Genomic DNA, 72,089 nt, shown 5'->3' with positions numbered 1-72,089 from the left:
ATGCAGGGGACACGGGTTCGTGCCCCGGTCTAGGAAGATCCCACATGCCACGGAGTAACTAGGCCCATGAGCCACAACCACTGAGCCTGCGCATCTGGAGCCTGTGCTCCGCAACAAGAGAGGCCACGACAGTGAGAGGCCTGTGCACCACGATGAAGAGTGGCCCCCGCTCGCCGCAACTAGAGAAAGCCCTCGCACAGAAACGAAGACCCAACACAGCCAAAAATGATAAATAAATTAATTAAAAAAAAAAAAAAGGTGGATGGACACACATGCTGACCCGGATGCTTCCAGGTCACTGCCTGCATCTTTCCTGCTCCTATTCAATACCAACCCTGACATCTGGGCCTTGGTTTTGTTCAGCTTTCTTTTTTTTTTTTTAAATGGAGGTAAGCAGTTTATTGGGACATCTCAACTCGTGGGTTGTTACAAGGACAAAATGTGTGACGTCACGAAAAGGTCTTAGAGTCTGGCACAAAGACAAAACCCAGGGACCACTAGAAATTATTATCACTCTTACCTCCTATCCACAACTCACCTCAGATGACCAGTTAGTTCTGCGTCATCGGCTGAATTTGTCCCCCTGAAATTCAGATGTTGAGGCCCTAACCACCCCCTGTACCTCAGAAAGTGACTAATTTGGAGATTTGGTCTTTAGACAGGTAATTATGATAAAGGAAGGTCATTAAATTATCCAGTCTGGCTGGTGTCCCTATAAGAAGAGGAGGTTAGGACAAGGACACCCAGAGGGAGGACCACGTGAAGACACAGGGAGAAGACGGCCGTCGAAGAGCCAGGGAGAGAGGCCTCAGAAGAAACCAACCCCACCAATACCTTGATCTGGGACTTTCAGCCTCCAGAACTGTGGGACAATGGATTTCTATTGTTTAAGCCACCAACTCTGTGGGACTTTGTGAGGTAGCCTGTGCAAATGAAGACACCTTGTTTAGCCCTTCATTTCCCAAACATATGAAAGTAGAGAAGACTTGTGTTTGGTTTTTAGAGCCAGGCCTCTGCTATCACAAGGACACAAAGGTGCACCAGACACCTGTGAAGGCGTTTCCGCCCGCAAGTGGGGCAGAAGGAGTGCGCACCCCGGGGCAGGCCGCTCAGCACCTGCTCCAGGAGCTCTGAGCCATGCCTGGGGGTGGAAGCGCCCTCCTGGCCAGCTCCTTGAAGGGCTGTGTACAGAGCTGCATGACAGCCATGGCCTTGCCTGAAGCCGAGACCCTGCAGGAGGAGAGACAGAGCAGATGCCTGTCTGGAGTCCTGCCTTCATCCCAGCCTCTCTGAGGCCAGCCCCACCGCTGCCTGCCCTGAGCTTTGACTCCCAGAGCTCACCTCCTTGCACTTAAGTTAACGGAGATGTGTGCAAAGTTTACAGCTCAGAGGGTGCTGGCAAACACAGTCTCTAAAGAATAAGATCCTCGGGACTTTCCCTGGCAGTCCAATGGTTGACTCCACGCTTCCACTACAGAGGCATGGGTTCGATCCCTAGTCGGGGAACTAAGATCCCACATGCTGCCTGGCCAGTGGCTGCTGGCCGGGCTCCAGCCTCCCTCTCCCTGCAGCCCTGGTGGTTCAGGGATGCTCCAGGGGCCCCAGACAGGCTTCCCACAAGAACAGCCGCCCTCACTGCGCAGTGCCTGCCAACAGCGAACAAGCCTCCCACTCCAGTGACACAGCTCAGATTCTCCACCAGAAGCTAAGCCTCCCTCTGCTGGGTTCCCAGGGTCACATGGATGTGCAAGTGTGTCTGTCTTGGGTTCCTCGAGACCTATGCCTGTGTCGTGTTGCATCAGCATCTGTGGGGATGTCTGCATGCTCTCTTCTGTCCCTGGTGGTTTGTCTCTCACTCCCTGGAGTCCGGTCAAGCTTACAGACAGCAACCCCGGGCCAGCATCGGGTCTCTGTGCAATGGCAGAGTCAGGTGGAATCCAGACCCAGACCAAGCCCGTAAAGAAGCTCGTGGTTACGATGCCTTTGCAGAGCAATCACTGGGCAGCTCGTACTGAAGTGGAACCAAGCTGGCTGCCCGCTGACCTGGGCTCGCTGCCCTTGCTGGGCTGACCAGAGTCCAGCTCCTGGCTGCACATTAAAGAACAGGAGACGTTACAGTTCATAAAGTCACCAGCTCCAAATGTCACTGCCGTGGGCACGCAGCCTGTGGAATCGGCCGTGGTCTCACCCTGGGTTGGCGGGGGTGGGTCATCCCTGTGCTCTCTGGGCAGCCTTATGCGGCGGCTCAGAGCTAGACCCGGGGCTTCCCGGGCTGGCTTTGCCCTCTGTGTGCCTTTAAGGAAGCCCCCTAACCTCTCTGAGCCTTTCATCACTCATTAGCCAGAGAGAACCATGTTATAAATTAATAGGGGCATGCTTAGGAATGCATGAAATACTAGGGGTGAAAGTGTTTCATTCGAACACCTTAAAAGTGTGCGCATGGACACCAAGGGGGGAGGGGCGGTGGTGGTTGTGTGATGAATTGGGAGATTGGGATTGACATATATACACTAATATGTATAAAATAGAGAACTAATAAGAACCTGCTGGATAAAAAAATAAATAAATAAAATTTAGGGAGTAAAAAAAAAACAAAAGTGTTTGTGGTTCTTTGGTTGGTTTGGTTTTCCTCGAGCCTATCCCTAGCCCTCCCCACCCCACCTCCTCATGTTCTGACCTCCTCAGGATAATCCCAGAGCTGCCTGCTGTCCCCTGTCACAGCCATCACGACCTGTGATATCTGACCCCTCTACTCTGCTGTCTACCAAACCTGTCTTTTTCTGTTCACACTCCCAGTTCCCGCTTGTTTCCTGAGCTAACTCTAGACACTTCCTTTTCTTCCATCCTGACCTCGTGACTCTCAGTCCTGGGGTAGGAGGATGACACATCTCCTAAATGCCTGCTCATCTCAGGGCCACCTGCTGCTGAGCCACTTTTGTTACAACAGGAAACCAGACAAGAGGAGGCTGACGGGCCAGCGAACCCCCCTCACTGCCAAGGTGAAGACGGCTCCCAGTCTACCACCACCATCACTAAAGGGTCGGCAGCAGCACCTCTCACCACTCCCAATGGGTGGGCTCCTCCAGACCCAGGTCTAAGTGCTCCTATGCGTTATTTTATTTCGTGTTCACAACAGCCCTATGAGGTTGATCACTTAGTCTGGATGGGAAGAGCCATGGTTATCAGCAAGGCTGTGTTTAAATCAACGAGGCACAGCACATGGCCATCCCAGGCAGAGCCCAGAGTGACCCATTTCTTGCCACAGCAGCTTGGCACCGGGTGTGCCAGTGGCCTGCCTCCTGCTCAAGGGCCCCATGTCTCCAGCTTGGGCACCTACTCAGCTCACTGGGCTGGTGGGGCCCTCCTGATGGGATTAGTGCCCTTATCAGAAGAGACAGCGGAGAGCTCGCTGTCTCGCTGTCTCTCCACCGTGTGAGGACACAGAGAAGACGACCACATACAAACCAGAAGGAGAGTCTCTCCAGAACCTCACCACGCTGGCACCCTGATCTTGGACTTTCCAGCCTCCAGAACTGAGCAATAAATTTCTGTCATTTAAGCCTCCTGTCTGTGGTACCTTGTTATGACAGCCCTCACAAACTAATATCGTTAGTTTCCTTATTCTCAGTCCAAGATAAGATATCAAACGTGACTACTGTTGCAGTTATTACCCCAGGTGCTGTTTTCACATTTTGAGAGCACAATTAGCAAGCACTTTGTAATGGATCTGCTTCTGGATGCTCTGGGACCAAGTTTAAATTCTCTGTCTGGTCTAGAAATGTTGGCTGAAACGGAGCAGGACTTTATGGTCCTTCCCCCCCGATGTCCCCCACCTGCCTTTTGTGTGTGGAAAAACTTCAGCCAAAGAGTAAGGTTAATCAGAGAAGTGAGAAGATGCAAAAGCAAAGAAAAGCAGTCAGGACAAAATAATAATAGCTTAGTCAGTAAGCGAAGTCAAGGACTTTTAGTCCCTCCTCAAGGGCTATAATCTTCTGAGCCGTATCCTGTGAGCTGTCTTATAGATACCGAAACCGCCACCAGGTGGAAGAAGTTAACTACATGATGACCAGACTGTAGCCACGACATAAGTTGCCACAATTCCAAGAATTGGCCTCAAGGAAATGGGAGCAAACCGACCCTGGAACTGAAGATTAACTGTACCTAAAACAGCCAAGATGATGCTGAGCAGACCGCCGCAGGATCAATTTCAAGATGACCATCAGAGCTGACTGTGCCGTTCTGCATGGAGCCCCCTCCCTCTGTCTATACAAGCTCTTGCCCCCCACCCCATTGGCGGGGGTGGGAAGTCGGCCTTCCCGACAAGCGTCCCCCTCCCCACTTCCCCCCCCCCCAGCCAGTTGCCGGCATCCAAAATAAAGCAAACTTTCCTTTCCACCAACCTTGCCTCTTTATTGGCTTTTGACTGGTGAGCAGCCAGACCCAGGACCCCACTTTCGCCTACAGGTCCATTCCCAGGGATCTCTGAGATCCTACCAGTCCAGACCAGCAGGACCCCCAGAGCCTGGCCCTCCCACCTGGTCTGCTTTCCCTGCCTCCTCTTCCTCCCCTTTCCCTGGCCTCCAGATAGAGGACCAGAGGATGCAGGAGGCTACTCCCTGGCACCGTGGGCAGGGAACTCATTCTTCCCTTTCTAAGCACAAAGCAATCTCTATGCACTGCCTCACAGAGGAAAACTGCAAATGAAGCTCTGGGTGTGGCGAGTCCAGGCTGCAGGAGCTGGTAGGCATTTTTTCTTAGGGAGGCCTTTGTTTTCCCTTTCAGCAGGCTGGCCTGAAACAATGGAGGCACCTCAAAACTCTTAATAAAACAAACAAACAAACAAACAAACAAAAACTCAATATACCATGACCCGGAATTCACAATAAACTGAGTAAGGAGTTTCAACAGCTCAAAGACTCCTTAAGATGAGTCACCCCACAAGAAAACTTGAGATGCCCTGAAAGCTGTGGATCATAAGTGAAAAAAGCTCATTGAGGTTTTCCCAAGCTGACAACAATCCTAAAAATCCCCATGACTAACAATAACGGGTTCTGAGCCTGAAACTCTCCTGAACTTCAGTAATAAGTGTTTGATCAGTCGTGCTGGAGAAGAGATTTCTCTGTCTATTCTGTCTACAGAAAATTAATTGCAGAATCACTCTTACACGAAGAGGAGTATGAAGACCAAAGAAGTGTAGGGAAAAGGGAATTTAGAGATGCCTCAGACAATGAATAAGTAAAAATATTGCACTACTCTTCTGGATTTTGTGGTGTTTGTAGGACTGGCCAGCTTCTTTAAATGTGTGATGTGTTATTCTAAAGAAATGATTCATTTTGGTACCTAGTTTTGTATTTGTAGTTCTGTTTTTCTTTTCCTAAAGAGGGTCTCTAACAATGAAGAAGAAGCTTCAGGACTCACAAAATTGGATGTGGTGTAGCCTCTTGAACTGCTTTCTCAGAAGGATTTTCAACACACCTCTCACCTTCATCCTTTTGGTCCTGCTCTGGGGGGGTATCAGTCAGCCTACCTTCATAGTTCACTGGACCTAGAAGTTCCGACCATTCTCAGTGGCTGACCGTGTGTGTGCCAGGGAGACCAATGGTGCCATCATAATGGCTCATTCCCCTGCGGTGTACACATCCCTGAAAATAAGATGTGGTCATTCTCAGACCTTGAGACACAATGAAGTTCCACGGCTAGAATCAGTGTCCTCTTGGGCTCTAGCTACTTGAAGTACTATTTATGGAGATGAAAATGGGAACCTATAAGAAGAACACGGAGCAATAGCCAGCAGCTTAAATGCCTTTTCAAGAATTCCTGGGGGCTTCCCTGGTGGCGCAGTGGTTGAGAGTCCGCCTGCCGATGTAGGGAACGTGGGATCGTGCCCCGGTCCAGGAAGATCCCACATGCCGCAGAGCGGCTAGGCCTGTGAGCCATGGCCGCTGGGCCTGCACGTCCGGAGCCTGTGCTCTGCAACGGGAGAGGCCACAACAGTGAGAGGCCCACGTACTGCAAAAAAAAAAAAAAAAAATAGAATTCCTAGAAAGGACTTCCCTGACGGTCCAGTGGTTAAGACTCCACTCTTGCAATGCAGGGGACAGGGTTTCAATCCCTGGTCGAGGAACTAAAATCCCACATGCTTCGTGGCCAAAATGAAACAAACAAACAAACAAACTCCTGGAAAGAACTGGATCTAGTTTCCTGCCCAGAAACTTGAGCAAACCACTGACAATACTTTCCCTGGAGCAGAGTATGAGGTGAATGCACTTTGGGGGGATTTGTTGGTAGGAAACATTCCATTCTTTTTTTGGGTAAATAGGTAATATTCCATGTTCTTGACCACTGCGGGCTTCAATTTACACTAAGTTCTCTTTTTACCCCAGTTCCACTTAATACCAAAATTTTAATGAGGTTATTGAATCATTAAAAGAGCACATCTGAGCAACCCTAGGAGGGCTACACCATCTGCCTGTTTGCTTAGACAGCATTAAGGATTGTCGTAGGTTTAGAGTTTGCTGTAAATAATCCCATGCCTGACCAAATTGAAATCTGATATGTTTATTATAGGGGGTGGGGGATGAAATCTGTGTTGAAATCCAACACAGATTTATGGTGATAGTTGCCCCACGAGGTGAAGTTACTAAAAATCACTGAATTGTACACTTGAAATGGGTGAATTTTATAATCCAACAAAGTTGTTTTAAAACTCTGATATGCTTCATGGTCTACATTTAGGAATTACAAAAATGAGATCAATGAAAATAGATATGTAAATCATATTTCACAAAACGTAAGATGTATTTGTTGAAACAGAAACTTTCCCACAAGAATCATCTTAACTTGCAAAACCCTTATCACTTATACTATCTCACCCCTTGAATCTCTTAGCATTCCTGAAACCTTTGACACCCTTAGCTTTCAAAGTTTAAGATTGCAATTTAGACCAAAAAAAAAAAAAAAAAAGAAGAAACCCACAAGCGATGTTGACTTTGTCCTGAATCGCTGAGAACAAAAACTATAGCCAGAGAATCAGTTGCTCATTCGATAATGAATCAAACACACCTAAATATGTGTTGATCACGGAAATGAAGATATTGTCATGTTTTTCTGTCACTTTACATTTGGCAAAGCAGGACGCATCACTTAGAGCTAAAACAAAACTAAACCAATAAAACCAGTCTTGCTAGGAGTGGAATCTGGAGGCTGAAAGCCACATGACACAAAGTTTTCAGGGGTCGAATATAAAAAATGTAAAAAAGCAATAATTCTGTGGCTACTGTAACAGCTGAACAATTTCATCTCACAACGTACATCCATTAATGCAAATAAGCATAATTTCTGTTGCCCCGGGAGCTTGCCCTCTTTAGTTGACTGAGACTCCGTGTTTGTGTGTCCCTTTTAGGGGCCTTTCTTAACAGCCTAGATTGAGCAGGCTGTGGTTAGTTCTGTTGTTTCTAACTATCCTACATTTCTCTAGCTGGAATCAGCAGTACCCAGGAGTGCTCTTTTCCAGGAAAATACCAGCAAGGATTTGTTTATCGAAATGAGCTACTTACCACCTTGGAAATTCTAGTTCTCTGAAGTGGAACACAGACAGACACGTTTAACCTGGCGTGGAGCCTGGGTGGAGGTGTGGTAAAGGTCTGGAGGCTGGGCATGCTGGGGTCAGTAGGCTTGGGGCAGCCACACAGCTGGGGGTTCCTGGCTACCTGAGCGCTCAGTCGGGACAGGAAGTTCAGAGCTGGGAGAGATGCCTAGTGATAGCTGGATCTCAGTGACCAGCCAAGGGGCAAAACAGAAATTCCTTCTTTGGCCTGCCTTCTTCTCATCCCTTAAATATTTGAAAGAATTTCTGAGGATAGCTGGCAGATAACTTAAAAAAAGATAATTTCTTGCAAATGTTATATCCCTTTTCCAAAAATTTACCTCTAAACTTTTAACTATGTGCATATAATCATCTGGGGAAATCTATAACAGTATGGGAAGCTATTTGTCACCATTTTGTCTCCCCAGCATCTGAACTCCCTTACTACATTGGGGAATTTCCTACTCTAGGAAGTAGAAGCACCCACCATGGAAGCTGAAGATGCTAGATTCTCACATTCTCAGCCGCTATTGCTGCTGGGATGTGGGCACATGGTCTAGTCTCAGCCAATTAGATGGCTCTGCCCCAGACTTTGAATTGGAAGCTCTTGATTCAAAGCAGCATGAACTACAGACTCTATTGCAGAGAGGGGTTCACTCACCCGACACCCTTTATCACCCTTTACCTTTTCCTAGCCTGCCCCTACCATCCAGGCTGGTCATGCATTCCTAACTTCTTTTGTATCTCTAGATGTTTATATGGCACACTTCTGGCTGGAAAGATACAGATGGAGGTTTGTCTTGAGATTTCTGGAAAACTTTTGCCTTCCTGATAGAGGAATCACCCTTTCTGTCTTCTCTCAATTTCTGCCTTGAATGTATATGCAATATCTAGGGCTGCAGCAGCCATCTTGCAACCACAAGGGAACAACTCTGAAGATTAAAGTCAGTACGCTAAGGGTGGTAAAGCAGACTGAAAGAGCCAGGATCCCTGGCAGATTTTTTAGATAGTTGAATCCATGTTTGCAACTACTAATTCCTAGATAAATGAGAAAAATAAGCACTTATGTTTAACCTATTATTAGCCAGGATTTCTATTGTTTGCAACTGTCTTCCCTCCTAACTGATATACGCAATTTCCAGTGTCCAGCATTGGGGAGGTCTGTGGTGCAAAACTACCACATCTGAGCCAGGGGTGGCAGCAGCAGTGTTGTTACAGAACCAGTTCTGCAGCACTATTTTGGGTGTCATTCTTTCTTAGCCTCCAAACTCCTCCAGAACTCCTGAGGATTTCGTGAGCTACATAAAGTACCTTTTTTTGTGTGTGTGTGGCATGCGGGCCTCTCACTGTTGTGGCCTCTCCCGTTGCGGAGCACAGGCTCCGGATGCGCAGGCTCAGCGGCCATGGCTCACGGGCCCAGCCGCTCCGCGGCATGTGGGATCCTCCCGGACCGGGGCACGAACCCGTGTCCCCTGCATCGGCAGGCGGACTCCCAACCACTGCGCCACCAGGGAAGCCCATAAAGTACCTTTTAATACATTCTTTTTCTGCTTAAATTTACCAAAGTTTAATAATAATAATAAAAGATGAGGTCATTGGGGGGTCGTAATCCAATATGACAGAGTCTGCATAAAAAAAGGAAATTTGGGCACAGAGAGAACACCATGTGAAGACGAAGGCAGAGACTGGGGTAAAAGAAATTCAACAAAATTTATTTCCTTTGCTTGCAATCAAGAATCCTGAGAAATACAGAAACTGACAATCAGGAGAGGTGGCAGCAAAATACCCTCAGGGAATAGGGGAGTATTTGAGATTGATTGTCTGGTCTGGTTGGATCTAAGGACACTGAAAATTCAAGTAGTATTAAGACAGTTCACGGCACACTGTCACTTGTAGTGGCTTGCATGAAGGTCACCCAGCACAGTGAAGGTCCCACTGAAGTTAAGGCATTGAGAAACCAAGTGGTTACTGCCAGAGAACAGCATGAAAGGCACAACGGATTCAAAAACTGTGGGGTGGAGTGGTTGATGCTAAGGCAGGAAAGCTTAAGAAGTGATTGGCAGAGTCTTAAATTCTAGTTCAAGGCAGTCTGAAAACCAGGGACTTTCACTGACTATGCTAAAAGCATATCTTATCTTTTGCAACCACAACTAAACCAAAAGGGAGATTCTCTGGGTTCCTGATTTACAATATCTGTTGAAGTCACAACCTCCTCTTTTCTCTCACGGATAGTTAGGGGACTGACTGGAAAGAGTGAGAACTGGGAGATTCTGAATGGGGACAGGTGGCCTGAGGACTCAGAACACACAGCTTCCGAAGTAACCCCTCCTCTGTATAAAGAAGCTCTTCCTCACTTCCTTGATGACCTAGTACAATCTTGCCTGAGGAAGTCATTTTGTAAACGGAATTCTAGGCCCTTTGGACCTCCCCTTTTCTCAGTGTCTTCAGACCAAAACCAGAGCTAGGTACCAACATATCCCTCATGTTGTAAAGCCAGACCTGGCTGGAGGAGATTGATACACCAAAGTAATTGCACGGTTTTGCTCCTTTTATCAGTAAAACACATGGGAGTTAATTCTGAGGGTGCTAAACCAGGGAGGGAAGAACAGAATGTTTCCTTTCCAAGAGATTCCAGTTCAATGTGCTTCCTGGAGCGGGAAGAGTGGTTCTGTTTGCTTCTTCTTCTTCTTTTTTTTTTTTTATATATTTATTTTTGGCTGCATTGGGTCTTCGCTGCTGCGCGCGGGCTTTCTCTAGTTGCGGCAAACGGGGGCTACTCTTCTTTGCGGTGCGCAGGCTTCTCATTGCGGTGGCTTCCCTTGTTGCAGAGCATGGGCTCTAGGCACACAGGCTTCAGTAGTTGTGGCTCACGGGCTCAGTAGTTGTGGCTCATGGGCTCTAGAGTGCAGGCTCAGTAGTTGTGACGTACAGGCTTAGTTGCTCCGCGGCCTGTGGGATCTTCCCGGACCAGGGATCGAACCCGTGTCCCCTGCATTGGCAGGCAGATTCTTAACCACTGCGCCACCAGGGAAGCCCCCTAACTGTTTGCTTCTTGCTATGAAACCTGGTAATCCATACCAAAAGAAGTTGAGATGCCTGCATTTCTTTGGCATCATGTAAGAGCAGGGATCCAAGGAAGTGGGAAGGTTGGTGTGAATATATTGTGTATGACCCACCCACCAATCCCCTAACTCTGTCCCTTGAAAGTGACCAGAAGATACTCCCTTCATCAAGGCATTGAGAAATACATTTGGTGAGGGAAAGGCCACCACCTCTCAAAAGCACTGTCATGGCTATTTTATGTACATCAGGGATGTTGTCGAGAGCTGCTGGAGTTAAACAGACTCTGTCATGTTTGCCAGGATCCCAGGCACCAGAGGCCAGCAGTGGCACAACCAACAGAAGAGGCAAGGTCATCTTGGTAGAAGACATGGTGACCGTGACCATTCGCAGGGTCAGCCTGGGACTCAGAACTGTCTGCGCATCAGATGTCTTTGGCAGAAACAAATTGATCATGGGTCCCTAGAACCAAAACAGATGAGTAGCCCTCTATGGCCCTATATGACTCCTATGACAGAAGCAAACCAAAACTCTCTGGGTCTGACTTAAGTCATCAACAGACAACATTATACCCATATCCAATGCTTAGACCTGAACTTGAATGCTACAGAAGTGGCAAATTCCTGCAACATCCCAATTGTACTGTCCGACTGATGTAGAAGATGGACAGGTCCGGGATAGTGACAATGGGTTATCATGAACTTCATAAGGTGGTGACTTCAATACAGCAAACCACACAGCCCCTGAGGAAAGTGCTTTTTTCTCATTCCCAGTGAGCAAAAATCTCCAAATGCTGCTTTGTCTCATCTGGCAAGGATGACTACCCATCTTGCTTTTGACAGCAACTTGATTATGCCAATGTGATTTTTAGAAATCTTAATCACCTCCATCATCTTTAGGACACAGTGACTACTACACTGATGATATGTTTTGAAGATCTGAAGAGCAGGAATAGTAGCTATTCTCGATAACATTAGTAAGAAACATGCAAATTCTTGTGTGGGAAATAGCTCTCACTAATCTACAGAGGCTTGTGACCTTAGGGAAGCTTTTTGGAAGGTCCAGTGGTCTAGGTTGAGATGTCTCCTTCAAAGTGAAGGATGAACTGTTGCACCTTATGCCACTTCCTACAGGAAAGAGAGATATAATGCTTGATGGCCCTCTTTATGGAAGCAACATTTGTCCCATTCGCCTGTGCTTCTCAGACTGGGTGACTCAATGGGTGTTAATTTTGAGGAGAGGCCCAGAGGCAGAAGAGACTTTCCATGTGGCTCAGGCTGTGGTGCAATCTGTCCTGCCACCTACGACTCCGTGGATCTAATTGGTGCTCCAACGGCAGATTGGAGAGATGTATGGTGCTTGTGACAAGCCGTGTTAGGAGAATCACAGTATCAGCTATTAGTGTTTGGAGCAAACACACACCTTCTTTGTCAAACAGCTATTTTCCTTGGCTCGCTACTGCACCATAGAAGAGATTGAATGCATGATCCATGCAGTCTGAGCTGTCCGTCTTGAGCTGGATGTTATTTTTGATCCATTAAGCCACCAAGTCAGGTTCAGCAAAAGACCCAACTACACTGGAGAGTCTCAATATTCAGGAGGACAGGTTAACATGCCCCATGGATGTAAGTCAACTTCTCTCCCCAGCTGGCCCACTGCTTATTCAATGGATTTATGGACACAGTGACCGTGCAGGCAGAGACTGAGACCACCCATGTTTTTAACAATCTAGACTTCCCCTCTCAAGGCTAACCTGACTCCTTACCAGCATTTACTAACCAACTATGAGTTCTTCCTAAAGGTACCAGATTCAGCCACCTGGAAGCAGATTATATAGATTGGACTTCTTTATTCATGGAGGGGATCAACAATTTGTCCTCACTGGAATAGACAATGCTTCTGAACTTGGATTTACTATTTTTGCCCAGCTATCATCCTTGGGCTTTCCAAATGCCTTGTTCATCATCATGGTATCCTATACAGTATCACTTCTGACCAAGGTCTCACTTTACACCAGAAAAAGAAATGCAGTGGGTTAATTTCTGTCCCTCAGTAGCAGCTGGCCTTATAGAATAGTGGAATGACTAATTGTTGACTTAGTTATAGTGCCTGCTGAAAGACACATCTGTAAAGACAGTATGACTGTCCTATAGCACATAGAATATCTTCTGAACTCAAGGCCAATGTATGGTGTTGCTTCTTCTGAAGCCAGGATACATGGCTATAGATCCAAGAGGATGGCATCTCTCATGAATACATCCAATGACCCACTTGCAAATTTTTTTGTTTCTGTTCCCTTTACCTCTGGGCTCTGCTAGTTTGACGGTCTTAGCAATCAGCAAGGAATTCTTCCACCAGGGGAAATCAAGCATAGTTCCCTTAAGATTGAAACTGAGACCCTGGCTATTTCAGACTCCCTATGCCAGTGGGTAAGAGTGCAAAAAGAGCGTGATGGTAGTGACAATCAGGGGATGCAAGGTTGCTGTTATATGATGGGCAAAAGAGGCCAATATGGGACTTCCCTGGTGGCGCAGTGGTTAAGAATCCTCCTGCCAATGCAGGGCACATGGGTTCGAGCCCTGGTCCAGGAAGATCCCATATGCTGCGGAGCAACAAAGCCCGTGTGCCACAACTACTGAGCCCAAGTGACACAACTACTGAAGCCCTTGCACCTAGAGCCCACGTTCCACAACAAGAGAAGCCACTGCAATGAGAAGCCTGTGCACCACATCGAAGAGTAGCCCCCGCTCACTGCAACTAGAGAAAGCCCGTGTGCAGCAATGAAGACCCAACACAGCCAAATATAAATAAATAAATAAATAAATAAATTTATTTATTTAAAAAAATAAAAGAGGCCAATAGATAGAATCCAGCCATGGTGATGCCTCATGTTACTGGCATGTCCAGTGAAAAACAATGTTTTGTTAAAAAATTTAACATACTCAGATCCCTCAGACCTAAGGGTTATCCCCTGATTAGCTAAGATTCTTGATAAAGGGAAAGGGGGATTTGTAATGTGCATCAAAGAGCGGAGTCATAAACTGACATAATGATACACCAATTAAAGCCTTGCGACCAACTGCAAAACTAAGAACTCTAACTTCTACTTATATTTTCTTCCTTGCTGTGTTATATGTATATTTATATCTATTTAAACTAATTATCCTTTACTTTTAACTTTCTTCTATTTTATGTAGGATAAATTAGTGAAAGATATCATAACAATTTAATTGTTGTGATCAGAATATCAAGATGGGACTGTGGCAGAATTAAAGGAGGAATTACTATCACCCAGAGATCCTGGACTTCAAGCTGGACACAGAAAATGATCCTTCAGTGTGACCCCTTTGGAGGAAGGAGTGAAGGTATTTTTCAATTGTATAAGGAATATTGCATTATATTAATTGGATCATTTTTATTTTATATAGTTTTTATTTTCAGAATTGTAAGAATAGTGAGAAGCACATTTGATGCTGGGTGGTCAAGGGACAGACTACTGTCGACATTTGACATTTTGGGGGGCTGCTTTGCAAGTATGGTGAAGACTGCTAGTTCCTCCCCAAATCCATCTCCCCTTCATCCATAATAACAGAACCTTGACTTTTAGCTGTGCATATTGCCATATGGAATAAAAATTACATTTCCCAGTCTCTCTTGTAGCTATCTTATTAAGGTAACTAAGTTCTACCAATGAGTAGCAGATGCATTGTGTGCTATTTCTGGGAAGGCTCCTTGAACGAGAGAGAACAGGTGCCCCTTAGTCCTTACCTGTTCCTCCTAACGCCATCCTGGCATTAGGTGGATGCAATGGTTGCAGAGCCAGCAGCCATCCTGGATCATAAGGTTGTCTTGTGACTAGAGGTCTTGCATGGTGGAGGAGAAATATCAGAGCACGGGCCTTTGATGACACTGTATTCTTTCAGTAAAATAAAATATAAACAGATATTTTTTTGATTGTCCAGGCAAGCACAGGGAAGACCAATATAAGCAAGGCATGTTTCTATACTAAGGAAACTTATAAACAAGTGGGGTGAGTGACAATTATGCAAGGATGCTCTGTAAGCACACAGGTGGTGCTCCTAAACTAATACTGAGTGGATGAAGGTGTGGTCTGGGAAGTCTTTCTGGAGGAAGTAACCCCCTTACAAATGAATGGGATTTGGCCAATTGTTGGAAGAAGGGGTTGAAAGAGTTTCCTTGGCAACGGGAGTTAAGGGGTGTTAACACTCATTAACACCTCAAGAGACAAGTCTGGGAGGCTAGCTAGGGTAGGAGTTTGGACTTTATCCTCAGAACAATGAGGGGCAAGTGAGAGAGGGAAAGGATAGAGGAACTAGAAAGGAGCGTGACACCAAAGGCACACCTGGCCCTGATGAAGCACCTGAAATGTATTAGGAGGATGTAAGCACTAAATAATTTGTTGGAAAAGCAGCGCTGCTCCAGGCTCCACCGTGGGGGAGGACGGGTTCGTTTAAGGAAAGAGAACACACAATTAGGCACGAAGTTGACTATTAACTTGAGATGAAAAAATAAATCACAAGATACTACTGGAGTCTTGGAGATTTCGGGTCCCTTTCTTTTGTTTACCCGAACTGCTTGCCTAGAAGTGCTCCCAGACGGCAGCTTGGCTAGCCCTCTCTGCCCACAGCACTCTACGATTCCCGCCACCCTCCCCGCCCCCCCTCCGCCAAGGTGATGCTAGAGAGGCTCCCTGGGGCGTAAACTCAGTCAAAGCCTCGGAAGAGCGACCCCTCAGCCACAGCAAACGAGAGAGCTTGTCTGTCTGATGGGCAGGCAGTCCTGCTGGATGGGCCGGATTGGAATGGGAGGCAGCACGCCGAGAGCGGCCACCAGCTCTCTAAGGTCCCGCGGCCTCCCTCCGCTGCCCCGCCCCCGCGCTGCCCGCCGCACCAGCTGCTTTCCTAGGAGGTGAGGGGCAAGCATCCCCCAGCCCACCGAGGGAGCACCGTGTGGGGCGCACTATGAGGATTTCCGGGAGAAAAAAGCCCCGCTTACCACCGAGACCAGGCGGCAGCCATAGGGACCATTCTTTTCCTCACTCTGCGTACGCAAACTTAACCTCAAAAACACAAACCCTGTCTTTGGCATTTCTGGATTTAGAAATAAACATCACCCCAGCATGACATTTTCAAGGAAAAACGCCAATTAGTTCATAGCCCCAGAGTCGTAAAGTTTATTTTTAATGTTTAAAAAGATTGCAACGTTTGTCGCTGTTGAAATAAAATAACTTCTGCAAAACAACAAGTAATCATCAGCAGAGAGCGCGAGGCGTGGGGCTCCGTCCCAGGAGAAGGGGGCGACTCGGCACCCGTCGGGCGGTTCGGGGGGCGTCGGGAGGCCGAGCGGCGCGGGGGCGCGCGGCAGGGGGCGGGGCTCCGGGGGGCTTGCGGCGCGGGGCAGGGGGCGGGGTGGGGGCGCCCGGCGTGGGGGCCGCGCAGTGCAGGGGGCGGGGCGGAGGCGCGCGGTACGAGGCGGGGCTCCGGGGGGCTTGCGGCGCGGGGCAGGGGGCGGGGTGGGGGCTTGCGGCGCGGAGGCCGCACAGTGCAGGGGGCGGGGCGGGTGGCGGCGCGCGGCAGGGGGCGGGGCTCCGGGGGGCGCGCAGCGCGGGGCAGGGGGCGACGTGGGGGCGCGCGGCTCGGGGGGCGGGACTCCTAGGGGCGCGCGGTGCACAGCCCGGGCGCGCGGGGCTGGCGGGCGCGCGGGGGCGGCGGGCGCGGCGCTGCCAATCGCAGACAAAGGCCGCCCCAGTGAATCATGTGGTGCCGGGGGAGGAAGTGTGGCTTATTTTCTTTCCTCCGGTCGCTGGGCTCTGGGTGGAGCGCGATGCTCGGAGACCCCCGCGGGGGCGGCGGCGGCCGCGAGCCCCGATGAAGCCCGAGCGCCCCGGCCGCGCCGTAGCGCCCCCGGTCCGATGGAGGCCCCACCGTGGGACCCCCTACGCAACGACTCGCTGCCGCCTACGCTGACCCCGGCCGTACCCCCCTACGTGAAGCTCGGCCTCACTATCGTCTACACCGTGTTCTATTCGCTGCTCTTCTTGTTCATCTACGTGCAGCTCTGGCTGGTGCTGCGCTATCGCCACAAGCGGCTCAGCTACCAGAGCGTCTTCCTCTTCCTCTGCCTCTTCTGGGCCTCCCTGCGGACGGTTCTCTTCTCCTTCTACTTCAAAGACTTCGTGGCGGCCAATGCGCTCAGCCCCTTCGTCTTCTGGCTGCTCTACTGCTTCCCCGTGTGCCTCCAGTTCTTCACCCTCACGCTGATGAACTTGTATTTCACGCAGGTGAGTCGCGGGAGGCCGCCCCCGCGGGCGGGAGGCACCTGGAGGGCGCTCACCTGGAGGGGGCGATGGCAGCCGCCGGGGCGGCTCACAGAGCCACCGGCCTGAGAGGGTCCGGGGAAGAAACATTGGTTCTGGGGTGGTCCGAGCCCTGTCCTACCTGCAGGCCTTTGTCCCAGGTAACGCCCTCCCATTCCCAAGGGAGACGAAGGAGAAGGAACAGGAAAGTGAGAGCTGGAGGCCACCCGCAGCCTCTGCCCTCAGCTCAGCATCACCCAGTGGGTATGGTCCTCCGTGCGCGGGGAGCAGCATCTCCGTGCTCACAGGAGAATCGGTATTGATGGGAGGTGTGCCCCCCAGGGACACTCGAACCCTAGAGTTTTCCCTCTATACCCTCATCCCAAAGGCTCTAACCCCCAGCCCGGAAAGATCACCTGCACGTTGGCCTCCAGGTTGGGGCTAGACACTGGCTTTGTGAGGCAGGGTGGGACTGCCCTGGTTTGGATGGGATGTTCTGAGCCTCCAGAGTGGGAGCCCTGCTGAAGTGCAGCTTGCTAACTCATTCCACAGGATTGCTAAACAGCAGTCGGGGCAACACCCAGCTCCTGAGCTGATGCCGCGGGAGGTCAGGGTTGCCCTCTGAGCTCATCTGAGAGGCCCCGAGAAAAAGCCGTAAAAGTTTGCTGGGGCCCTTTTACAGGCACACGGGAGTCGTTTTAGGAGGCAGATTGTTAATAAGCTAGTGGGAGAACGTGCGAATTGACTTGGCTGCTGTGACGGTTGACTTAATGAAGTACAGTAATTGGGAAGTACTTTGCAAATACTGTGTAAAGCATTGCATAAAGGTGTAATAGCACAATACCGTCGTCATCATCATCGTCATCTCTGCTTCTCATTAGCTTTCCAAGCACTAAAATGTCCATTTTCACTAGGACCCTGCTCGGGGAAGGCACCAACCACGTCACCTGGTAAGGGGAATTTAAGAGCTGTCGCTTAGGTAGAGGCTTTGTGCCAGCAAGCATTCCATTCCTTTTAATAGTGTCCTTATTTATTAAAAGAAAATGCTGTTGATTTTTTTAAAAAAAGAAAAAAAGAAAAGTTAGAAAACGGATTGCCCTGGTGTACTGGGAGCCCCTGACTGAAAATTTGGAGGAAATACTTTTGGCTAAAAACTAACATATGTACTCTTTAGTAGCTATTATAATCTTATCAAAAGGGATCTATACTCAAAGCCTTCTCCTCGGTCCAGTGTATCAGCATATTTTCCAGTCCACAAGTAATGTGTAGCATCTGTCCAAATACAACTTTTAAACCTGAAAACCAGTTCAGGCAGTCAGCTACGTTGCAGACACTCCGGCTTGTTCATTGGATGGAAAGGGCTGATTTCAGCAAGATACATAAGTCAGGTAGGTTGATGTTCCTTTAAGAACTGTGACGATGATCTGATTGCATATTGAGATCTTTATTCTGTTCCCTTTCTGAGGAAAAAAAGGACAGCGTAGAGCACTGCCATGGCTCTCTGGCACTCACATGCAAATTCTGCACTCAGAGCTGGATTAGGGGCAGGGCTTCACATTTTCTGCACCATCTGCTGGCTGGTGAGTAAATGCTGAGCGAGGGAAAGAGTGACCAGGCCGACAGCCTTGCAAGCCAAGAGGCTGCAAGCCACCACTCTAGCTTCTTTGTAACTGTCAGGACTTGTTTTCTTTATATCTCCAGGGTGGCTGGCAGGGGAAAGTGGTACTAACTGGTGGCATCTCAGACCCTGGCAGAGAAGCCATTCTCTGGCTTCCTGGCAAATAATCTGATACTTCTGGGGTGTTATAAAGGGGTCGCCCTTTGACTCCCTTCTCAGATGCCCCTCTCCCCGCCCCCCCACATGCCTTCTCTTAGGCAGGGTTCTCAACCACTGGAATGGCTGGGGGACCTTTAAGGATTACTGCGGCCTGGGCCCCCTCTTAGAGCACATAAATCCGATTTCAGAGGGTGGCGGCTAGCGGCTAACAATGAAGAAGCATGTGCTGTGTGCTAGGCACAGTTCTAAGCGGTTTGTCTAATTTATTCTTCCCAACAACCCTCTGAAGGAAGTACGGATGGTGTCCCCATTTTTCGGAGGCGGGTCAGGGAGGTTGTATGACTCACTCAAGGTCACACGACCAGTGAGCCCTGGAGCCAGGAGTCCCCCTGCCTCCAGACCAGGCTGTACAGCAGAGGCTCTAAGGCCAAGGCTGCCAGCTTCTGGGCCAGGGCAGCCCTGCACGAGGCAGGTCTGTCTGCAGAGCTGGGGTGGAGGGTCTGGGGTGGGGGGGTGGGGGGAAGGGCCATGGTGGGGGTGAGTTCAGCGGCGCCTGGGCAGCCATCTCCCCCAGCTGTTCTCTCTCCTAATTTGGGGTCTGGCCCTCAGACTCCTGTTCCTGGGTGTGACTGAATGCGGCGGGCTCAGCTGCCCCCTGGTTCAGCCTTGTCTTGAGCCCTGGGGCAGATTCCTGCCGTTACAGGCTGGTTTGAGGAAGGAAAAGGAGAAGTGAGGCCTCTCGGTGGGGAAGAGGTGGTGTGATTACTGGACACTGAGGCAGGAGCCAGCACCTACTGCGCCTTAGAGTGCGGCAGGGAAGCTGCAGGGGGGTTACTGTGGGCGCCTGGGGCTCATGGTGGGCCAGCAAAGGCCTGTGAATCCGGGCAGCACCTGGAGTGGAAGGAGCAGGGACCCTGTGGGCAGAGCTGGCTCGGCCCCTGGCATGTCTCCCAGGGCCAGTTACCGACCTGCTGCAGGACAAGGGCAGCCCTAGTGCTCTCCCCAGGGTTGGAGCGGGTTAAAGGAGGTGCCGTCTGTGCTGTGTCCTTCGGCCCCTCCTCTCCCTCAGTTAAGGTGCTCTTTCTGTACCTCCTAACAGCCGGAGCCCAGGCCCTGGCCAAACCACAGTCCTGAACGTCAGGCCCCAGCACTGGCTCGGCCCTTTATCAGCCCACTGTGTCATTGAAGTAATTTTTCCCACCAACATGCAACTTTTATGTTTGTCAAATGGCAGTGGCCCTGGGCCTCCCATCGCGGGGAGGATGGAAGTCACCAGTTCCTCACAGCTGTAGCTCGCAACGCTGAGAGTTGAAGGGACTGCGGGGTCCAGCCCTTCATTCTGCAGATGAGGCAGCCGAGGCCTTGGGGCTTCTGGTGACTTGTGCTGGGTCCCCCAGCCAGGCACGCAGAGCCAGGAAGAGTGCTTGCTGCACACAACACCCCGCAGCTCAAAACACATCCTGGTCCTCATCTCTCTGACCGGGAACGAGGAGGCAGCTGAAAGGCTAATCCAGGGACCCTGTCTCCACCCCACCAGGAAAAGGGAGGTGGTGACCTCAGGCATAAGTGGATCTCGCTGTGGCTCTTGGCAGTCAATTTAATCAAGAAATGTTTACCGAATCTGTTGTGTGCCAGGCCCTAATGTAGGAGTTGTGAAGAGGGAAGCTTCTAGGCCTCTTGATGATTATGAAGAACTAAGAAGCTTAGGAACACATACTTAGGAAGCCTTTGCTGGTCCCCAAGTACCTTATTTCAAAGCTAGGAGCACACAGTTGCACAGGGGCCGGGAATCCTCACCTCTGCACCAACCGTGGCTGCCCGGCCCCTGGCAGCGGCTCCTCGTGGTCACTCAGTGGACTCACAGCTGCCAGAGCTCTGTGTGTGTGTGTGTGTGTACACACACACACACACACACATGCACACACGCAGGACCAGGAGAAGTTTCTTTATTAGCGTTCAGTCTACCATCTACCACCAGCACTCCCCAGGAAGTCACTTCCTAATTTTACTTCTAAAACCTGCCCCCCAAGAAGAAGCTTTCCAGTTCTACAGCCCGATTTCCCAAGATCTGTCCTCCAAGCACTAGCTCTTTGTTCTCTCTGTTCCCCACTCTTGTGGCTTCAATGCCGAAGGGCTCGCCTGCCAACGTCAGGGGAACCAGATTTCCTTCACGGCCTCCACACTCGTGGGAACAGTTAGCCTCTTCTCAGCGTATCTGAGCTCCAGCCCATTGACCAGGAAGCCGCAAATTCTCAACAGCAGAGGCTGAGCTGAGAACGGTCAGCGTTGTCCCTGTGTTGTCCCTGTGCTGTGAGCCCAGACCTGTGGCTCCCATTCCCATTGGAGCCTGGGTCTGGTCCCACACACCCTCACGCCTGTAGGTTTTTGCTGCATCCTTTTGCTCCCCTGCCTTTCCCTGGGTCAGATGAGCAGGGACTAGCAGGGAGGCAGAAAGAGAGCATCATCCTAAGGCCCTTTTCATTGCTCAGGTGGGTCGTGTGCGGCAGCGCCCTTCCCGCCAGAGGGCTGTGATGTGCCCCCATCTTCCAGCCCCCAGAGACGTCAGCTCGGAGGTGCCAGGTGGAGCAGTGAGGGCTGGGCTGATTGGAGAAGAGCATCGATGAAATTGATGCCACTCATCCGAATGACATCCCTAAGAGTGTCAGGTTTTTGGAAACATCATAGTGTGTGATCCCAGGATCTGTTTTCATCCACTGATTCCTGATCGCCTTGCAGTTCCAGGGAGAGGAGAGAAGCCTCTTCCCTGTTATAGGTCTGGCACGTCTGTTATCTCAGGACGGAAATGGCCTCAGCACACAGGTGACCATACCTGGCACATAGGCACCCCCAGAGGTCTGTGGAGGCTTGTAAATATTTTACTTTTGATTCATCCTGTGGCTAAAGTTTAGAGCCTGTTAACCTCTGAGGACAGAGGAGGTCCGAGTGGTTTTCCTCTGAGTGGGTTATTTCCTCAAACTTGGGCGTGGAGGACGCAGGAAAGGAAGTCCAGACGGTGCCCGAGTCAGTATTTTAAGCCTTGTGTGTCACATATGGTCTCTGTTGCATGTTGTTTTTTCTTTCTTAAACATCTCTTTAAAAAGATAAAAACGATTCTTAGCTCAAGGCCATACGGTAACAGGCTGCAGGCTGAACTTGGTCCTCGGCGCAAGGTTAGGACAAAGCCGGCGTGTGTCACCAAGCTCCCATCCCACCTTGCTGTTATTTTTACTGTGACAGGTCCTTCGGGCGCATTGGGAACAGGCCGTGGCTTCTCAGCTTGTGGTTAAAGAGTGTCGTTCACTCAGCGAACAGATCTCATCAATCACCTGCACACAGGTGTCTGGGCTCAGAGACAGTAAGCTGGAATTTGTGCCCTGAGGGGCCGCAGACTATAGGGAAAGACAGACAAATGGAGGCGGCAGTGCCGGGAGCCACATGCCACCCACAGCACCCAGGGGAGGGGGGACCTGTCCCAGCCTGTGGGGCGCGGGGGAGCTGGGGAGACACAGACGAGGGGCCTTGGGCTGGACATCTTGTGATGTCACCTGTAATGACAGACACACCGGTCAGGCTACATAGTTTGTAAAGCACAGGGTAAACGTCTGCACACGCTGCTCTCCTCGCTCCCCAGACCTAAGAGCCGTCAGAGGTCACGTTGCCCATCAGGCCATGTGAGGGTCTGTTGGTTGTGTGTTGACCTGGGGCAGACAGGGAGGGACGTGGGCCGAATGTGAGCCCGGCTGGCTCCTGTGGGCCCAGCCCCGGCAGGACCACAGCCCTGTCCTGATGAGACGGCATCACTGTCCACACAGAGGTCCTGGTCCTCCCAGCTTTCAGTCGCACAGTCTACTGACATGAACTTGGAGACGCATTTCACTCACCCGACAAGTATGTTCTTAAAATTGGGGTGAAATTCACGTCCCGTAAAATTAACCATTTTAATGTGTATGACTTAGTGGCATTTAGTACATTCACATTATTATGCAGCGATCACCTCTGTTCAGTTGCAGAGCATTTTCATCACTCCAAAAAGACCCTCCACGCCCATTAAGCAGTCACTCCCTTTCCCCGCCTCACCCCAGTCCCTGGCGAACACCGATCTGCTTTCTGTGGATTGGCCTGTTCTGGATACTTCACATCAAAAGAACCATACATTAAGTGGCCTTTCGTGTCTGGCTTCTTTCACTTAGCATGATGTTTTCGAGGTTCATCCGTGTCGTAGGGTGTGTCACTAGCTCATTCCTTTTTAAGGCTGGCTGATGTTTCACAAGTGTGTTCCACAGTTGGCTTACCCACTCATCTGCAGAGGGACACTAAGGTTGCTTCAGCACGTGCTTCTGACTGCCCGTTATTCCCTGGAGGCTGCGCAGATTGGGTGAAGGTCACACGTAGTTCCTGCTTTCAGGGAACTTGGCGTTGAACAGGGAGAAGAAGAGACCATGTAAATTCCGTCTCCATGGTGCCAGTGGCCCATGTGACTTAGCGACAGTCCTTACAGTGGTGACACCAGGTGCAAGATGTTTCTGGTAGAAGATTGGGGGCTTAATTCACTCCGTCATCTCTCTAATTCTCCCTCTAGGACACACGCTTTAAACAGAACCAATGGCTTTGCTACTATTTAAGTGTAAGTCAAATCCTTTCGCCCTGCTTTGTTCACGGCAGCCTCTTGGGGTCCAGGCCACCACCAGGATGGAAAAGTGAAGCTGGGGGAGGGCTGGCCCCAGCCCTTGGGGCCATGTGGAGCGGTGTCACCCCTCCCGTGACAGACTTGGCGGCATATGTTGCTTCCTCTTGGGTCCTCCCTGCTCGGGGTGGGACATTCTCAGTTCCCTTCATTGCTTCTGATGGGATGTGGGTTTGTCCCTCACTGTCCTGGTCATTATCCCAGGTGTCTCCATCCAGTGTCCTTCAGTGAGTTGGGGGCAGTGCAGCAGAAGACCTGAGTCTCGCTCTCCGAAAGCAGTTTCTGTCACCACGTTCCTTCCCCTGGAGGAGGTACCACCGGCAGTCCTCTTGGGCAGGATACGGGAGCATTCTCTGACCTTGTCTGAGTCTGTTTGGCTGCTACAATGAAACATGACAGACTGGGCAGCTTCAACACCGGGAATTTCTTTTTCCTTTTCTTTTCTTCTTCTTCTTCTTTTTTTTTTTTTTTAACAATCCATTGCTTTCTTTTCTTTCTTTAAAAAGTTTTTATTTTATATTGGAGTATAATTGATTTACAGTGTTGTTAGTTTCAGATGTGCAGCAAAGTGATTCAGTTATACATATACATATATCTGTTCTTTTTCAAATTCTTTTCACATTTAAGATTATTACAAGACATTGAGTCCCCTGTGCTATACGGTAGGTCCTTGTTGGTTATCTTTTTTATCTATAGTGGTGTGTATTTGTCAGTCCCAAACTCCTAATTTATCCCCTCCCTCCACCTCTCCCCTTTGGTAACCATAAGTTTGTTTTCCATGCCTGTGAGTCTGTTTCTGTTTTGTAAATAAGTTTTTCTGTATCATTTTTTTTAGATTTCACATATGAGTGATATCATATTTGTCTTTCTCTGTCTGACTTACTTTCTGTAGTATGATCATCTCTAGGTCCATCCATGTTGCTACAAATGGCATTATTTCATTCTTTTTTATGGCTGAGTACTATTCCACTCTATATATGTACTACATCTTCTTTATCCATTCATCTGTTGATGGACATTTAGGTTGCTTCTATGTCTTGGCTATTGTAAATAGTGCTGCTATGAACATTGGGGTGCGTGTACCTTTTCGAATTATAGTTTTCTCTGGATATATGCCCAGGAGTGGGATTGCTGGATTGTGTGGTAGATCTATTTTTAGTTTTTTAAGGAACCTCCATACTGTTCTCCATAGTGGCTGTACCAGTTTACATTCCCACCAACAGTGTAGGAGAGTTCCCTTTTCTCCACACCCTCTCCAGCATTTATTGTTTGTAGACTTTTTGATGATGGCTGTTCTGACTAATGCTAGACACTTCGCTCTCTCAGGAGACTGGTCGCCTGAGGGCAGGGTGTCAGTAGGGTCGGGCTCTGGCAAGGGCCTCTTCCTGCTTGCAGACAGCCGGCTTCCCGTGGGGTCCTCACGTGGTAGGGAACAGAGGGAGGCTCCTTGGGGTCCCTTTGATAAGAGCACCAATCCCACCCACGAGGACTCCACCCTCTTGACCTAAGTGCTCAGAGGCCTCACCTCCTAATACCATCACAGTGGGGGTTAGGATTTCAACATGTGAATTTGGGGCAGACACAAACATGTAGTTCATAAAAAATACTACATTGCTCCCAGCAAGGGCAAGAGTTCCAGGAAACCTCAGAATTGTCCTTCCTTCCAAGGCAGAAAGTTATTTTCTGGAGGGAAAAAAACGCCTGAGGCATCTTCATTACCTATTCTGTAGTTTGTACATCATTTGCCGAGATGATTGGGGTCCAGTGGTGAGCCATGGCCCAATGCTGCTGCAGCCACACGAAAGCCTGAAGCCTTGGGGCCCAGCTGGCTGGTAAGCCAGCTAAGCTTCCTAGGTGGAGAAATGTATCTTCCGTGCTATGGTGTGCTGCCTTATTTAAGCCTTTACCTTAGTTAAGCGTTTAGAGCAGTTATGGGCAGGGCCCTGGCAGGTAAGCTGTGAACTGCCGTCGTGGCAGGAGCAGTTCAGAAACATCCTACCGATCATGGTACCTTGTGTGGCTACAGCCCTCCCGCCCGCAGAGGGAGACGCCTGCCAGGGAGGCTGATGGGCGTTGTTCACCTCCACCTGCACCAGTGAGGTGACCTGGGCTGCCCTGGCGGCGGCTGGGCCCACGTCCCTCCCCTCCTCCCCTACAAGTCAGGGCCACCCCCACTTAGAAGCAAGGCTGCAGTGATCCCTGTGGGGCTGGGATCCCTTTGGGAACTTCGTGTCTTAGTTTTGAAAGCAGAAGTCACCGTGATGAACATTTGTACTGACCCTCTTATCTTACAGGGGACACTGAGGCCCAGGAGCATAAGGAGAGTTTATCAGGGGTGAGCAAAAAAGCAGGTTCAGGGAATTCCCTGGTGGTCCAGTGGTTAGGGCTCGGCGCTTTCACTGCCGTGGGCCTGGATTCAATCCCTGGTCTGGGAACTAAGATCCCACCAGCCGAGCGCGGCCAAAAAAAAAAAAAAAGGCAGGTTCATGGCAGTCTGGCCAGCTGTGCGCCCCTGAACCCAGACGCTTGGGTAGCAAGAGATGATACAGGAAAAATCAGGGCGCCTGAAGGCCAGCGTTCAGTGTGTCATCAGGTGACCTTGAGGGCCTTTGGACAGGCACGCCCACCAGGGTGCTGCTACCCATCGTGGGTGGTACCTGTGGGCCTGACTTGACCAGTGTGGAGCGCAGAGCCTGCGGGATGGCCTGGCGGGTGTTGGTGATGTTGGATGGAGGTGCAGTTCAGTTGATAGGGACAGGGAGGCTCTGGTGAGCCGCTGGGGTGGGTGGAGGAGAGAGGAGCTTGGCTGGACCCCTGGGAACTGGAGCCGGAGAGGAGCCTTCAGGAAGGGAGGGGGCAGGTGGAGACGCCTGTATCCCATGAGACCTCATCCCTTCATCATTTGCAAAGGGGTCCTGAGACTACAGGGCAGAGAAGTGTGAGGCTGAGCTCCTGCCTTCGTGGGGCTCCCAGGTTGACTGTGGGGATAGGGGAGACACACACACACACACACACCACACACACACACACAGACACACACGAGCCTGAGGAGGGCTCTCCGGTTGACTGTGGGGATAGGGGAGACACACACACACACACACACCACACACACACACACACACACACACACACACACGAGCCTGAGGAGGGCTCTCCGGTTGACTGTGGGGATAGGGGAGACACACACACACACACACCACACACACACACACACACACACGAGCCTGAGGAGGGCTCTCCGGTTGACTGTGGGGATAGGGGAGACACACACACACACACACACCACAGACACACACACACACACACACACACGAGCCTGAGGAGGGCTCTCCGGTGCTGGCTCAGCTGGACAGGACAGGACAGGGCAACAGAGCTCTCAGGAGAGCGGGAGAAGGCTGAGGATGCCTCCAGGGAGTTGTGGGCTTTACAGAAGTTCAGAGGAGAGGCAGCATCATTGTTGGTCCTGAGATCACATATGAAAGCAGCTTGCCTAAGTGCTGGGGGTCCTCTGTCCCGACGGTCAGCGTGAGGCCAGGCAGTGAATAGGACTCACTCCTTGAACCACGCACTTGCCAAGTTCAAAGACAGGAGATGACAGGGTGAAGACCTGACCTTGGGAGCCAGTCACCTCCCTGGGGGCCTGTCACACCTGCCCAGGTGGGGACACAGAACGTGCCTTGGCTCCAGGCTGCTGCACCCAGAATGACTTGGCATGGACAGCATACTCCTTTTTCTTTCATGGGGTTCCATGGCTTTTTTTGAGGAAATTTTATTTTTCATTGAAGCATAGTTGATTCATGGTGTTGTGTTAGTTTCAGGTGTCCAGCCAAGTGATTCAGCTATACATATACATAAATCTATTCTTTTTCAGCTTCCTTTCCCTTATAGGGAGTAGAGTTCCCTGAGCTGTACCATAGGTCCTTGTTGGTTATCTGTTTTATGTATTCTGTGGCTTTAAAAACAGGGCCAGTGTCTGCAGACATAGAGACATCGCCCCGCCCTTGCTGTCTTAGAGAGTTGACCTTGCTCTTCTTCAGGGATTGCTATGCAAAGGGAGACGTCCTGCATGTGAATTCAGCGGGCTCCAAAAATTTAAAAACTGCAGGTTGAGTCACCCTGCTCTGGTGAATGAGGATGCTTAGCATGTGGAAACACAGACTAATGACTGTCACCCAGGGAGACCAGGGCCTCAGGGTTTGCATAATTTCCCCAATATATCAGGAAGTGGCCAACACAGAGGGATCACAAGCGCAAATCGTGAATGTGTCAGTGGTTCCTAACCTTCTTGAATACGAAAGTTCCTTTTATGGTTAAGAGAGTATTTATGATCACAGTTTAGTAGCTGTGCATTTAGAATCGTGGTTTGAGAGCATTTGCAGGGACTGGTAGTAATAATATAGCAGCAGCGGGGGCAGCAAACACATAAACGCTGAGATAGTGTCTGGTAGGTGGCAGGCATTTGGCTGAGTGCTCTATCTGTGGTAATTCACCTAATCTTCACAAAAACCTATGAGATGGGCACTATTATTAGTCTCATTTTACAGATGATGTACTTGAAGCACAGAGAGGTTAGGTAACTTTTCTAAAGTCACACAGCTGATTATTGGTGGAGCCAAGATTCAAGCCCAGGGGAGCCAGCTCCGGAATCCACACTCTTTTTTTTTTTTCCCCAAGTTTTTATAATATATACATATACATACATACATACATACATACGTACATACGTTTATTTATTTATAACCCGCCCAGCATGGGTTGCAGGATCTTAGTTTCCCGACCAGGGATCAAACCAGGGCCATGGCAGTGAGCTGAGTCCTAACCACTGGACCGCCAGGGAATTCCCCAGAGTCCACACTCTTAACCATCTTTAGGCGTCTCTCTGCTGGAGATGGACACACAGCTGTGACCTGCAGACGGTGGAATACCCAGCCTTAGTGAGAATGCATGAATGAGAGCCAAGTGTCTCAGCATCTATACATTGCAAATACCTTGTGACAGGTGAACAGACAAGTTGCAGAAGGGTATGGAAGGCATTGATTCGAACAAAGTGAGAAACCATGCAAGATGGGACTATATATTGTTTATCCTCGTAAAAGTAGAAGCCTGCTGGCTATCAGAACACCAAAGTCAGGTGGCCATTCCCTCTGCAGAGGAGGGAGGGATCAGAACCAAGGAGAGAGACGCTGGGGGCTTCAATGGTGTCTTTTTATTTATTAGAAATAAAATGAACTGGAGCAAACAAGGCAGTGTCAAAGGTGACTGAACTGCATGGTGGGTAGTGAATTTTGGTTACCTTATTTCTTTGTGTATACGTGACATAGTTTACAGTAAAGTTTAAACCTACTATAAATGTGTAACATTTTCAAACGAATTTGCATACATACATTTAAAAATAGTATGTGAGAGAGAGAGGGGGAGGAGGAAGAGATTGGTTTAGACATGAGTCTGTGCTTGGTACACACACAGTTACAGACCCTCTTGGTTACTGTGAGGGTCTCCAGGGGCCTCAGCCCCCCTGGTGGGACCACAGACACAGGAGCAGGTGTGCAGCCTGGGCCTGGGGTCTGGAGCCTGTTCAGGATGGGAGGGTTGTGAAGTGTCTACCTGCCTGTTCGCTTTTAAAGGGGCAGCGCTTCAGGAAGAGGTGGCACCGAAACGGAGACTCGGCGACACAGGTCATGCTCTAGGGGGGTGGGTGTGGAATTTATAAAGCAAAATGGCCACATAGAGAAATTGTGAATAAAGTGCAGGTCTGGAGGCATAGCGCTTCATTGAGCTGTCACGGACGCTGCCTCTGGGGACAGAAGAGGTTACTTTTGTTTAGTTTCGCTGAATGCACAAGGGTCACTGTCATCCCCACAAGGAAGAGCCTGGGACGTTTCTACCAGAAGCAGCCAGCATGCTTCATTAGGAAAAATGATTGTAGAGCAGCAAAGGCCAGCTGGGGTTGGTAGGAGGAAAAAACAGGCAAGCAGGACTTCAAAGGGTGGGAACAGAAGGGGTGAGCCGTTCAGGGGCTGTAATTTATGAGGGGAGGGAGGCCGAGGGCAGCAGCTGCTTCTAGAACCTTTGTACTTCTGTCATGCGTGTACGTCATAGGCTGCTCTCTGGGCCCTCCTGCGTCATCTGGGAGGTGGCGGGAAGGGCCTGGGGTTGCCCAGAGGGCACAGAGCCCCACGGGTGGGCGGGAGGGGGGCTGGGAACAGAGGCGGGCTCTCCCCACCCCAGCCTCCCTCCCCGGGGCCAGCTTGGGGGTGGGGACGTCCTCCCGCTTCCCCAAACCGGAATTAAACCTTCAGCAAGTCACCTGGCTTTCCTGTCCTGGGCGTCGGTTCTAGGTAGGACTCCGCAAGGCTGTGGAAATGATGCTGAGACCGACAGGAATGGGTGCGGGGAAGATGCTTTAGTCCCACAACAGGATGGGAGTTTCCATGGAAACTGCTGCTCTGCCCCTCTCTCTTGGCCGCACCCCTGCCTCCTGCCTCTCTCTCCCTCTGCTCTGCCATCCCGGTGGGTCCCCAGGGCCCAGGCTCCTGATCTTAAACCAGGTCCTAGTGCCCTTGAAAAATCTCTCTCTCATTTCACAAACACATTTTTAAAGAGTAGCTGATGCTCTAGCATAGACTCCCCGCTCCCACTTCCTCCTGCCTCCCCCGACTTCCCCTCCAGGCCCCTCCCCATCTGCCCAGCTCCCCACGGTTATCCTGTCCTACTTCTGAGCAGCATCTGGCACCCTGATGGTCCCTCACCCAGGCCTCTCTCTCCCCCTTTGCCTGCCTACGTGCCACTGGCACCCCCGGGCCAGCTCCTTGCCTGCTGTTCTGCTCCTTTATGTTGACTGAGACCAGTTCACACTCTGTACTGTTCTCCATTTAAAGCTCTACATCCACAGACTTGCCCAACCATCACCACCATCAATTTCAGAACATGTTTTTTATTGAAGTATAATTGATTTACAAGGTTGTGTTCATTTCTGCTGTACAGCACAGTGATTCAGTTATGCATATATACACATTCTTTTTTATATTCTTTTCCATTATGGTTTATCACAGGATATTGAATATAGTTCCCTGTGCTCTACAGTAGCACCTTATTGTCTATCCATCCTATAGATAATAGTTTGCATCTGCTAACCCCAAACTCCCAATCCATCCCTCCCTCACCCTCACCCCCCCATTGGCAACCACAGGTCTGTTCTCTATGTCTGTGAGTCTGTTTCTGGTTCATAAAAGTTCAGAACATTTTTTTGTCACCTCCAGAAGAAACCCTGGAGCCCTTAGCAGTCACCCACACTTCTCCCCAAACCCCCAGACCAAGGCAACCGCTAAGCTACATTCTGTCTTTGTTTTGCCTGTAAACACACACCTCTGTTTTCACCTTCTCTCTGAACCCCTAGTCCAGGCCCTTTGTCTCTGGTCCCCACCCCTGCCCCCCTCTAAAAGCACAGCTCTGATTTCAGATTGTGTGGATTCTACTGAAAGCCTTCTGATTCTCTGACAGGGAAGTGCACGTGCCTTACCTGACTTCAGGCTGCTGCCTGGACTTGTATCCTAGCCTAGCCTGCTGCCCACCTGGCCCACCCCAGGGGGTCCAGGTTCCCCTCAGTCTGTCTCACCTCCTCACAACTCACACCCCCCTCACACCATGTCTGTATCTGGTTGTAGTTTCTGGAGGCCAGGACCAACGTTTCCTTATTTTCACAATTCTCGGTTCCAGATCTGGTGCTCAGTGTCAGTTGACCCGTCACAAATACCACCAGTCTGAATGTGGGGAGGATTTGAATTTTTGTCTGACGTCACTTGTTCCCCAGCCACTCACAGGTCCCTGTCGTCCTGCCTTCCCATCTGGTAGGTCTGGTTTTGCAGGGAGCCGGCAGAGCCCGCACGGTCCGTAGCAGTGGCTGTAAAATATGAAGGAGTAATTCATCCTTGTCTGCCTCCTCCTCAGGAGCCCTGTCCTCCTCCCAGACGGATTCCTGCTGAGGTCAGTGGGAGCCAGTGCAGACTCTAGGAGATGGGCAGCCCGATAAGAGAGCAGGAGTCAGCCCCGGAGGGTTAGCTCCACTTCTGGGCACTAATCAATCTTCAGTGAATTTCCCTGGAACACAGACAGGAGTGGGGGAGGGGTGAGTAGGAGAGTTTAGAATTTTTTTTTTTTGAAAACTTGGTCCAGACGTTTATGTACTTTATTTAATGAGGGCAAAAATGATGCTGCAATTAAATGTATACTGTGTCAGTTTAAAATGCCAGGAACTTAAATACAACTTTAAGCAACTTAGGTTTAAGGATTAACTTGAGGACAGGGCAGAGTTTCTAAGCACAACTTGCAAAGGCCCAGGTGAATTCAAGACATAAACAGTTGACCCTTGAACAACATGTGTCCACTTAGATGTGGATTTTTTTTCCACAGTGGATACTACAGAACTACATGATCTGCGGTTGGTTGAATCTGTGATTACAGGGAAGCCGCCTTTATGCTGAAGGCCCATGATAAATTCTACTTGGATTTTCACCTGCATGGAGGGTCAGGGAGCCCCTGACCCCCTCGTCGTTCAGGGGTCAACCGTAATTGCCACAACTTATAAAGAGTGGACAGAGCGTTTACAAATCGTGGTTGAGGCTTTTCTTTTGATGTCGTTATCTGTCACCCTGGCTTTCAGCTTAGAGAGGATCAAATGGTTTATTTCGTGTCAGACTGTGCCCTTACCTGGTGATGACTTTTCTCCTCCAGGCTGCAATGTGGACTTAATGAGGATCTAAGTTTTGTGGGGTTTCCCCATCTTTTACAGGATGGGGCTTTGGGTTCCTTTTGGTGTAGAATGCTTGACCTGGGGGACCCCTTGTGCTCAATGCCTTGTTTGATTGGTGTTCATGGGGCTGAAGGCTGAGTATGATTTTAAAGTTGTCATTTTTTCTTGTTTGTTGTTGTGATTATTATTATTATTGCTATTATTAAGGCTGCAGTGAACATTCTACCTGTGCTTAGCACCTTAAGGGCAGTGTTTCCCAAACTCTGTTCCCTGGAACACTCATTAGGAACACCTACAGCGGCCAAATAAGTTTGGAAAATTGCTGCATACCTTGCGTTTCCCTTGAAGATTTACAACATAGAGTAATTAGCTTTTTAAAGGCTCTAGGAATTCTTGCAGGGAAAAGCTGGGTAGCCTAGCAGTTTCTAAATTTGTTTGCTGACCTAACGCCTATTTCCAGTCACCTTTATGAATTCCCAGTTCTGTGGGCGCACCTTGAGAAACCCAGCCTCAGAGTCAGTTCTTATGAGGAGAATTATGGGGGCAAAGCATGTGATTGTTTATAAAGCTCGAGTCCTGGACCAGATATTTGATAGTCATGGCTGGGAACCCTGACCTTCACTGTTTTCCAGGAAGGGGCTTCTGGGGTCCAGGCTGGCCTCCCACCCCTGACTCCTTTCAGTTCATCGTCCATCTGGCATGTGCATTCAGGGCTGCAGGGATCGTGGGAAGTAAAGAAACATCTCTTATTTTATTTATGGAGGAGGATGGTGTACAGGTGGGCTATGCTTCCACTTGGGAGGGTTCACTGCTTTTGCAGCTCTTGGATGGGGGTGTGGATCTGCAGGTCCCGGGCCCTGAAGACCCAGCGCTGGCCGAGTGGTGGCAGTGAGCTGGGTGCCCCATGGGCCACGGGTTGACCCTGATCCGTGCATGTGCTCTCGTGCCGTCCTGGTGGGACCAGGAGCCACCTGGGTGAGACGAGGCAGGATGTAGCCGAGGAACAGGAAGAGTTGATGTGCCCATCACGCGGCCGAGCCCCCAACCTGCAGATCAGCCCCCTGTGCCCAGACCACCTGAGCCCATGGCCTTTCTGGGTTGCATCTCCTCTTCTCATTTGCCCAGTCCAGGTTTTCCCTCACCAGTAGGGACCATAACCCTGTTGAAGGCAGAACGGGTCAAATTTTTCTTGCATCCATGACAGCACTTTGCACCGAGCTGAGTCCATAGGACGGGACCACCTGTAGGTGGTTTCTGGGAGCCCAGCGATGGCCCTGGCACATGAGAGTCAACTGAGTTACCTGCCACCGAGTAAGCCCCCCAAGGGTGGCGAAATATTAAAACGACATTTGTATATTTCGTGGACAAGTTCAAACACTTCTCAAAAAATACTGTAGTTTCAATATCATTATGATATCACTTATGTTTGGAATCTTAAAAAATGGTACAATTTAACTTATTTACGAAACAGAAATAGACTCACAGACATAGAAAACAAACTTATGGTTACTGAAGGGGAAAGCGGGGGGATAAATTAGGAGTTTGGGATTAACACATACAAGCTACTATATGTAAAATAGATAAACAACAAGGACCTACTGTATAGCACAGGGAATTATATTCACATCTTATAATAACCTAAAATGGAAAAGAATCTGGAAAAGAATATATATATGCATATATATATATACACACACACACGTGTGTGTGTATGTATAACTTAATCACTTTGCTGTACACCTGAAACTAACACAACATTGTAAATTAACTATACTTCAATTTAAACATGGTTAAAAAACACTGTAGTTTCGTCTCCTCACTTTTTTTTTAACTTCTTGATGAAATTTGAATATTTATTATTATTATTTTTCATCTTTATTGGAGTATAATTGCTTTACAATGGTGTGTTAGTTTCTGCTTTATAACAAAGTAAGTCAGCTATACATATACATATGTTCCCGTATCTCTTCCCTCTTGCGTCTCCCTCCCTCCCACCCTCCCTATCCCACCCCTCTAGGTGGTCACAAAGCACCAAGCTGATCTCCTTATGCTACGCGGCTGCTTCCCACTAGCTATCTATTTTACGTTTGGTACTGTATATATGTCCATGCCACTCTCTCACTTTGTCACAGCTTACCCTTCCCCCTCCCCATATCCTCAAGTCCATTCTCTAGTAGGTCTGTGTCTTTATTCCTGTCTTACCCCTAGGTTCTTCATGACATTTTTTTTTTCTTAGATTCCATATATATGTGTTAGCATACGGTATTTGTCTTTCTCTTTCTGACTTACTTCACTCTGTATGACAGACTCTAGGTCCATCCATCTCACTACAAATAACTCAAATTTCGTTGCTTTTTATGGCTGAGTAATATTCCATTGTATATATGTGCCACATCTTCTTTATCAATTCATCCCATGATGGACACTTAGGTTGCTTCCATCTCCTGGCTATTCCAAATAGAGCTGCAATGAACATTTTGGTACATGACTCTTTTTGTATTATGGTTTTCTCAGGGTATATGCCCAGTAGTGGGATTGCGGGGTCGTATGGTAGTTCTATTTCTAGTTTTTTAAGGAACCTCCATACTGTTCTCCATAGTTGCTGTACCAATTCACATTCCCACCAGCAGTGCAAGAGTGTTCCCTTTTCTCCACACCCTCTCCAGCATTTATTGTTTCTAGATTTTTTGATGATGGCCATTCTGACTGGTGTGAGATGATATGTCACTGTAGTTTTGATTTGCATTTCTCTAATGGTTAATGATGTTGAGCATTCTTTCATGTATTTGTTGGCAATCTGTATATCTTCTTTGGAGAAATGTCTCTTTAGGTCTTCTGCCCATTTTTGGATTGGGTTGTTTGTTTTTTTGTTATTGAGCTGCATGAGCTGCCTGTAAATTTTGGAGATTAATCCTTTGTCAGTTGCTTCATTTGCAAATATTTTCTCCCATTCTGAGGGTTGTCTTTTCATCTTGTTTATGGTTTCCTTTGCTGTGCAAAAGCTTTGAAGTTTCATTAGGTTCCATTTGTTTATTTTTGTTTTTATTTCCATTTCTCTAGGAGGTGGGTCAACAAGGATCTTGCTGTGATTTATGTCATAGAGTGTTCTGCCTATGTTTTCCTCTAAGAGTTAGATAGTTTCTGGCCTTACATTTAGATCTTTAATCCATTTTGAGCTTATTTTTGTGTATGGTGTTAGGGAGTGTTCTAATTTCATACTTTTACGTGTACCTGTCCAGTTTTCCCAGCACCACTTATTGAAGAGGCTGTCCTTTCTCCACTGTACATTCCTGCCTCCTTTATCAAAGATAAGTTGACCATATGTGCGTGGGTTTATCTCTGGGCTTTCTATCCTGTTCCATTGATCTATATTTCTGTTTTTGTGCCAGTACCATACTGTCTTGATTACTGTAGCTTTGTAGTATAGTCTGAGGTCCAGGAGCCTGATTCCTCCGGCTCCATTTTTCTTTCTCAAGATTGCTTTGGCTATTCGGGGTCTTTTGTGTTTCCATATAAACTGTGAACTTTTTTGTTCTAGGTCTGTGAAAAATGCCAGTGGTAGTTTGATAGGGATTGCATTGAATCTGCAGTTTGCTTTGGGTAGTATAGTCATTTTCACAGTGTTGATTCTTCCAACCCAAGAACATGGTATATCTCTCCATCTGTTTGTATCATTTTTAATTTCTTTCATCCATGTCTTATAGTTTTCTGCATACAGGTCTTTTGTCTCCTTAGGTAGGTTTATTCCTAGATATTTTATTCTTTTTGTTGCAGTGGTAAATGGGAGTGCTTTCTTAATTTCACTTTCAGATTTTTCATCACTAGTGTATAGGAATGCCAGAGATTTCTGTGCATTAATTTTGTATCCTGGTACTTTACCAAATTCATTGATTAGCTCTAGTAGTTTTCTGGTAGCATCTTTAGGATTCTCTATGTATAGTATCATGTCATCTGCAAGCAGTGACAGCTTCTTCTTTTCCAATTTTGATTCCTTTTATTTCCTTTTCTTCTCTGATTGCTGTGGCTAAAACTTCCAAAACTATGTTGAATAATAGTGGTGAGAGTGGGCAACCGTGTCTTGTTCCTAATCTTAGTGGAAATGGTTTCAGTTTTTCACCATTGAGGACGATGTTGGCTGTGGGTTTGTCATATATGGCCTTTATTATGTTGAGGAAAGTTCCCTCTATGCCTACTTTCTGCAGGGTTTTTATCATAAATGGGTGTTGAATTTTGTTGAATTCTTCTCTGCATCTATTGAGATGATCATATGGTTTTTCTCCTTCAATTTGTTGTTATGGTGCATCACATTGATTGATTTGCGTATATTGAAGAATCCTTGCATTCCTGGAATAAACCCCACTTGATCATGGTGTATGATCCTTTTAAGTGCTGTTGGATTCTGTTTGCTAGTGTTTTGTTGAGGATTTTTGCATCTATGTTCATCAGTGATATTGGCCTGTAGTTTTCTTACTTTGTGACATCTTTGTCTGGTTTTGGTATCAGGGTGATGGTGGCCTTGTAGAATGAGTTTGGGAGTGTTCCTCCCTCTGCTATATTTTGGAAGAGTTTGAGAAGGATAGGTGTTAGCTCTTCTCTAAATGCTTGATAGAATTCGCCTGTGAAGCCATCTGGTCCTGGGCTTTTGTTTGTTGGAAGATTTTTATTCAGTTTAAATTTCAGTGCTTGTGATTGGTCTGTTCATATTTCTGTTTCTTCCTGATTCAGTCTTGGCAGGTTGTGCATTTCTAAGAATTTGTCCGTTTCTTCCAGGTTGTCCATTTTATTGGCATAGAGTTGCTTGTAGTAATCTCTCATGATCTTTTGTATTTCTGCAGTGTCAGTTGTTACTTCTCCTTTTTCATTTCTAATTCTATTGATTTGAGTCTTCTCCCTTTTTTTCTTGATGAGTCTGGCTAATGGTTTATCAATTTTGTTTATCTTCTCAAAGAACCAGCTTTTAGTTTTATTGATCTTTGCTATTGTTTCCTTCATTTCTTTTTCATTTATTTCTGACCTGATCTTTATGATTTCTTTCCTTCTGCTAACTTTGGGGTTTTTTTTTGTTATACTTTCTCTAATTGCTTTATGTGCAAGGTTAGGTTGTTTATTCGAGACGTTTCCTGTTTCTTAAGGCAGGATTGTATTGCTATAAACTTCCCTCTTAGAACTGCTTTTGCTACATCCCATAGGTTTTGGGTCGTCGTGTCTCCATTGTCATTTGTTTCTAGGTATTTTTTGATTTCCTCTTTGATTTCTTCAGTGATCACTCAGTTATTAAGTAGTGTATTGTTTAGCCTCCATGTGTTTGCATTTTTTACAGATCTTTTCCTGTAATTGATATCTAGTCTCATAGCGTTGTGGTCGGAAAAGATACTTGATACAATTTCAATTTTCTTAAATTTACCAAGGCTTGATTTGTGACCCAAGATATGATCTATCCTGGAGAATGTTCCATGGGCACTTGAGAAAAATGTGTATTCTTTTGTTTTTGGATGGAATGTCCTATAAATATCAATTAAGTCCATCTTGTTTAATGTATCATTTAAAGCTTGTGTTTCCTTATTTATTTTCATTTTGGATGATCTGTCCATTGGTGAAAGTGGGGTGTTAAAGTCCCCTACTATGAATGTGTTACTGTCGATTTACCCTTTTATGGCTGTTAGTATTTGCCTTATGTATTAAGGTGCTCCTATGTTGGGTGCATAAATACTTACAATTGTTATATCTTCTTCTTGGATCGATCCCTTGATCATTATGTAGTGTCCTTCTTTGTCTCTTGTAATAGTCTTTATTTTAAAGTCTATTTTGTCTGATATGAGAATTGCTACTCCACCTTTCTTTTGGTTTCCATTTGCATGGAATATCTTTTTCTATCCCCTCACTTTCAGTCTGTATGTGTCCCTAGGTCTGAAGTGGGTCTCTTGTAGACAGCATATATACGGGTCTTGTTTTTGTATCCATTCAGCAAGTCTGTGTCTTTTGGTGGGAGCATTTAAACCATTTACATTTAAGGTAATTATTGATATGTATGTTCCTATTCCCATTTTTGTTAATTGTTTTGGGTTTGTTATTGTAGGTCTTTTCCTTCTCTTGTGTTTCTTGCCTAGAGACGTTCCTTTAGCATTTGTTGTAAAGCTGGTTTGGTGATGCTGAACTCTCTCAGCTTTTGCTTGTCTGTAAAGGTTTTAATTTCTCTGTCAAATCTGAAGGAGGTCCGTTATGGGTAGAGTAATCTTGATTGTAGGTTTTTCTCCTTCATCACTTTAAATATGTCCTGCCAGTCCTTTCCTGCTTGCAGAGTTTCTGCTGAAAGATCAGCTGTTAACCTTATGGTGATTCCCTTGTGTGTTATTTGTTGTTTTTCCCTTGCTGCTTTTAATATGTTTTCTTTGTCTTTAATTTTTGACTGTTTGATTAATATGTATCTTGGCGTGTTTCTCCTTGAATTTATCCTGTATGGGACTCTGTGCTTCCTGGACTTGATTAACTATTTCCTTTCCCATATTAGGGAAGTTTTTAACTATAATCTCTTCAAATATTTTCTCAGTCCCTTTCTTTTTCTCTTCTTCTTCTGGGACCCCTATAATTCGAATGTTGGTGCGTTTCATGTTGTCCCAGAGGTCTCTGAGACTGTTCTCAATTCTTTTTTTTTTTTTTTTTTTGCAGTACGCGGGCCTCTCACTGCTGCGGCCTCTCCCGTTGCGGAGCACAGGCTCTGGACGCGCAGGCCCAGCAGCCATGGCTCACGGGCCCAGCCGCTCCACGGCACGTGGGATCCTCCTGGACCGGGGCACGAACCCATGTCCCCTGCATCGGCAGGCGGACTCCCAACCACTGCGCCACCAGGGAAGCCCTGTCCTCAATTCTTTTCATTCTTTTTTCTTTATTCTACTCTGCAGTAGTTATTTCCACTATTTTATCTTCCAGGTCACTTATCCGTTCTTCTGCCTCAGTTATTCTGCTATTGATCCCTTCTAGAGTATTTTTAATTTTGTTTATTGTGTTGTTCATCGTTGCTTGTTTCCTCTTTAGTTCTTCTAGGTCCTTGTTAAATGTTTCTTGCATTTTGTCTATTCTATTTCCAAGATTTTGGATCATCTTTACTATCATTATTCTGAATTCTTTTTCAGGTAGACTGCCTATTTCCTCTTCATTTGTTAGGCCTGGTTGGTTTTTATCTTGCTCCTTCACCTGCTGTGTGTTTTTCTGTCTTCTCATTTTGCTTAACTTACTGTGTTTAGGGTCTCCTTTTTGCAGGCTGCAGGTTCGTAGTTCCCGTTGTTTTTGGTGTCTGTCCCCAGTGGATAAAGTTGGTTTAGTGGGTTGTGTAGGCTTCCTGGTGGAGGGGACTAGTGCCTGTGTTCTGGTGGATGAGGCTGGGTATTGTCTTTCTGGTGGGCAGGTCCACGTCTGGTGGTGTGTTTTGGGGTATCTGTGGCCTTATTGTGATTTTAGGCAGCCTCTCTGCTAATGGGTGAGGTTGTGTTCCTGTCTTGCTAGTTGTTTGGCATAGGGTGTCCAGCACTGTAGCTTGCTGGTCGTTGAGTGAAGCTGGGTGTTGGTGTTGAGATGGAGATCTCTGGGAGATTTTCGCCGATTGATATTACATGGAGCTGGGAGGTCTCTTGTGGACCCGTGTCCTGAAGTTGGCTCTCCCACTTCAGAGGCACAGCACTGACTCCTGGCTGCAGCACCAAGAGCCTTTCATCCACACAGCTCAGAATAAAAGGGAGAAAAAGAAAGAAAGAGGATAAAAGAAAGTAAAGTAAGATAAAATAAAATAGTTATTAAAATAAAATATAATTATTAAGAAAAAAAATTTTTTTAAGTAAAAACAAAACAAAAACGGACGGACAGAACCCTAGGACAAATGGTGAAAGCAAGGTTATACATACAGACAAAATCTCACACAGAAGCATACACATACACACACAAAAAGAGGAAAAGGGGAAAAAATAATAAATCTTGCTCTCAAAGTCCATCTCCTCAATTTGGGATGATTCGTTGTCTATTCAGGTATTCCTCAGATGCAGGGTACATCAAGCTGATTGTGGAGATTTAATCCGTTGCTCCTGAGGCTGCTGGGAGAGATTTCCCTTTCTCCTCTTTGTTCGCACAGCTCCCGGGGTTCAGCTTTGGATTTGGCCCCGCCTCTGCGTGTAGGTCGCCGGAGGGCTTCTGTTCTTCGCTCAGACAGGACGGGGTTAAAGGAGCCGCTGATTCGGGGGCTCTGGCTCACTCAGGCCGGGGGGGTAGGTTGGGGCACGATGCGGGGGCGAGCCTGTGGCAGCAGAGGCCAGCGTGACGTTGCACCAGCCTGAGGCGCGCCATGCGTTCTCCCGGGGAAGTTGTCCCTGGATCACGGGACCCTGGCAGTGGCGGGCTGCACAGGCTCCCGGGAGGGGAGGTGTGGACAGTGACCTGTGCTCGCACACAGGCTTCTTGGTGGCGGCAGCAGCAGCCTTAGCGTCTCAGGCCCGTCTCTGGGGTCCGCGCTGATAGTCGCGACTCGCGCACGTCTCTGGAGCTCCTTTAAGCGGCGCTGTTAATCCCCTCTCCTTGCGCACCAGGAAACAAAGAGGGAAGAAAAAGTCTCTTGCCTCTTCGGCAGGCCCAGACTTTTCCCCGACTCCCTCCTGGCCAGCCGTGGTATACTAGCCCCTTCAGGCTGTGTTCATGCCGCCAACCCCGGTCCTCTGCCTGCGCTCCGACCGAAGCCCGAGCCTCAGCTCCCAGCCCCGCCCGCCTCGGCGGCCGAGCAGACAAGCCTCTCGGGCTGGTGAGTGCCGGTCAGCGCCGACCCTCTGTGCGGGAATCTCTCCGCTTTGCCCTCCGCATCCTGGTGGCTGCGCTCTCCTCCGTGGCTACGAAGCTTTCCCCCTCTGCCACCCAGTCTCCGCCCTCGAAGGGGCTTCCTAGTGTGTGGAAACCTTTCCTCCTTCACGGCTCCCTCCCACTGGTGCAGGTCCCGTCCCTATTCTTTGTCTCTGTTTATTCTTTTTTCTTTTTCCCTACCCAGGTACGTGGGGAGTTTCTTGCCTTTTGGGAGGTCTGAGGTCTGCCAGCGTTCAATACGTGTTCTGTAGGAGTTGTTCCCCGTGTAGATGTATTTCTGATCTATCTGTGGGGAGGAAGGTGAGGGGAGGAAGGTGATCTCCGCGTCTTACTCTTCCGCCATCTTCCCCCTCCCGCCCGTCTCCTCACTTTGACACCTGTGGAGAATTCTCTTTTTTTTTTTTTTTAATTTATTTATTTTTGGCTGTGTTGGGTCTCCGTTGCTGTGCACGGGCTTCTCATTGTGGTGACTTGTCTTGTTGCGGAGCACGGGCTTCAGTAGTTGTGGCACGCGGGCTCAGTAGTCGTGGCTCACGGGCTCTAGAGTGCAGGCTCAGTAGTTGTGCACGGGCTTGGTTGCTCTGCGGCATATGGGATCTTCCTGGAGCAGGGCTTGAACCCGTGTCCCCTGCACTGGCAGGCAGATTATTATTATTATTATTATTATTATTTTTGCGGTACACGGGTCTCTCACTGTTGTGGCCTCTCCCATTGCGGAGCACCGACTCCGGACACGCAGGCTCAGCGGCCATGGCTCACGGGCCCAGCCACTCCGCGGCATGTGGGATCTTCCCAGACCGGGGCACGAACCCGCGTCCCCTGCATCGGCAGGCGGACTCTCAACCATTGCGCCACCAAGGAAGCCCTGGCAGGCGGATTCTTAACCACTGTGCCACCAGGGAAGCCCCAAGAATTCTCTTGATTATTTAAAAGCAAGATGCTCAAGTACTATGTATCATAAGAGCGTTTTTCTGAGAGCATTGTTATAGGTTGCATGAATCAGTATTATTCAGTATTACCAGTAACAGAACTTTGGAGTGATATATTAATCTGTGTCTTATTCCTAAGGGAGGTTGTTTTATAACTTTTCTCCTTCTCATGGACTGCAGAGAAATACCAAAGGTGATGTGACTTGTCAAAAATCCCACGGGAGCTTGTCAGAGAAAGCTGAGCTCGGGGCCCCTTTGACGTAAGGGCAGTGTACTCACGCCATCTCTCTGTGTTTTTACCAGGTACTTTATTTGTGATGTGAACCCCTACTTCCTACCTCCTTCCCAAAGGGATTTAGGACAGAGAGAAAACTCATGTCACAAACAAAATAATTCCTCCATAAGTTCGGAATGCTCCCCTGTGAAGCTCTGAAAATGTGTTTTTAAAAAGCGGGGCATGGGTTTGCTTATTGTAAAGTCTGTAGGAATGTCTGCGGTTCCCGTCTCGCCCAGATGTTGATTCTGAGGATTAGAGTCCTCAGTTGGTGGCACGTTGTTGTAAGTTTGAGGCAGGCATGAGCGTGAACATCGTGGGGTGCCGTCCGTGGACTAGGAATGTCCCCTGATCTCTGTTCTTGGCACTGTACCTGGACTCTTGTGGTGTCATCTCATTACTGTGATCGAGTATTTCAGTGCGTTTGAAATGAATGATTGCAAAGCTACTTAAGAATAATAGGTCAGGCAGTTTTCATCTCTTTTGTATTTCCTACGAGGTGGTCTTTGTGCTAGCCAAACCCGAATCCGAATCACTCGCTTGGGGTGGGCAGTCTATTAAAATGCAGATTCCTGGGCCCCAGCCCAGACCCATCAGCTTGGCACCTCAGAGGATGGGGCTCTGGGATTTGCATCTTTAACAGGTTCCCTGGGTGATTCCTATGCACGGATAAGTCTGAGAATTACTACTGAAGGTCCTCAGAAGTGTCTTTGAAAAGGTTCCCGGGGGAATGGCTGCTTCTATTGCGCGTGTTTTGTGGGAATCGACCCCTAGGGTCACGTGGAGGCTCGCTGCCCCTCGTGACATCTGTCTGCATCTGCAGACACGGCAGGGCACTTGGATCCACTGAAGCCTTTCCCAGCATTATGTTCGCATAACCCTCCAGCAGACTGATTTCTCACTGCTTGCTCCTCAGACAGGAGGGTGACAGTATGGAACCCCCGTGAGCCCCCATGGGTTCCAGGGCTGCCTGTCCCCTCCTCCCCTGTCGCCAGGACCGTGCTCTTACTCCCCACCCTGTTTTCCCCTTGTCCCTCCCTCCTTACCACTCAGGCAGGGCTTCTCCCCCTTAGACAGGTGTTTGGGGGCTGAGTAAATCCCGAGGGAAGTACCAAGGGCCCAGAGGGCTGAGGGGAGGGGAACAGCACATGGCGGAGGATGGTGGGTTCCCAGAGGGACATCGCAGCCCTCAGGGCCAGCAGGAGGAAAGGCGGGGTGCCGAGGGCATGTTTGGGAGCTCCGTGCAGAGGGAGAGCCTGGGCGCAGGGAGCTCAGGTCGTCTGATCCTCGCCGTCCACGGCAGGAGCATCTCTGAAAAAATGTCCTCACTCCTCTTCTCTTCCACACCCTTCCTTTCCTTCTGCCCGTGCTGCCGCCACCCGCTCGCAGACACCGGGGATCAGGAGAGCAAGCGTTTGGGCACCTGCACGGCTGCTCCAATGCACCCCGAGCCAGACCCTGACTGGTGACTGCCCTCAGGGCTCCCGCGAGCACACACCCACGCCGTGGGAAGAGCCGCGTGTCTCGTGGGGCCGGAGCCTGTGCTGACACATGCTTTCCGTCTCCCCTTCGCCTTCTCACAGGCTCTGCCAGGCCAGCCTCTGCCCCCTGCATGGGCCTGTTAACAGACTGTGCAGGCTGCGAAAATCTGGGGAAATTCCAACAGGCAGCATGTCATCGAGTTTGACACTCCTGTAGTCCAGTGGGCTGCAGAGTTTGAGGCCTGAGTCGATGGACACACGTACATTCAAACCACATTCTTTTGGTGCCAGTGAAAGCCCTAATAAAGTGTGAGAGTGAACTGTTGATCTCTGGGGGAAGTATGGGCTCCAATACAATTTTTTTTTTTTTTTTTTTTTTTTTGGCCACACTGTGCAGCATGTGGGATCTTAGTTCCCTGACCAGGGATTGAGCCTACGCCCGCTGCATTGTAAGCGTGGAGTCTTAACCACTGGACCACCAGGGAAGTCCCTCAAATATAAATCTTAAAATAAGGGACGTACTGGCTAGTGGTAAACCAGTAATACCTTAAAAAAACAAAACATTTTAACCATTTGTAAATACCTTTCCTTTTAAATTTCAAATTAAATTTAAATTGTATGCACAGCCTAAACAATGTTTAGCTTCACAAACTTTCTCACAAAGCAGACGTCTCAGTTTCAGAGGCCGTGCTCCAGCGCCCAGGCACCAAGGGAAAGGGGAGATCTAAGCAATGATATCAGTTTGTCAGTGTCAGCAGATTGTGTACCCAACTTGCCGTGTTTTTTTGTCGTTGCAGGTGATTTTTAAAGCCAAGTCAAAATATTCTCCAGAATTACTCAAATACCGGTAAGTTCACCCTCCCCCCCGCCGCCCCCCAGGACATTTCTCTGTGTGACAGCAGGTGACCTCGAGGTTTGCACACATCACTTCCCTGTGAGCTGCCCGAAACCGGCCTGTTTGATGGGTGTCGCGTTCACTGCTCACTGAATCACCGCTTAGCAGGCCTTGCAGCATATTGGCCTTGATTAGAAGAAACAAGAGTCTGGTAGGGACTTCCCTGGCGGCCCAGTGGTTAAGACTCCCAGCTTCCACTGCAGGGGGTGTGGGTTTGATCCGTGGTCAGGGAACTAAGATCCCACATGCCATGTGGCATGGCCAAAAAAAAAAAAAAACAAGAGTCTGGTGCCTTTCCTAACCAGGGAGAACAGAGAGGGGAAATAAGTCTAAGTCATGCATGCTGCATCTAAACCTTTTCGAGGCGCTTGCGAAGTCAAGGGCCTCAGCAGAAGGAAGGCGAGTTCCCTAAAGATGCCCACGTGGCCAGACATCCCCCTCCCTACCCACTGGGTGCAGGTGCAGCTCTGGTAGAGCCTTGTCCCCGAGGCCCTGCCCCCTCCCCTTGGTGGCCTGACCCCCAGTCCCTGGCTGCTGACTGCTGGCAGGCTCTGTTTCTGGAACTCACCAGTGAGGCCCATGCAGGGCTGAGCAGGAGAGGCTTATAATCTGGAAGGGGAGGCTTTAAATCACATGCCAAATTGATGGCAGGAGGTAGATATGCATGTTTTTCCTGGGGGGGCGGGACGGGTCCATTGCTCTCCCCAAGTTTTCAAAGAGGCCTATTGACCTCCCAGCAGCAAAGAACCCCAGTGGCTTCAAGAATGGTCAGCCTTGGGGGACTTCCCTGGTGGTCTAGTAGTTAGGACTTCGCCTTCCAATGCAGGGGGTGTGGGTTCACTCCCTGGTTGGGGAGCTGGGATCTCACATGTCTCACGGTCAAAAGACCAAGACATAAAACAGGAGCAATATTGTAACAAATTCAATAAAGACTTAAAAAAAAAAAAAAAAAGAATGGTCAGCCTTGAGATGTAGAGAACAAATATATAGACACCAAGGCGGGAAAGCAGGGGGCGGGGTGGTGGTGGTGTGATGAATTGGGAGATTGGGATTGACATGTATACACTAGTATGTATAAAATAGAGAACTAATAACCTGCTGTATAGAAAAAAACAAAATTCAAGAATAGTCAGCCTTGGGCAGAGGGGGAAGGGAGACAAGGTGTTCAGAAGGTGTGAGATGGGCACCGCGTGAGCCAAGGTGTCCTGATTTCCCTGCCTGGGAGAGCTCGGCTGCCTAGGTAAACATTTCTGGAAAGGTGGCTTTGGCCACTTACCTTCTAGAGTCAAAATGAAATTTTAGTTATTTTGTTACTTTACAAACATGTAAAAATGTATACATATTTTATTTAAACATGTATCGTCTTAAATTTACAAAGACTTTTATTTAAAATTCTGAAAGTGTATTTTTTTTTTTTTTTTTTTTTTGCGGTATGGGGGCCTCTCACTGTTGTGGCCTCTCCCGTTGCAGAGCACAGGCTCCAGATGTGCAGGCTCAGCGGCCATGGCTCACGGGCCCAGCCGCTCCATGGCATGTGGAATCTTCCCGGACCGGGGCACGAACCCACGTCCCCTGCCTTGGCAGGTGGACTCTCAACCACTGTGCCACCAGGAAAGCCCGACAAGCGCTTTAAAAAAAATATATTTCAAGGATTATTTTCACAGATGATTATCATACAGTATTACAAAGTATTATGTGCAAAATTCCATTAAAAAAATCATTTACAAAAGGAAGTACGACACGGTATGTGTTGAGGGTTTTAGATGTACAGCAAAAGCTTAGAAAGGGACAAGGTACAAAGCCAAATTAGATGACTATGCATCTTTACACAGTACAATAACATGTTTTTGTAACTACCTGTGTTACGTTGATACGAGACCCTCATCCTCTGTGCAAACTGCCCCCCGCCCAAGGAGGTTTCGTAAAACAGAAATTTAACTTCACCACACATTCTACAACACAGGTGGGCTTTTTGGTGCATTTGCAAACTCCTTTCCAAACTCACGTAATGTGAGTTTCATTGAGTTTATTTAACTCAATGAAACTCACATTACGTGGTTTCTGCCCAAAATAATTTGATGCCGTTAGTTTTGATTTATGTGGAAAAGGAAAAAAAAAAAAAAAGCATTGTTCTTATGTTTTTTTCCTCGTGGGGTTTTCAAAATTGCTTCCGAAAGCAAATAACATGGGACAGTTTCTGCGAATCTCACTGCATATTCACAGTATTTTCAGCATAGGTGGTTCCTTCTGTCTCCTTTTCCCACTTCCTTCAAGGAGCCTGAACCAGCAGACTCCACCCCTTAGTCCTCTGTTAGAGTCTGTATTTCCCTCTCGACCTCTCTCTACATTCATTTCTTTCCTGATCCTCAGCATCACTTGGTGAAAACACAAAACAATGCGATACCACTGAGCGTGAATAAGGTAATAACAGTACGTCGGATTTCGAAAGGCATTCTATGGCCAGTGTCAGTAATACATGGCTGTAAGAAACCCAGCAGTCTCTCCCCACAAAGTTGCCCAAACATCCGGTTACAGAAGAGAGACTTTTAAAATGCAGTACTCTCAAATCCAGCAAGAGATTTCTTTTTGCATATTAAATGTTAAAATCACATGCATAATTATAGAATATCTTAAAGTTACAAAAATATTTTAAAACCCAATCCCGACAGTTTACCTGCAACTGCTATAAACATTTCTATGAAATATATAAAAACACAAAGGCTCTTCATTAAAAAAAGAAGGGGGCTTCCCTGGTGGCGCAGTGGTTGAGAGTCTGCCTGCCGATGCAGGGGACACGGGTTCGTGCCCCGGTCTGGGAAGATCCCACATGCCGCGGAGCGGCTGGGCCCGTGAGCCATGGCCGCCGAGCCTGCGCGTCCGGAACCTGTGCTCCGCAGCGGGAGAGGCCACAACAGTGAGAGGCCCGCGTACTGCAAAAAAAAAAAAAAAAAAGAAGGGAGGGAGGCAGGGAGGAATGGATGGAGACACTCACTGAACTGAGAGGTCTTTCATGCACCTCATCGGACAGTCTTCTCAAAAGCCTGCTGTTGAGCTCAAGAGCTTGTACCTTAAATGTTTATTTAGTACATATACATACACGTGAGCCAACCCAGAACCTGGCTGGGGGTAGACAGCAAACAACCTTGGGACACCTGAACCATCAGATGCAATTCTCCAGCTCCGAAGGATGGATCCTACTGTTTCATGAACCTCAGCTACCCTGCTTGGGCGTCGTGGCTAAAGGTGCCCTTGGCCTGCGGATGGCTCCATCACTGAACCGAGCGGTCCCCAAGGAGGTGACTGCTTTTCAAGCACGAGCACGTGGCAGCCAGAGGCCCGGTTCCTAACTCCCCTCTTTGGATGCACCACTGGGAAGCCTCACGTGTCTCCTAGGAGGCGGTGAGCTCTTCTTCCCCGTACTCCTCGGGGTCGGCCCCCTGGAACTTCTCGGCACAGAGCCGACACACGTCCTCCGTGGTGACATCACGCCTCAGGAGGAGGGTCTCTCCCGCGCAGCCACTGTTGACATCTTGGAATGCAGGCCGGAGGTGATTCAGAGCGTCATCCACTGCGGGGATGGTCCAGTTGGTGAGACGAGCGCTTTTGAACGTGGTCGTACAGGAGCTGTAACTGAGGCCGGAGGAGGGAACGTATTTCCCGAGGAGGAGGGCGCAGAGCAGGAGCCATGGATGCTGTCACCCTGGGGGAAGAAGAGGAGGAAGAGGGACCAGGGGCCTCCAGGGACAGGCTCAGACGGGGGAAGGATGGGGTGAGGGTCACGCCTTTGAGGTCAGCGAGTAGGTGGTGGGAGGACTTGAGGCAGCAGGGGTACCTGCGGAGGAGGTGATGGGGCCGGAGGTGACGCCTTTTTCTAGAAGTTGCTCTTGACGAGGGTGAGGCCTCACCGCTCCCTGGGTGATGTCAGGGGAGAAGCTCAGGGTCCCTTGAATTCTCACGGCGGCTCTCTGAGGCAGGAAGAAAGGGTCAAGCTCCGTTTTACAGAGGAGGACACGGCAGCCCCGAGCAGCCGAGGACCCGCCTGGTGTCGTGGCTCTGTGACCCAAGCTCTCCGAGTCACGCCCAGCAGATGAGAGCAGAGCTGGGGAGGGTATGGGGGGGAGCGGAGGCTCGGTGGCTGTCGTGTGACCATTCAAGACAGGGTGGCGGGGGGCACACACCAGCGGTGTGTCTGGGTGGTGAGCTGGGCCTGGTTGGCTTTTGCTTTCCCTGTCCCCAGTGTCCTCTAGGGGTCCTGTATTATTTATTGTAGTAAAGAAAGAGTAGTAAGAATTTATATCCACCATAGTGTTTAAAACAATACCCAAGAGGAATCCTCTGGAAAAGCTGAATGTCCAGATTGTGCTTCTTCCGGAGGCTCGTCGCCGTCACGTGGATACAGAGTGTACGCACACGCCACCAAGGGGCTGGGAACGGTAGGGCTGATTCCAGAGGGTTCTGGATGTTTCTAAATTGTGTTCTTCACAAAAGCACAGCAGATAATAATAAAACAATTTAAAAAATGGGGCTTTCGAGGAACCAGAATGCAGATTTTTGGTGACTCCCCATTGGCCCTGCCTTTGTCTCTCTCTCCACGCCCCTGATTTCCCCCATCGCCGTGAGAACATGGTACAGAGCAGATGAGGTGGATTGCAAGGGCCTGGACCAGTGATCACGTCCTATAAAAGAACCTGTCCTTGGCAACTAATTCATGTGCATCCCCCCTGCCCCAAACCTGTTTCTGCATGAAAAGCTTTGAATGCGTGACTACATGTGAAGATGGATCTCTGAGCCTTCAAAGAGCTGCCCACCGCCAGCCTCACGCAGCACGACTCCAGGGGCTAGGGTCACGCTGGACCTTGCCCTGGGCCGGTGGGTGGCAGCTCTCACCACCCCTGTGCACGTGTCTCATCTCCTTTAATGGCATCACCCTGTGTCCATCCCCACGGTCCCCTGCCCCCCTGCCTCTGGCACGCCTCCCTGCTCAGCTCCCCGGGGCCGCTGTCTGCTGACTGCAGGCTCTTCACCCCTTCCCTGCTCTGCCAGCCCGTCTTTCTCAAAGACAGACATGGCCACGCCGGTCACTCCTTTGCTTATCTTTTTTTTTTTTTTTTTTTTTTTTGCGGTAGGCGGGCCTCTCACTGTTGTGGCCTCTCCCCTTGCGGAGCACAGGCTCCGGAGCACAGGCTCAGCGGCCACGGCTCACGGGCCCAGCCGCTCCGCGGCATGTGGGATCCTCCCAGACCGGGGCACGAACCCGCGTCCCCTGCATCGGCAGGCGGACTCTCAACCACTGCGCCACCAGGGAAGCCCTCCTTTGCTTATCAACCTCGAGTGTTCCCCGGCTGTCCTGCCCACCCTCCAGTCTCTCTCCCACCCCTGTCTGTCTCCCCTGCAGGGCTGGTGCTCAGTGCTACAAACACTCTTCAGCCCAAACCAAGCATACTCTTTCCTGCATTTCTGACTTTGCACCGATGATACTCTGTCTTCCATGTGCTTTGTCCATCCCTCCAGTGTCTTCCCGGCCACCCTGAGCAGGGGACCCGGGCCACCTCTTCTCCATCTTGTTACCTCGGCCCCCCCAGCACAGGGCTCGGGTGGGAAGAACCGCAGTTCTTTCTCTCTAACTTTGAAAGAGACAATCCCTCAAGTTTAGATTGTTTCCACAAGAAGGGCGAGGATCTAGTATCTGCTGCAGTAGCGTGTTTAGGAAAGAAAGGGCAGCCCTCGTTTAGTTAGCTGACGCTTTTTGGATTCAGAGTGCACATCTTCATCTGGCTGACTCCTTCCCTCTCTTCCTCCTTGACATATTTATTGAGCTCCTACGGTATACAGTGTGGATAGAGGGGGTGAAGGAAAGAGCCGAAATCTCGACCCTCATGGAGCGTACTGCCTGGGTAGAAGCAGCATGTGGTCAGATCACTGTCCATATGCTTCATTATAAACAGGTGATAAGTCTGCGAAGTTCAAGTGCAGGGGACCGGGAAGCGGACCTCAGGGAGACCTGATCGTGTGCGTCTAGTGAGGTCTGGGTGTGCAGGAGGTGTCAGGAAAGGCTTCTTGGAAGCAGTGATGTTTGAGCTAAGGTCTGAAGGCTGAGGAGGGGTGGGGTAGGCCAAGTTCCTTTGGTAGAAAAATTACGTGAGAGCCTTTGCCAGTGGATAGTAAATCATTCATTGCAAGACATAAAATCCCATTCAGATTAGCTTGGGTAAGTGGGGGGTTTATTCCATCACCCTGACATCTGATGGCAGAAAAGCAAACTGCAGCTGCCCCATCGCTGTGCTTCCCCTCCCAGCAGTCACTGCACCGGCTGCTGTCAGTGGCGTGATGGCTGGAGCTGGGACCAGGACCCAGTCTGTGATGGCTTTGGAAGACACCAACACTACCTTCTAGTTTCAAGCCCGCTTTTAGTTGCTGGTTTTCTGCTTTGGGACTTGCGGACATATTCAACTTAAATGGTCTATTTTTGAGCCAAACCAGTCTGTTTCTTATTTGCCTCTTGAGTGATATTTACCTGAAGTAAACACAATATGGACAGTCCTAGAGGGAAACTTGAACTGATTTCGGTTTTGGTAAATCTGAGAAACCTCTCTCTAGACCTTGCACAGGTCACGTAGGCAGCATGTAGCTCTGAGAAACCACAAGTTAAAAATGGCCAGTGGCATAGCCTGTCCCCTTCCGACCCGGGGAAAGTGCTGAGGCTGAGGCTTACTCACTGCAGACTGTCCACTAGTGAGTGTTCCCATGCCAAAGGGGGTACTGCCCAGACTCGATGACTTTGGGGGGTTGGTGGTAAAACCCTTTCTTTTCCGGCTGCGCTGCTTGCAGGATCTTAGTTCCCCTACCAGTGATGGAACCCTGGCCCTCGGCAGTGAAAGCGCAGAGCCCTAACCACTGGACCACCAGGGAATTCCCTGAAATCCTTTTTAAGCATTATCTCACTTGATCTGCAAAAACAGCCAGCAAGGTGGGTATTATTCAGTCTGCTTTTGGATGGTGACACAGGCTCACCCAGGGCGATCTTGCCCAGGTTCTCAGAGTGCAGGATGCTTTCCGCTCTCCCCGAAACCCAGCCCTGCCTCTGAGCCCGGCTCTGCTCTCTGCATCCTTGTGAGTAGCGGGTGCATCAGTCCATGTACATACAGCCCCTCTGATCCTTACAGCCTCCCAGGGACAGGGGAAGCGGGGCTCAGGTAAAGGACCTTCCTGAGAGCACAGTTTGTAGTTGATTTGTCTTTTAGATTGGGAACCCTCCAAAGACCGAGCTCTTTTTTTTTTTTTTTTGATTTTTTTAATTGAAATATAGTTGATGTACAATGTGCCAATCTCAGCTGTACAGCAAAGTGGCTCAGTTATACACATATAGACATTCTTTTCATATTCTTTCCCATTATGGTTTATCACAGGATATTGAATATAGTTCCCTGTGCTCTACAGTAGGACTTTGTTGTTTATCCATTCTAAATGTAATAGTTTGCATCTACCAGCCCCAAACTCTGAGCTCTTAAGTGTTAACTTTGGCATGTTCTGCTTCTAGCATGAAAAAAATCATAGTTTCCTTGTGGATTGATCCAGAATGTACAGGCAGCATGCGTGGAAGGGTGCCTTCAGTCCCTTCTCTGGTCCTTCCCAGGTTACCCCTCTACCTGGCCTCGCTCTTCATCAGCCTCGTTTTCCTGCTGGTGAACTTAACCTGTGCAGTGCTGGTGAAGACGGGCACCTGGGAGAGGAAAGGGATCGTCTCCGTGCGTGTGGCCATCAACGACTCGCTCTTCGTGCTGTGTGCCGTCTCCCTGTCCATCTGTCTCTACAAGATCTCCAAGATGTCCTTAGCCAACATTTACTTGGAGTCTAAGGTAAGGTGGACATGTGGTCGAGATCCCGCTGGTTCCCCCTGGTTCTCAAAAGAGTTCCCTGGTTTGCAAACAGAACTCAACCAATGCCTCTCACACCTGACCTCCTGCAAATGATGAGCCGGGTTGTGGTTGCCAAAACAGGGAGCCTTGTAGTTCCTTGAATTTTGTATGTGAGAAGAGTTGGCTCTGGGTGGCTTGCAGCGTATGGGGGTGTGCAGACTTACTGGCAGAGAGCTAAGACTCTGGTTTATGGATACAGCGGTTTAAGTGACATTTTAAAGGACCAGTGGCATTGATTGTGCCACTAATATTAATAGAAACACACACCTAGTGTTCCCTGCGTTCCCGGCACTTTTATAAGCGCTCTGCATGTGGAAACGACCGTAACCCTCACAACTCTATGGGAGTAGGTATCACTCACTTGATAGATAGAGAAACTGAGGCAAAAAGAGGTCAGAGGCTCGCCCCGGGTTACACAGCCAGGAGACGCAGGGCCAAGATTTGGTCTCCGCAGCCTGGCTCCGGGGTCTGGGGTCTCTCCTCTCCACCACCCTGTCGTGGTGCAGGGAGACTCAGATCCAGGCTCACCCCTGCCTTGGCTGTGCCCATGAGAGGGTCCCCCTGAAGAGTGGGAACTGCTCCCGGGGTTCAGGACATCAGGCCTCTCATGGTGACAGTTCAGAGATGGAGCCAGACAGACTGTGTGTTGGGCTGCAGCCCACAGACCTGCAATCCCTGTGCATAACCAGCTTCAAAACCAAAGAAAGAGCCTGGAGTCAGCAACAGAGATATCAGTGGTTTAATAGATGGGGGAGCTTACACGTGTGAAGCAAGGTCCTGGAGAAACACCCCACCGAGTGCAGTGGACGGCAGGCAGGACTTGGTGGTGGTCTTCGCTCCCGGGGCCGGGGAAGGGGAGATAACCAGTTAAGGTGGGGGGATTGACATCCGGTGGGCTCCTTAGTTACCAGGGAAACCAGCAGAGGGGCCCGCCCCTCACCGCCCCCTTGATAAGAACAATCACCAGCTGGGCCCTGGGAGCAAGTATGTCGTAGGCAGGTCAGTCCTGTGAGTAGGTGTAGGTGAAGCGGGCCCTGGTCAGGCAGGGGATGGACAGAGGGCAAGAGAACAGCCACCCTGAGTGGGCTGACTGTACGCTGGGAGAGGGCAGCTCCTGCCCGTCCTCTTGTTTAGCTGCTGTGCCCCCCACCCTAGAGTTCCTGTCTTCTCCTTTTCTTCCCCCAGAGTTACAAAGAGGGGGGCTTCCCTGGTGGCGCAGTGGTTGAGAGCCCGCCTGCCGATGCAGGGGACACGGGTTCATGCCCCGGTCCGGGAAGATCCCACATGCCGCGGAGCGGCTGGGCCCGTGAGCCATGGCCGCTGAGCCTGCGCGTCCGGAGCCTGTGCTCTGCCACGGGAGAGGCCACAACAGTGAGAGGCCCGCGTACCGCAAAAAAAAAAAATCAAAGAGGGGCAGGTCTGCTGCTTGGAGCAGGGGTTCTGAGGTGCCCTTCACCAGCCTGGTCCCCGACTCTCCCTCACTGAGAAGTCTGGTGGCGAGTGGAGGTCAGGAGAGACGCCCTGGGCTCTGGCTGGCCACGGGACCCCAGGCCCACCAGCCTGTCGCCCCACGGAGCCTGGGTTTTCTCACGTGTAAAGCAGTTGAGTGATTTCACAGCTCCTCTGCTTCGGAAATTCAGTGATGCTGTGCCCCGGGGCACCCCCCTGCCTTCCTTGCCTCGCGGCCCGTGTGGCTGTAACATCTTTGGTCTGAAGACTTGAGCAGCCGTGCCTTCCACGATCCTGTGTCTTCAGGAGTGATCAGTAGATTAAAGTCTGCGCCTCCAACTTCAGAAATACAAAGCCTTCATCAGGGCGTCCTGTGACGTGACTGAACTCTTGCAGAATCCCAGAAGTTATTGTGGCAGCATCGTTTTTTGATTGAGAAGTGTCGGCAAATTTTAGACGTAACTTTGCCTTGACTTTATTATTTATAGTGTCTCGTGTATAAGGGCTAGCGATGGCTTTTTAAAGACAGGATTGTGATTTTTATAGGAGGGGTCACGTTTTAGATTGTCAAAGTACCATTTAGATGACCCCTATGGCAAACAAGCTAATAAACTACCACTGGCAAAATAAAACACTAGCTTAGATTTAGTTAATGACTTTCAAATACAAAACTCAAAAATCGATTTCAGGTTTTTAGTTAACCGTTTCTAGCCAGGGGTCATCTAACTGACTTTGGAAATTGATAGCTTCGTAAATGGGGGCACAGATGACCCATTTTCACAGAATTGCAAGCCCTGAGTCACATGGAGACTCCAGCACTCCCGCCTAGAAGATGCTGGGTCTTGAGGAAGTGCTCACCGCCCAGAGCCACTGTCCACAGCAGCGCTGTCTGCCAGCCGCCATCCCTCTGAGGTTGTCTTGTTGTCCTCAAGCCAGGGGCTGGGCGCTGGGCTCATAAGCTGAGAGGGTCCTTGGAGCTGAGCCAGCGGCGTTTAGAGATTTAACCAAATAAGCCATCTGACTTTCTTGTTCTTCCAAACCTAGGCCTTAGGCAAATGGCTCCTATTTTCAGGCATCTCCAGATCAAGCCCCAGGTTTTGAAGCATCTCTATGAAGATAATTTGAAGTTTGGGATGGGTGTGGCGTGAGGTGAGGTTTGCAGTTGGGTTTAAGGTCTGAGGGTGGAGGAGAAGCTCAGAGGAGACGGCAGTGCCTCTGAGATCGAAGCTTTAGCAGGTCCGAACACAGCCCGTGTTCTGGGAGGGGGCTGGGGTCCTGGGCCCGGAACGGGCGCCCCCCTGATGGCTCCTCCTCTTCCAGGGCTCCTCCGTGTGTCAGGTGACTGCCGTCGGTGTGACCGTCATCCTGCTCTACGCCTCCCGAGCCTGCTACAACCTGTTCATCCTGTCGTTTTCTCAGAGCAAGAATGTCCATTCCTTTGATTACGACTGGTACAATGTGTCAGACCAGGTCAGTGGGCGCCGACGAGGGCCACCTGATTGGTGGCTTTTTGCTTTGCAGCATCCCACGTGGCAGAGAGGTGTAAGCTCCTTGATTTTGCTGCTAAATAGCTGGGTGACCTTGAGAGTCACTTACCTGGGTGGTATCTGCACCCTTACCTGTAAAGTGGGATCATAGTTCCTGCCTTGTTCCAGCTCACGTCTTCTGAGAAAACTAGGACACACACACACACACACACACACACACACACACACACTTCCTTCTCCTTTCTACTTTCTGGGGCTTTTGTCAAGCAGTACTTAAATTTTTTAAGTGCTTTCATATAAATGTAATATGATGTTATTAAAGGGTGAAATTTGCCTAGGTAAAAACAAATTGTATCCAGGTTTCAGAAAATACATAAAATTATGAAGTTTTTTTTAATGGAGCATGTAAACTAATAGCATTTGAGGAAATCTAGACAAAAGTGACCAAGAATATTAAGGTGTTAGTAAGAGCCCATTTTATATCTCAATATGAAACTCTTTCTTTTTTTATAATGTATTCTAGAAATTCATAAATTATAAAACAAATGAACAGAGGTAGTGAAATATAATATGGCATCCATCTTCACAAAAGCTCAAAATAAAAAAGAATGAGAATTAGTGTTCTCTCATTTGAGAAATATCGATTCTTTGTCTCCAGCCCTGGGCAAAGTGCTGGGGACACAAAAAAGAACAGACCTAAGCCTCCCAGTAGGAGTTTGTGTCTGCTGAGGAAAAGAGCCACACAGATAAGCCATTACAATAAAGAAATAGAAACGTCTGTAGTAGGAGTCTCTTGGATTGAATGGCAAACGCTCCTGAGATTTTCCTGGAAAAACACTGAATACCCAACTCTAGACAAATCCACTTCTAAAATCCCAGGTGCTCAAACCTTGCACTGAATTGCACTGAATTGTGACTCTGGAGGAAAGAATAAAGTGACCATGATAAGTTAAAACTGTGAGGACACGATGAAGTCCAGGAGAGGCACATGCAAGATGTTATAATTAGAAAGGATAAAAACCGCCACAATAACCACCGCCGGCCTCACCCAGACGAACAGCACAAATACAGGATGGGGGGAAGGTGGGCAAAGCACTGCTGAAGCTCTGTCCTGTTGTGAAAAATCAAACACATAAGGATCTAAACGTTCAACAATGATCAACTAGAAACTTACTCATAATACATAGAGGATTTTTCTTGTGGTAAAATATACAATACAATCGACCGTTTTAATCATTTGTAAGTGTCCAGTTCAGAGGCATTCAGTACTTTGACACTGTTGTGCAGCCATCACCACCATCCATCTCCAGAACTTCTTCATCTTCCCAAATGGAGACTCTGTCCCCATTAAACAACAGAGATTTGGTTTTAAAACAAAATAATTATTTCAACGTTTCTTTCAATTAAGAGCTTATAATTATAACGAACTTAAAATATCACAATTTAAAAGATTCTGTTGTTTGGGGGATATCTATTTATTTATACATATCTAGATCTATGTGTTGCAACCAAAATAATCTAGGAGCAAGCCAAACAGACAGCCCCAAGTTGCGGGTTATTTATGTAGAATGGAAGAAGCACACACAACACACTTTGGAGACATGTAAGTAGAATTTGAGATGCAGAGTGTGAGAGTAATCTTTCCGAAGAAGAGCACGATTGGTTTCGGCTACTGTACTTTACACACGATGTAGTAGGGAAGGCAAAAGGATTCTGCAGGGGATTGGCCCTTTATGGTTTGATGTTGGTGCAGTCTTCCTTTGAGATGATGGCCTTTGTGATCGACTTGCCCAGAAACAACCTCACACACCTTCCCTCTGCCCTACAGAGAGGAGAGCACTGCTACGCCACATCCACTCAGCCATCTCACGGGTCTGGCATGTCACCATCCTGGACTCAGAGGATTTTTTTCTAGACAATCTAGCCTGCAGTAAAGCTTTAAAGGGTAAATCATAGGATGTGGTTAATGTGAAGAGAAGTTTAAAAACTGACACGTTTATCCCAAGGATGAGACCAAGGGTAACACATGATACACTGCTCTTAAGAACCGGGAGAAGGCAACAGAACATTCTCATTACTCAGTTGTTGAAGAAAAGAAAATCAGCTTAGAGACTTAATTTGGATGTAAGGAAGATTCTTGGAGGGTGAAGGAATAAAACCTCAGAGATTGGCAGTATCTGTCTTTGAATATTTTGAAGAAGATAATTATCTATCCTGTCTGGTTTAAATAACTCCCCACCTGAGGTCTGGACCATTAGTAGTATCTGATTTCAACATGCACATTTTTGGGGGAAAGAATTACACTGTATTAGATTTATTAGTCTCTGTCATGTTAGAAAGAATCAAATCAAACTTATTTCCTCTGCCCTCAACCTAGCGACTCTCTTATTTTCTTCTCTTTTCAACAGGCAGACCTGAAGAATCAGCTGGGAGATGCCGGATACATAGTATTCGGAGTGGTCCTCTTTGTGTGGGAACTCTTACCTACCACCTTAGTAGTCTACTTCTTTCGAGTTAGAAATTCTGCGAAGGACCTTGTAAGTAAACCACTTTGTATTTGCAGAAGACATCTCCTAATTCTAATCACGAAGCATACAGTTGGAATTTTTTTCTTAGATTTTTCAATAGAGAGCCTCTTCCATCCTATTCTGATATGAAAAGTTCCTTGTCTATTTAATTGAGACTTTCTTTTCCCTTAATTATCTTTTGAGGGAAATTTGTTTTTCAATTTAGCTTTATTTTACAAAAAAAAAAAAATTTAAGTTGCATCTTGAGGCCTGGAGATAGTGATTAACTTTTTTTTCTAATGAAACAGCCACCTCACTAGTATTTGAGCTTTGACTTGCTGTGAACCAAAGATAGAAGCTTTATTTTAGCAAAGGGAAATAGAGAATGGTAATTCAGCTCTTCACCCCTGTGTTGTGCTGGATGGTGATTAAGGGGTGGAGTGATAGGGGGATACAACCTTATTATGAAGAATGCTAAAGTCACTCCCCCAATTTGGTCACATTTCTGCTCAACCAGCTTCATATAAATGTCTTTATGGGGGTGGGATAGAAAATGCCAAACCCAGTAGAGTGGGGAGGCTCCTGGAAGCTTTGCTCCCTGAATTATCCCATCCATAGGAACCAGTGGTAGGATTTTGAATCACTCATCTGTGAAGCCCACAGAAAAGTATACTGAACGGTTTTTGGCCAATGGAAGCAAAGTGTGGGTGGCAGGGAAAGCATAGATACAGTAACCTGTTTTGTGTTTTATCTTGTCTTTTGTTTTCTTATTCATCTCTGGATAGTCACTAGTGAGCCAGGAATAGGAAAAAAAAAAAAAAAAAAGTAATACTGGAGCAGGGTGGGTAGTGGAGAAGCACAGCCTGACCAATGGGCCCTTGAAGACAGAGTGTGTGGGCACTGTTTTCTAGATCTGAGAGTCAGTTTCCTCGCCTTTTATTATTTTTAGCTTCAGGACAGCAGTTCTGTGCTCTGTCTGACCTTTACTGGCATTGGGAACACCTGGAGGCTTCTGTAAAGTCAGACCCAAATGCTTCCCCATCAGTGGCAGAGAAACATGGGGAAGGTGGGCAGGGGACCCCAGGCCAGAGTCTAGTGCCTTGTTTTCTTTCCTTCTCTGAAGACAGACAGTTGAAGCTTTCTGGAAAGAGCCTCTTAACAAATATCCCTGTGCTCACTGTGCTTCTCCTCGGCTCCATGGGCCTTCTCACCACTTCCTAGTGTGACAGAGGCTTAGGAACTACACTCCCTAAACCCAAGGCAGCCTGAAGGAGAGAGTGCACATCTGAGTCCCAAGGGGTGAAAGACTGTCGCTCAAAGTACAATTTTTTTTCTCTTGATATTTAATGTTCTTTCCATCACATCTCTGTTGATTAAAATGAAAGAAAAAAAAAGAAATAGTATAAAGAATCATCCTGGTTGAGTTTCAAAGTACTATTTTATTAAGTGAATACAGAATAATAGGGATAGTCTCATTTGTACTCTTACGTCTCATTGTCCAGGGAAACATGTCAGCCTTAACACACTCTCTGTGTATGTGTATAGAGTTACTTGGCTATTGTGTTTGAATATATTTACTGTTTAGGGTATTATCTAGAGCAGTGGTTCCCAAACTTTTTGGCGTCAGGACACTTTACATTGATACATTATTATTTGTTTTGTTTGTTTTTATTGAGATATAATTGATATAACATTATATTCGTTTTAGGTTTACAGTATAACGATTTGATATTTATATATATTGCAAAATGATCACCACAATACGTCCAACTAATGTGTCACCACACATAGCTTATTAATTTTTTTTCTTGCAGTAGGAACTTTCAGGATCCATTCTTTTTTTTTTTTTTTGCGGTACGTGGGCCTCTCACTGCTGTGGCCTCTCCCGTTGCGGAGCACAGGCTCCGGACATGCAGGCTCAGCGGCCATGGCTCACGGGCCCAGCCGCTCCGTGGTATGTGGGATCTTCCCAGATCGAGGCATGAACTCGTGTCCCCTGCATCGGCAGGCGGACTCTCAACCACTGTGCCACCGGGGAAGCCCCAAGATCCATTCTTATAACTAATTTCAAATATGCAATACAGTATTAACTATAGTCACCATGTTGTACATGGATCCCCATGACTTATTCATTTTATAACTGGAAGTTTGTATCTTTTGACTTTCTTCACCCATTTCACCCACCTCCAACCTCAGGCAACCACCAGTCTGTTTTCTATATTTGTGAGCTTGGGGTTTGTTTGTTTTTAGATTCCACATATAAGTGAGATCATATGGTATTTACCTTTTTCTTTTTGCCTTTTTTTAGTTGACTTATTTCATAACATAATGCCCTCAAGGTCCAACCATATTTTTGCAAATGGCGAGATTTCATTCTTTTTTCTTTTTTAAAAATTTTATTGAAGTATAGTTGATTTACAATGTTGTGTTAATTTATGCTGTATAGCAGTGACTCAGTTATACATATATGTATTCTTTTTCATATTCTTTTCCATTATGGTTTATCAGGAGATTTCATTCTTTTTATGGCTGAATATTTCTAGTGTGTGTGTATCACATTTTCTTTATCCATCCATGCATTGGTGGACACTTGGGTTGTTCCCACATCTTGGCTATTGTAAATAATGCTGCAGTGAACATGGGGGTATATGTATCTTTTTGAATTAGTGTTTTTGTTTTCTTCAGATAAATATGCAAGAGAGAAATTGCTGGATTGTGGTAGTTCTGTTTTTAATTTTTTGAGGAACCTCCATAGTGGCTGCACCAATTTACATTCCCACCAGCAGCGCACATGGATTCAAGGATTCCCTTTCCTCCACATCCTCGCCAACACTTATCTTTTTTTTTTTTTGATTATAGCCATTCTGACAGATATGCAATGATACTGATTGTGGTTTTGACTTTTATTTCCCTGATCATTAATGACATTGAGCATCTTTTCATGTAACCAGTTGGCCATCTTCTTTGGAAAAATGTTCAGATCCTCTACCCATTTTAAAATCAGGTTGTGGTGTTTTGTTTTTGTTTTGCTATTGAGTTGTATGAGTTCTTTATATATTTTGTATATCAACCCCTTATCAGATCTAGGATTTGCCAATATTTTCTACCATTCAGTAGGTTGCCTTTTCATTTTGTTGATGGTTTCCTCTGGTATGCAGAAGCTTTTTAGTTTCATGTAGTCCCAGTTGTATATTTTTGCTTTTGTTTCCTTTGCTTTTGGAGTCAGATCCAAAAATCGTCAAGACTGATGTCAAGGACGTTATTGCCTATGTTTTTTCTAGGAGTTCTGTGATTTCAAGTCTTTCATCCCTTTTTTAAAAAAATATTTATTTATTTATTTTTGGCTGTGTTGGGTCTTCGTTGCTGCGCGTGGGCTTTCTCTAGTTGCGGTAAGCGGGGGCTACTCTTCGTTGCGGTGCACGGGCTTCTCATTGCAGTGGCTTCTCTTGTGGCGGAGCACGGGCTCTAGGTGCATGGGCTTCAGTAGTTGTGGCGCACAGGCTCAGTAGTTGTGGCGCACGGGCTTAGTTGCTCTGCGGGATCTTCCCGGACCAGGGCTCGAACCCGTGTCCCCTGTGTTGGCAGGCGGATTCTTAACCACTGCACCACCAGGGAAGTCCCCTTCATCCCTTTTGAGTTAATTTTTGTGCATGGTGTAAGATAGTGGTCCAGTTTTCCCAGCACCACTTATTTAAGAGACTGTGCTTTCCCCATTGTATGTTCTTGGCTGCTTTGTTGTAAATTAATTGACCATATATTCTTAGGTTTCTTTCTGGGCTCTCTATACTGTTCTATTGATCTGTTTCTATGCCAATATCTTACTATTTTGATATACCTTCATAATATAGTTTGAAATCAGGGGACGTGATGCTGCTGGCTTTGTTCTTTTTGCTCAAGGTTGCTTTGGCTATTTGGGGTTACATTGATAAATTGAGGACTCCAAAAAGTTTGTTTGGAGGTGTGTATGTGTGTGAGGAAAATTTTGAATGCTCATTTATTAATTCATTGTAAATAATAAACCTATAACATGTTACCATAAAATTTTTTTATGAAAAAGAACTATATTTTCCAAAACAAATTAGTGAGAAGAGTAGCATTGTTTTAAAATTCTGTGGCTCTTTTTAATGTCTGGGTTAATAGAAGACAGCTGGATTCTCATATCTGCTGCTGCATTCAGTCTGTAGTGATACGTTGTTTTGGTCGAAGTATATGAAGAAGATCCAGCTTCACAGAGATACACAGTTGCAAAAATGAGTGTTTTAATAGCTTTTTTATTAGCATAATTGTGAATATTCTTTAACTTACACTCAAACTCAACAAGTTGTGATTTCTTAAAAGTTAGCTGCAATATGGAATCTAAAACCATATCAGTGAACTTTAAAGGTTGTGTTATACATTAACATCCATTGGCTTACCTTGCACTTTGAATGGATCTTTTAGCAATGCATGGTTTTGTATTTAATACCATGCGTTGGTCATTTGGAAAATTCTCGTTTATTGAGTTATACAGATCTTCCAAAAGTTAAGTTTTTATTATACAATATCAAAAAATATATATATCATTCATTAATATTACCACTGATCATCAGAAAAATCTTTAAATATTGGGAAGCTGCCAAGCTCACGGTGGGGAATACAAGTTTTCCAAAGCTTTAATTTTTGCTTCAATGCTCAAATTCGATCAGTGGCAACAAATACTGTCATATGTTTTCCTTGAATTGACAGCTCAGTTCATTCACTTTTGAGACAATGTCTGCCAGATGCCCACATCTGAAAAACCATGGTTGTCATGACTTTTCAAGTTGCATGAAGAAAGTAGCTACAGCTCAGAGTTGTACAGGTTCTTTTCCTTATAATAAAATTGGTCAGTTTTTCCTGCTTCATTAAGACCTTCTTAAGTGAACCTTTTTCTAACTGTGATTGTGTAGTGGGGGAAGAACCTGGTAACTACTAGCGCAGTTGGTGCCACTGCTTTGAAATCTGCTAAAGCACCAGCAGTTTTACTGCTTTTGTGCCATTGGTGCCAATGTGAACACAACGGAAAAGGCAAATAGAATCTTAATATGCTAATTATGTAAATAGGTATGACCCTGTCAATTCTTGAAAGCATCTCGGGGGGCCTCCAGCAGTCCGTGGACCACACTGATAACTGCTCATCTACAGTAGCATGTTAGTGAATTAAAATGATTCTTTATGCCCTAAAGGACATTATTTCCTAATGCATCCTGAGGGAGTGAATTCATGATACAAAATCATAAATAGAAAACCCTTTCCCATTTTTATATCATACTCAGGAAGTTAAGTCTCATTAGCAGGTGTTGAGTGTCATATCTGGCTTGGTGAAGCACCAGTGTTCATAAAATACCCTTGGGCAAGGCAACCAGGGTTAATGCCATTATTATATACAGAACTTGCTAAAAATAGCTAACAGTTATATAGCATTTATAGATGCTAGGCACTGTTCTAAGCACTTTAAATATATTAAATTCTTTAATCCTCACAGTAGCTCTGTAAGGTAAAATCTAGTATTATACTCATTTTGAGATGAGGAAACTCAGGCTCAAGATCCCCATGGCTAGTAGGAGGCAGAGCTGGGATTCAAACCAAGGCAGCCTGGCTCCTAAGTCCATGATTTTATTTTATTTTTCTTTTGTTTCTTTTTGTGACTTGTTTATTTCACTTAACATACTAAGTCCATGATTTTAATTCTGTGCTGCACTGTGGCTTTACTTGGCATAATAACATTTGGAGAAGAAATTAAATTCCTAATGACTCAATAATCTATTACTATCTGTAACTTCTGTAATTGCTTGGAGAAAAAGGTCAAATATTCTTTTGGGGGGAGATTTATAATTTAACTCATACTCATTGACTTTAAAAAAGCACATACTGCAGGTAGGGCGTTTTAAAAAAAGTTAACTACCATTTGTATCCAAAATACAGTTGGTATAAACCAGCCTCTACACTTGGCGTCGTCACTAGAGCTGGTGTAACAGTATACTCGATGTGTGGCTCTTTGCCATCCATGTCAGAATCCTGAGGGGTGCTTGGTGTAAGTACTGGTGCTTAGGCCATGTTCTGGACCCAGTTCAGAATCTCTGGGATAGGTTCTGGGAATCCACATTTTAAATAATTTATTAAGTACCCAAGTGATATGAATGCACTGTAAAGTTTGAGAATCCCTGTCCATTTCATATATATATATATATATATTTTTTAAATAGCTTTATTGAGATATAATTCCCATACCAAACAATTCACCTATTTCACGTGTATAATTCAGTGGTTTTTGGTATATTCAGGTATGTGCAATCATCACCACAGTTTTTAAAACATTTTTATCACCTCAGAAAGAAACTTCATACTCTTATGTATCACTCCCCATCCCCCTGCCCCCAAGTGACTACTAATCTACTTTCTGTGAATATAGATTTCCCTATTCTGAACTTTGATATGAATGGGATCATACAGTATGCCATTTTCTGTCACCGGCTTCTTCTACTTAGCATAATGTTTTCAAGGTTCATCCAAATTGTAGTATGTATTAGTACTTCGTTCCTTTTTATGGCCAGTTAATATTTCTTTGCTTGGATGTGCCACATCTTGTTTATCCATCCACTGATGGATATTCGGGTTGTTTACGTCTTTTGGCTACTTATGAATAATGCTGCTATGAACATTCATGTACAAGTTTCTGTACATATGTCTTCATGTCTCTTGGGTATATATCTAGGAGTGCAGTTGCTGGGTCATTTGGTAACTCTAGGTTTAACTTTTTGAGAAACTGACAGACCGCTTCCCACAGGGAGTGCACCATTCCGCATTCCCAGTAGTCATCCTCCCCAGCACTTGCTGTTATCTAACTTTTTGATTCAGGATGCCGTGATAGAGATCTCATTGTGGCTTTTGATTTGTATTTCCCTGATGACTAATGATGTCAAGCATTTTTTATGTACTTATGGGCCATTTGTATATCTTCCTTGGAAAAATGTCTATTCAGATCTTTTGCCCACTTTAAAAAAAAATTTCTATTTTTCTTTGGCTGCAGTGCGTGGCTTGCGGGATCTTCGTTCCCCAACCAGGGATTGAACCTGGATGCTTAGCAGTGAGCGCAGAGTCCTAACCACTGGACCACCAGGGAATTCCCTGCCCACTTTTTTTTTTTTTTTTTTTTGCGGTATGTGGGCCTCTCATTGTTGTGGCCTCTCCCGTTGTGGAGCACAGGCTCCAGACGCACAGGCTCAACGGCCATGGCTCACGGGCCCAGCCGCTCCACGGCATGTGGGATCTTCCCAGACCGGGGCACGAACCCGTGTCCCCTGCATCGGCAGGCGGACGCTCAACCACTGCGCCACCAGGGAAGCCCCCTGCCCACTTTTGAGTTGTCTTTTTACCATTGAGTTATGAGTCCTTTATATATTTTAGATATAAGTCCCTTGTAAAGATATATGATTTGCAAATATTTTCTCATTCTGTGGCTGTCTTTTCATTTGATGGTATCTTTTGACGGAAAAATATTTTTAATTTTGAAGTCCAGTTTATCTGTTTTTTTGGTTTGTTGCTCATGTTTTTGGTGTCATATCTAAGAATCCTCTGCTAAATTGTAGGTCATGAAGATTTGCCCCTATATTTTCTTCTAAGAGTTTTATAATTTTTACTCTTTCGTTTAGGTCTTTGATCCATTTTGAGTTACTTTTTGTATATGTGTGAGGTAAGGGTCCAACTTCATTCTTTGTTTAGACATTCTTGAACTGCTATAAATAGTAAATTTGAAGGTGTCCCACCTTGTATAAGTTCCGCTTTGCTTCCTGTGTTTGGCTAGAAGAGTCTTAGAAAAGCAGAAATTCACGTATAGATATCCATCCTATAATAACCTTTTTTCATACTCTGTTGGTTAACTTTTAAATAGACCACTAGGGACTTCCCTGATGGTCCAGTGGTTAAGACTCTGTGCTTCCACTGAAGGGAGTGTGGGTTCAGTTCCTGATTGGGGAACTAAGATCTCACATGCTGCACCGTGTGGCCAAAAAAAAAAAAAGACCACTAATGATATGTACAAAGATGTCAAACAAACATGGGATTTTATGCCAGGTTGAATCCACAAATGCGGAATCCGCATATACAGAGGACTGACTGTACTATATCATTTTATATAAGGGACTTGAGCATCCTTGGATTTTGGTATCTGGGGGGCGGTCCTAGAACCAGTCCCCTGTGGACAACTGTAATTTTTTTTGAGAGGTGAACTCAGCTTGGGGACAGAAACAGGAGGGGCAGATTATAGAAACTGGATAAGAAACTCTCTCAAAATTTCATCATTTCATTATTTTAATTTGTTGTGAATGCCCACATCATTATACAGGTTTATATCTAATTTGGGACTGTCTAGTTTGGCTGATTTGGGTATTGTCTGATTTTTCTGTAAGAGATTAAAACGGTGATAATTCACTGCTGCAAGCAGAACTCTGAAAGAAGATTTTGTCCATACTGATAAGAGAAAAAGTTAATACCTCTTAAATTAAAAAGTAACTGAAATGAACACTCCAGCTGAACAAGTGCCTCCATCCAGGTGGATAGAGCATCTTTAGTCTCTTGCAAGAAAGAGATGTTATTTATCTTTGCCTCGAGCAAGGCACAGTGTCTGAAAATACACTGAACCATTACACTGTCTTTCTAGACCAACCCTGGAATGGTCCCCAGCCATGGATTTGGTCCCAGATCTTATTTCTTTGACAACCCTCGAAGATATGACAGTGATGATGACCTTGCCTGGAACATTGCCCCTCAGGGACTTCAGGGAAGGTAAGACCTTAGTTCATGCTGGAGGGGCGAATGAAATGGGTTCAAACTAAACGGAAATGCCTGCATAAAACTCCGGAGCTGGAGGTAGGGTGAGGCCAACAGAAAAAGGAGGGGAAGCGTCTGAGTAGTAAGACTAACTGCAACCAGAGTCGGAACCCACCTCCTGAGATCATGCGCTTCACGACCTCTGCCAAGGCCACGGTCACGGTCTGCAAACAGGAGGTGGGGTAGCTACTGGATTCCCTTCCCACTCTTCAGCCCAGGGACGCTTCAGCCACACTCCACTGCTCAGCGATCATCCTGTCCCCTCTTTCGACCTGTGAACCTGGGACTTCAAGGCCAGCAGGGGCGAGCGGGGCAGGAAGGGCTGACCTGGTGCTTGCCAGGCTCCTCTCTTCACTCTGCCCGTCCTCCCAGGACCCCTGGACTGTTCCTGTGAAAGGGGAGCTCCAGGCTGAGTGTTTTTTAGAAGTGAAAGCTTATCTTATGAAATCCTTTGTGAATTTAAAGACCTACCGTTAACATATTAAGGTAAATTCTTTCTCCCCCTGGGGCAAAATGATGAAGATATGCTTGCTTTTCTGCTCTTTATTACTACAGTAAAATCCTTAGAAAACCTTAAAAGAGGTCTGAAAGGAGTCCTTGTTATAGGGTCAGAAAAAGCTGGGAGAATACCTTGCTTTCTCAGTGGATCAGGGAGCAGAGAAATCCTGGTCAGATGACAGAATAAAAGATAGTGCTGGGGGAAAGAGAGCAGAGCAGTCCACCCAGCCAGCGGCTGTAAAGAACACAGATAATGGGGAAAGGAGTCAGTGAACTCTCCAGGTCAAAAGGCGTCCCATCTCTCTTCCCTAAAACTGTTCTCTTCTCCAGTCCCCACGGCATTGCCTGTTCGCCATGTATGTCCCTCTGTAACCTGCTGGAGCAGCCCTAACCTCTCATGTGCTGGAAGAGACACAGCTGAGGGCGCCCTCACTGCCTCTGTGGAAGAAGAAAAGATCCCCTTTCCATTACACAGAGGAAAATAATGATGATAAAACAACAATAATGTACATTATTGAGAGCTAACTGTATAGTAAGATTCTGTTATAAACATTTTACAGGTATTAACTCGCAAAAGCCCAACAAGGTAGTTACCAATATTACTCCCATTCTAGCAGATAATAAAATTGAGGCACAGAAAAAAACTTTTTTTAAATCAAGGCACAGAAGTTATTTGTCCAAAGACACACAGGTAGGATGGACCTAGAGTCTGACATACAGAGTGAAGTAAGTCAGAAAGAGAAAAACAGATACCGTATGCTAATGCATATATATGGAATCTAACGGGAAAAAAAAAGTCATGAAGAACCTGGGGTAAGACGGGAATAAAGACACAGACCTACTAGAGCATGGACTTGAGGATATGGGGGGGGAGGGTAAGCTGGGACAAAGTGAGAGAGTGGCATGGACATATATACACTACCAAACGTAAAATAGCTAGCTAGTGGGAAGCAGCCGCAGAGCACAGGGAGATCAGCTCAGTGCTTTGTGACCACCTAGAGGGGTGGGATAGGGAGGGAGATGCAAGAGGGAAGGGATATGGAAACATATGTGTATGTATAACTGATTCACTTTGTTATAAAGCAGAAACTAACACCATTGTAAAGCAATTATACTCCAATAAAGATGTTAAAAAAAAAGACACACAGGTAGTGAGCTATACTCTCCATTAGGATTCAGATACAATTTGTTGCTAAAGCGTTTTGTTATACATAGTGATTGGCTGCAGTATTACTACACTTCTGGGCTCTATAGAGTTCAGGTGACTTTTGTGGGTGGCCTTCTAGCCACTGTGCATAGTACTGTTTAGTGGGAAAACGGGCTTCAAGAAGCTCCTTTGAACAGCTTTGGGATCGTCTGGTTTATACAAAACCCTTGTTCTGTCTACCTAAAATCGGCATGTCATCAACAGTCAGCATAATGTTTCACGTCACTGAAATCTCTCTTTTTCTTTTCAAGTTTTGCTCCAGACTGCTATGATTGGGGACAACAAACTAACAGCTTCCTGGCTCAAGTAGGAACTTTACAACCAGACTCAATTTTGGATCCTGACAAACCAAGCCATGGGTAGCATCAGTTAACAGTTATATGGACGATGCCTCAGTTGAAAATCTTCAGAAAGACTAATTTAATGACAGCTGAATTTTTAGGGCACGTTTCCTTAAGAAATAGGACTTGATTTTTCTTTGTTACAGGTTTCTGATGGCTCCATAGGACTAAGCAATAATTTAGATTGATAAAAACCTTATTTTAGTACTAAAAAGTGAGCCTGGCTGCCTGTTTCAGTGAGTATAATTTAAACTTCAAAAAAATTCTGTACTTTTATAAAGATGTATTTTATATAACTTAATGCTAAAATATACTAGGATTTTTTGAGAACGTTACTGCAATATATGTTGTAGTTTGCACAGACTTTTATGCATAATTCACTTTAAAAGTATACAGTATGTGGTCTGATGGTTTTGTTTTTTTTTTTTTTAAAGGCTTTTGAACTAAAGTATTCCTCAAATCCTTACCTCTTCAGATCGCTCAGATTCTGGTAGACTCTAAGTACAGTTGACATCTAGAAAGCCGATTGCAGCTCCAGTGTTGAAAGTTACAATGTAGCAGAATGTCAACAGACTGCATAGTAGGTAAATTGGCTCCTTAAGAGTTGTTGGAGGCATAGATGGTTGGTTCCTCAGAATCTCCTAAATTTTGCCAAAATTTAGTACTCCTTTCAACAGGGCACTAATGTATACCATCAGTGATAAGTTGATAATGTTAATAAAAACATTGATAGAATTGACTTACACTATTAAACTTCCTCTGCTGTATTCAGAGATTTTTGCACAGTTTCTTAGCCCAGTGAATCTAATACCCATTACCTCAGGACTTCAGCAAGACTGCACCTTTCCCAGCTCACTGAACATTCATTACTGAACAATGAAGAGGTTCTCAACGAAGAGGTTCTCAAAAGGGGTTTAATAACAGGTAACCCTGAGTCCTTGAGCCAAAAGACTTTGTGGAATCCTAACAGTTTTCTTATAGTTTCCAACCATATTTAAAATAATACTTTTTATTTTTAAGTAGCTCTGAAAGCAGCCCACTGGAAGCTGCATGTTTAAAATGGTAGTAGCACTGCAGTATCCTACAGCATGAGTCTTGCCTCTCAGCCATGTAAAAGGGCATTCCAGACAGCTGCTTGTAAGTTGTCTTTCATTTAAGTGAAACACGTCATGAAATAGTAGTTCCCCAACCCTAAATGCCATTCTAAAATCTCGAAGTCTATATATATACATACATATGTGGCCTGCAGTTATAAAACTGCCTATAATAGGAGACTGTACATGGCTCTGTCAGGGAGGCTAGAGTACTAGAGGAAGTATTGTTACCAGAAAGTATCTTTCTGCTCTGCCTAGGAAATCTCACATCTCGGGACAGAGGGAGGGGCAGGTGAAAAAGAACTTACATTAGTAAGTTCTGCCCACAGGATGAAACCCATTTCTGATGTCTTCCTTCCCAGTTTGGCCTTCAGGAATAACTTGTCTCCGGGCACTGATTTCACAGCGATCAAGTCTGCTTCTCTTATCTTGATGGTATTTAAAAATCAGGATCTCAAGTTTTCAGTGGGTCATGATTGGGTTTTTCACGTGTACCAACACCTTCACCGTGCATAATCACACACAACAACATTCTTGCTTTTCAGTATATGGAAGAATTTGGGTCATGTATTTAAAACAGTTACTGCCAGGGAAAATTCTACACTGAAGCAAAATTTGCACTGATTATTCAGGTTACCTTAAAATATTATAAGTTGTTATTCTAAATAGCTTTAAGAACACCCTACTTGTCATACTATCTTTGTTAGTGATACTTAGAAGAATTTAAAGGCAGACTCAGCAAATGCTTAAAAATCCTTTAAATCATGCTTTCAGGAAGTACTGCAGTTCTTCAATATTAGGTCAAAACATCATGCAATTATTATACTCATCCTATGACATACAAATATCTTATTCTTTTATAATTGGCAAGAAAATTGAAATACTCAGCATTAACTGATAAAAGCCATAATCTATTTTTATGATTAAGCTGCTAGTATTATTTGAACTATTATTTTTTTTATCAGAAAGGATAAAAATGTTCTAAGTGCCTATTTTTCAATGTAAACACATCTAGAATATGAAAAACTATGACTGTAACAAACTGTCTCGTAGTAAATGATCATGTGTACTCTGAAATGTTGCATGTATGGTGTGGAAAGGAAAATTAAAATTTCCTCTAACTTCCTAATTTACTTGTGTTGCCAAGTACACTAACAAAGCTACTCCTAGGTGAAATACTAAAGGCCAAGAGAAGGCAAGGAATGGTGATTACTGGTTCTAAAATTCCCAACTGTCCTCTTGTTTTAAGGCAACATGATGAAATTAAAACTCCCATAATTTGAACGTTAAAAAAGTATGGGGAAGTATGGCAATATCACTGAAAATTTTGTACCATCATTTAGCTAAGTCTGATTCAACACTAAAAGGCTGCATTGAATGTTCCTGTGCATCCACTGGAAATATGCATAACAGTTAATTATGGAGTTAATTGTCTAAAGAATTCCAACTGATTTGTGTACAGGCAGACCTTGGAGATAACTGCAGTTTGGTTCCAGATCACTGCAATAAAGCAAAACATTGCAATAAAGTGAATCACATGAATTTTTTTGGTTTCCCAGTGCATATAAAAGTTATGTTTACACTACACTGTAGTCCACTAAGTGTGCAGTAGCATTATATCTTAAAAAGCAATGTACATACCTTAATTTAAAAATATTGCTAGAAAATGTTAACCATTATCTGAGCCTTCAGCAAGTCATAGTAGTAACATCAAAGATCATGGATCACCTTAACAAATATAGTAATAATGAAAAAAGTTTGAAATATTGGGAGAATTACCAAAGTGTGACACAGAGTCACAAAGTGAGCAAATGCTGTTGAAAAAATGGTGCCGAAAGACTTGTGCAATGCAGGGTTGCCTCAGACCTTCAATTTGTAGAACATGCAGCATCTGAAGTGCAATAAAGTGAAGCACAGTAAAATGAGGTCTGCCTGTAAGATATCCTTCAGTGGCTCTTTTTCCTTTCTACAATTAACCCATTTAATTGAGCTGATGATTAAAACATCCAGAGTGTAACATACAGAGCTGTGGACTCTAAGAGGTTTTGATTCTTGCAGTATACACACACCAGTCACATTTAGCTATGCCAGTTCTTTCTTGAATGTGTCAGGCACATTGCTAATGACTATGCTGGTTATTGTGTTTAGCTCCTTACAT

The 72,089-nt window shown here is 46.8% G+C and overlaps 1 protein-coding gene across 1 annotated transcript; it reads left to right on the top strand.

The window, feature by feature from the left end:
- Positions 1 to 16,533: 16,533 nt before the first annotated feature.
- Positions 16,534 to 68,859, top strand: GPR137B (G protein-coupled receptor 137B; the record flags this gene model as incomplete). The annotated part of the gene is given in 8 exon segments (XM_079699129.1): positions 16,534 to 16,543; positions 16,546 to 16,946; positions 44,488 to 44,537; positions 52,219 to 52,441; positions 55,271 to 55,420; positions 57,846 to 57,974; positions 66,622 to 66,746; positions 68,748 to 68,859. Coding segments are annotated over 8 exon segments (1,200 nt in total).
- Between the last annotated feature and the right edge of the window lie 3,230 nt (positions 68,860 to 72,089).

This window comes from Hyperoodon ampullatus (assembly GCF_949752795.1).
Source record: "Hyperoodon ampullatus genome assembly, chromosome: 1".
Taxonomy (NCBI): domain Eukaryota; kingdom Metazoa; phylum Chordata; class Mammalia; order Artiodactyla; family Ziphiidae; genus Hyperoodon; species Hyperoodon ampullatus.
Note: the sequence above shows the minus strand (reverse complement) of the source record. Positions and strands in the feature narration are given on the sequence as shown.